Below are 72,089 nucleotides of genomic sequence, written 5' to 3'. Positions count from 1 at the left end.
TGCCAGGTTCCTCTGTCCATGGGATTCTCCAGGAAAGAATACTGGAATGGGTTGCCATTTCCTTCTCCAAGTAGGCATTGATACCTCTTTTTAAAATTAAGGAAATTAAGCAGAATCAGTTGTTTAAGATCAAGCACATCTCCACATTCATGTTTGTTCATTATTTTTAAAAATGTTTTAAAATCTCTATTTTGTGCCAGGCACTGTGGATAGGTATTATATGGGATAAAAAGGTAAAATAGAAATGCTTGCTCTGAAGGAGTTTACAGATTAGTCAGAGAAGTGAAATGGAAATATGAACACAAGCTAAGAATTCAAACTGCTATACACAAGAATGCCCACGTGCAAAGATTTCGTTAGAGCTAGGTTCATCTGCATACAAAGCCAAATCCCATAATAACAGTGGCATAAATAAAACATTTATTGCTTTGTCACCTAAAGGAGGTCTGGAGGTTAACAGACCTCTGACTCTGGGATCATCAGAGACCCAGACTCCTCCTATCCTGCTCTACCACCCTAGAGCGTGGCTTCCATAATCATAATTCAAGATGATGCTGGACTGCCAGCCAGTCTACTTGAGTCCAGGCAGTAGACAGGAGGAAAAGAAGAAGGGCTAAAATACAGCATTTCCCAGCTAAGTCAATTTCCTCCAGGCAACCTTCCCAGAGGCCCCATTTACTATTTCTGTTTATCTCACTAACTAAAGATGTTCTCCTGACCTCAGTTAATTGCTGGGGAAGCCGGGAAATGATATTCTTTATCTTTTTTGTTACACCAAAGTAAAATAGGGATACTATTCTAAAGAATAAGGGGAGAATGGAGCCTATCACAGCCTTTTATCAGAAAAGTGAAAGTGAAAGTTGTTCAGCCGTGTCTGGTTCTTTGCGACCCCATGGAATAGTTCGTGGAATTCTCCAGGCCAGAATATTGGAGTGGATTCCCTTCTCCAGGGGATCTTTCCAACCCAGAGATTGAACCTAGGTCTCCTGCATTGCAGGTGCATTCTTAGCCATCTGAGCCACCAGGGAAGCCCTTTTTAGCGGAAGCACCTTTTAATAGTAAAATTAATGTAAATATCTATAAATGGTGATTGGCTCAGCAAATTAATGGATTTATTAACATCATTTGTGCTTATATGTTACAGTGTTTTGAAGAATATTTAATGACATGGTAAAATGTTTATGATACTACATTGAGTGAAAAAAATTACTGTTGTTCTAAGAAAACAATTAAGATACATAAGAACCATAAAAGAGGAATAGCTACTTGATGATATAAAAGAATTCTGGTACTGTACTTGTCTTTTAAAAGCGTCCTTATCATCTGGTGATATATTTAGTGATGAAAAATATAATGTCTGGAATATGCTTCATAAATGAAGGAGGATAAAAGGTTGGTGGGGGAATGTAGATAAAACAAGAGTGGCCATATGTTGATAATTGTTGAAGCTGTGAATAGATAAATGGAGGTTTGTGATCCTATTCTTTTCTTTTATGCATGTTTGAAATTTTCCATAATAAACAAACTTAAGGATAAAGTATAAGTCATTTAACCTCTGTCTCATTTCTCAAATGGACTAATAATAGTAATTAGCTTGCAGGGTGGCATGGAGATTAAATGAAATGAGAGGGTATATAAAAATACTTGCACATGAGTAAAGGCAGTCAGAAATGCCAATTACTCTCGTAAGGATGTAGCTGGCATAAAGCCAAGTTAGAGACACAAGCCAGGTTCTCCAAATCTTTATCCCTGCGGTCTTTCACCCCCTCCCCACCACCTTTGACTTGATACTAACACTAGTTAATGAGAATTAAGTGTTAGGCAAGTTCTAAGCTGATCAGGGGCATTATTGATTCACAGCAACCCTAGAAGGCAGGTACTACTAAAATTCCCATTTGATAGATGAAGAAACTGAGGCACTCCCTAAGCTCCCCAGGGAGTGGCAAGAGGTGCTGGCACAGCTCAGCTGTTCACAGCCAAGGCTGAGGCAGGTTCTATGATAAGTTCTCCCAGACTCCCAATACCACCCCGGTAGGTACCCACCTTCTTGATCTATACATGAGGTCAATACGACCATTGTCACCCCTTTTACTGCCACAGGCTGGGTCACAGTCAAGGCACTCCACCAACTGGCCGTGCAGCCTTGGGTGAATGACTCCTTCCCAGGGCCTCAGAATCCCCTCTGTCCAAGGAAGCAGCTGAACACACTTGTTTCCAAGGGTTCTCTGCCCCTTGTTTTCAGAAGATAAATGTTAATAACATAATAATGACAACAGATAGCCTTTGTTGAGTGCGAAGTATGAACCAGGCATACTGCTAAGCACCTTATAAGCTTTAATTCCTGTAATGCTTACAACAGTCTTTATGAGGTAGGGTCTATTATTATCCTCTTTTTACAAATGAAAAGGTACATTCAGAAAGGGTAAATCACTTGCTCAAGGTCACCAACCTGGTAAGCAGCAAAACTGGGTGTTGAATCCAGGCCCCAGAGTTCAATAAGCAAGAGAAAGCAGCAGATTAAGTGTCACATCATTGCAGCTCTGTTAAGCAGGCTGCATCCAACTTAGAGTTGCCACACTAAATCCTGAGGTCCCAGACAAAGCCATGGGTCTGTGAAACTCAGGAAAGAAGACCCCAGTACTTCTCCCAAGGGATGAGGAAATGTTCTCGGCCTCCATTGTGAAGATCAGAGGGAACAGGTTTCCAATGCCCCACTTAGGAGACACCTGACAGATGGTCGGATTGCGTGGGCTGGTTTGATCTTATGGGTTCACTATATTTGGGATAGTTTTGATTAGTTCACGCCCAGGGCACTCCAGTTGCCAATTATTTACTATCACCCTGATAGAGAGAAGAATGTCTTGTTTGCAAATATTAATATTTAGTAGTTGGACAATCTTCTCAAAGGAGTTTGGGGATATTCTTAGAAAATGATAGACAGCTCCCTGGCTTGGGTAGATAACCAAGCAATGTGCTTCATGGCCCTTCAAAGTCCTGCAGAGGCCCCAGGATCTCATAAATACTCATAAATGCTGCTAGATCGGTTGCTTGTTTGGAGAACGTGATAAGTCAAAACCAGACCAGAAGAGTTCTGTAGTAGAAACATATTTTTGCCAGTTCACCTTTGCTATTCCCTTGTTCATTTCCTCTATCTTGGTTTTCCTTTGGGGAACTAGCTCTCCCTCCCCACTTACTGTTGGTGGGACTGTTCATCAGGGTGCTCCATCCTCCCGGGCCAAAGGAGGCCCATGTGACCCACGGAGGCTGTTCAGATGCCCACTTGGAATATGAATCCTGAATCAAGACACAGTGACAGAAAACAGCCAGGTGCACCCCAAACAGTGCCTTCAAGAGAGCCACCCTGGTTTCAGATATTTTTGAGACCCAGCCATTTAGCCTTTTTCTTCAATAGTTGTATTTTCTGAAGTTATCCAGAGTCTGTTTCTGATGCTGTAACAAAAGCAACATCAAAAAAAGCCAAACAAACCCGAAACCCCTTACTCACACAGGGGTCAATATCAAATGAATATCAGGACTTTTTACTTAAAAGCTTTTAATCCTGAAAGACAGACCCTTCCTCCCTGGTTCAGCCTCCCCCATCCCCAGAACCCAGGTCCTTCCATTTCCTTCCAGAGCTTCCCGGGTCAGGGTAGAAAAGGGCTCCTGTCAATGTGCTAAGCTTTACCTTGAGGGATGAGTGAGGACACCCTTTAAATTACCTATAAAACCCTTTGATTCACTCAGCAGAGGTTGCCATGGGCAATTTGCTAAGCTTATTGATTATTTTCTGTTTAAATTAAAGTTTGATGTCCTGGAACAGGCTGTGCAGTGTATGGAGTTAATGGAAAAGGTTGAGATCCTGGGGAGAGACACTCGCTGGGGAAATGGAGGGTATTCAAGGGGAAAACAGAGTCTATGAAGAAGAGATTGTCAGTGCCAAGTTGTAGTAAATATGATGGCGATAAAAAAAGATAGAGAATGGAATTCTTTTATGGAGAAGGGTAGCTTCCTGGACATTTAAAGCCTCAGGGAGACAGAGGGAAAAATGTATTCACTCCACAAATATTTGTTACATTTGTGCTTGTTATATGCCAGGCATTGTGCGGTCATCAGGGACAAATAGCAGGGAAGGTATGATCTCTGCCCTGTGCTTCAAATCAGTGCTTCTGAAAGTGTGGTTCCTGGTGGGGCAACATCCCCACTGCCTGGCAATGTGTTCGGAATGCAAATGCTCAAGTCCTACCTCAAACCTAGGGCTTCCCAGGTGGCGGTAGTAGTAAAGAACATGCCTGCCAATGCAGGAGACATGAGAGACCTGGGTTTGATCCCTGGGTGGGGAAGATCCCATGGAGAAGGGAATGGCAACCCCCTGCAGTATTCCTGCCTGAAGAATCCCATACATAGAGGAGTCTGGCGGGGTACAGTCCATAGGGTTGCACAGAGTCAGATACAGCTGAAGCAACGTAGCACGCACCTCAAGCCTACTGAATCAGAAACTACAGACGTGGGGCCCAGTCCCTTCCAGGTGAATCTGATGCATGCTAAGGCTTGAGAACCGCTTCTCTAGACCCTTAGGGCTCTGAGGAGTGGAGCTCAGTTTGCATTGATTTTTTTTATGGCCAACATCTGTTGAGTATTTATCATTGCCAGGTTTTGTGCTAAGCATGACATACAGGTTTCATTTCACCCTCATGACAACCTTTTTTTAAAGGATGAAATGGAGGTACACTGGAATTAAGTGGGACTGATAGAATTCAAATGCAAGAATTAATCACCCTTCCCTACTGTCGCCCCAACACCAAACACAAGCTCTCTGATTCATCCTGTCCTGGTTAAAGCCAATCTTCAGATAGACACAGAACCCTGGTTTTCTCCAGATGAACTATATTGGCAGAGTTGGGTTTTAGATACTTGGGAAGTAAAAGAGGAGTAAGAAGTATGAAATGTGGGATGAACTTGGAGAGTAGCATTGACATATATAACGCTACCACGTGTAAAATGGGAAGTTATCGTATAGAACAGGGAGCTTAGCAAGGTGCTCTGTGATTACCTAGGGGTTTGGGATGGGGTGGGGGGAGGGAGGTTCATAAATGTACACATAGCTGATTCACTTTCTTGTACAGCAGAAACTAACACAGCATTGTAAAGCAATTATACTCCAGTCAAAAAAAAAAAAAGTGTTTAACGGACTTGGGAAGGTGGCAGAGGGCATAATGGGCCCCAAGGAGAAGCTAGTCAACAGTCCTGCATGCATGGTTCTGCCTCTCTTGTGGGAAGGTAGAATCCACAATTGCCATATATTGATTGAGTATAGGGAACTCTTGTCAATTCAGTCAAAATGAGACTTCATATTATGATACCTAAACCCAAGATCTTTAACTTTTCCACTGTTAGTGTGTATTGGTTGCCCCACTGCTGCTGTGACAAAGTCAGTATTCGTTTCATGCAACCGCTGAAGCAAATTACCACAAATTGAGTGGCTTAACATAAATTTATATCTTATAGTTTTGGAGGTCAGTTCAGTTCAGCCACTCTATCTTGTCCAACTCTTTGCAAGCCCATGGACTGTGGCACACCAGGCTTCCCTGTCTATCACCAACTCCCCGAGCTTGCTCAAACTCATGTCCATCGAGACAGTGATGCCATCCAATCATCTCATTCTCTGTCATCCCCTTCTACTGCCCTCAATCTTTCCCAGCATCAGAGTCTTTTCAAATGAGTCAGCTCTTCGCATGAGGTGGCCAAAGTATTGGAGCTTCAGCTTCAGCATCAATCCTTCCAATGAATATTCAGGGCTGATTTCCTTTAGGATTGACTGGTTGGATCTCCTTGCAGTCCAAGGGACTCTCAAGAATCTTCTCCAACTCCACAGTTCAAAAGCATCAATTCTTCAGTGCTCAGCATTTTTTATGGCTCAACTCTCACATCCATACATAACTACTGGAAAAACCATAGCTTTGACTAGACAGACCTTTGTTGGAAAAGTAATGTCTCTGCTTTTTAATATGCTGCTAGGGTTGTCATAGCTTTTCTTTCAAGGAGCAAGCATCTTTTAATTTCATGGCTGCAGTCACCATTTGCAGTGACTTTGGAGCCCCCCAAAATAAACTCTGTCACTGTTTCCATTGTTTCCCAATCTATTTGCCATGAAGCAATGGGACTGGATGCCATGATCTTAGTTTTTTGAATGTTGAGTTTTAAGCCAGCTTTTTCACTCGCCTCTTTGACCTTCATCAAGGGGCTCTTTAGTTCCTCTTTGCTTTCTGCCAGAAGGGTGGTGTTATATGCATATTTGAGGTTATTGATATTTCTTCCAGCAATCTTGATTCCAGTTTGTGAGTTATCTAGGCTGGCATTTCACACGATGTATTCTGCATGTAAGTTAAATAAACAGGGTGACAATATATAGCTTTCACATACTCCTTTCCCAATTTGGAACCTGTCCATTGTTCTATGTCCAGTTCTAACTGTTGCTTCTTGACCTGCATACAGATTTTCTTGGAAGCAGGTAAGGTGATCTAGTATTTCCATCTCTTTAAGAATTTTCCACATTTTCTTGTGATTCACACAGTCAAAGGGTTTAGCATAGTCAATGAAGCAGATGTTTTTCTGGAATTCTCTTGCTTTTTTTATGATCCAGTGGATGTTGGCAATTTGATCTCTGGTTCCTCTGCCTTTTCTAAATCCAATCTGAACATCTGGAAGTTCTTGGTTCATGTACTGTTGAAGCCTGGCTTGGAGAATTTTGAGTATTACTTCGCTAACATGTGAGATGAGTGCAATTGTGCGGTAGTTTGAACATTCTTGGGCATTGCCTTCCTTTGGGATTGGAATTAAAACTGACCTTTTGGAGGTCAGAAGTCTAAAATCAAGGTGTTGGCAGGCTGTGTTCCTTTTGGAGGCTTCAGGGGTGAATCCATATCTCTATTTTCCCAGTTTTTGGAGGCTGCTTGTATCCCTTGGCTTTTGATCCTCTCCTCCATCTTCTCTGCTGCCATTCTTACATCTCCAACAGACTCTGAGCCTCCTTTGTCCCTCTTGTAAGGACCATGGTGATTATATCAGGACCACCTTGATAATCTGGAATAATCTCATCTTCATATCCTAACTTAATCACATCAGCAAAATCCGTTTGCATTGTAAGATAACATATTCACAGATTCTGGGAAATAGGATGTGAATGTCTTTGCAGAGGCATTATTCTGTATACCTCACTTTGTGACCTTAGGAAAGGCATTTTTCTTTCTGAAAGCCTCCAGTTCTCTCCAAAAATGGGGACCATCATAATTCTCAGTCTTAATCTTATAGGTCTATGATTATAATGAGTGGGCATGTCATTTCAATCATGGATGTAAATAGTATTACTGCCTCAGTTTCCTTATCTGGCAAATGGGTATAAGAGTGGTATTTCTTTTTCTTCAGTTAAAACTATGTACTGTTTACTTGCCCTGAGCTACATGGTGGTCGTGTTGGTTTGGAAAGGACTTGACATGCATCCGCCACAGAAAAAAACAGTAAGATGTACTTACAGTAGTTGTGTAAGTTAGTTAGGTTTTAGAGCCTTAAATACGTGTCAGCAACAGGCAGAGATGAGGCTGATTCTCTTGAGAAACCAACCATCTGATGACTCATATCATCATGCAATGTTTGGAAGAGAAGCAATAAGCCCAGGTCCCAAGATGCTCCAGCGATTGTGAACTTAAGAGTCTGCCCACTGAGCTGAGGGTCAAAATGAGCCTCTTTGCCCCCCATGGTAGGTGACAGGTAGGGGCTGTGTGTGCCCACTGGAGGCTGTTATTGCCAAGTCCCTTGATCTGCATTTGTTGGGGATCGAGAACAAAAAGCAGCAGCCAGGTCCACCAGAAGAGAGACATTAAAGTTGATTAAGTGAAGGGGCCAATTATCGTCTGGCTTCATGCAGTGTTGAGTTAATTAGCCTCTACAAAACAACAACAGCTGCCTTAATGGTGGGGCAGGAGGCCCAGCAGAGGAGCCATGGGAAGAGAAGTGATAGGGTTAGTGCTTAATAACTTGGCTGCAGTGAGCCCTGCTCCACTAAAAACGGAGAACAAAGCCCTGGGCAAACTTTCCTGCCGGCCTGCAGACAGTGCCTGGGGCAGAGAACCAGACCCTTCCAGGGTCCTCCCCCCGAGGGGGAGACCAAACTCAGACCTCAGACTTGAGTTTCTTTCTGAGCCTATTAAGCACAGCCTAGTTTACCTTCTATCTAAAATCACTATGCGACAGCTTTTGTCTGGATTCTCAACTTTATAATTCGCATTGTTACCGAATGGTGATATTTTTTGCCTTGTTCCAAAAGTAATATATATTCTAGGGGGAACATTTGGAAAGTATATAAAAGAGGATAGAAATATCCCTCCATCCTGCGATAGATTCTTTTATTAATTAACCATTTATTGTTCACCTGCTAAATGCCAGGACTGTTCAAGGTGTTCAGACAAAGTATCCATCAGTTTTGCTTTTTCTCCCTGCAAATAGATATGCTCTTTTACAAACTGGACTCACTATGCATGATCTTTAATAACCTACTGTTTTAAGCAATATGTCATGAACATTTTTCCCACCTTGTTAAAGTATATTTTTAAACAACTCAGCCTTTATGGTTCCACTAATTAAGCTACATTTTAGCTGTCCATTTATTGATGCCTTCTGCTTCCTCTTCTAACAAAGTTCTTGAGGGCATAGACAATCGCTCTCTCTCTTTTTAAAATCACTATATTCCTAATGCCTAGATGAGAGCCAGGCATGGGGTAGGTACTCACTAAAAATGTGATGAATGAGTCAGCAAATGGCTAAACAAATGTAACCAGTCACTTTTTATGGGTTACTGAGATTGCTTTCATTTCTTTTCCATTATAAAAATGCTTTGTATCAGTTAATATTGGGTTCAACCACAAGTGACAGAAAATCCCCCAAAGCAGTGACTTAAACAGATAAAAGTTTGCTTCTCTTTTGAAAAAGTTCAGGAAGTGAGTCCAGGGCTGGTCCAGTGCTTTGCTGGGCTGGTCCAGTGTTTTGCTATCCACTGGCATGGACTCCATTTAAGTCACCCCATTGTTCAAGATGGCTTGAACCCTGTCCAACTACATTCCAGCCAAAAGCAAGGAAAGGAAGGGAAGAGAAGGACATATACTCTTTCTTTAAGGACCCTTCCTGGAAGTTCCATATATGGCTTGCATTCTCATTAGTCAGAATTGGTCACATGAGCCTGTCTAACTGCAAGGGAATCTGGGAAATGTGGTCTTAATTATGCAGCTAACATTCAGGGCTACTGCTAATGAGAAAAAAAGGGAAGGAAACTAGGGAATCATTAATTGGGATGGCTATTGGACTTCTGCATTGACCCCAACCTGTCAAGCTAGCCCTTCCTTTATGTGGCCCTTAACGATTCCGAATGGGGATCTGGATATCGATCCAGTCAGCCTGGCTTCTTGGTCTCAGTCCTGGGGCCAGTGCACCAGGAAGGTTTCAGAGCTTTCATCTCTCTGCTGCAAACTTCATCTTGCCAGTTGACATAGCCATGGCCAAAGATTGACTCAATAAAGCTGCCCCGTTTCCCGGAGGATGTTTTTCCAATTAGTGCAAAGAGGAAGTTCCAGCTGTGAGGACAGGAATCGAGTTCTGTCCTGAAACACAGTGATTATTAGTAACAATCAATCAAATGGCCTCTGAGGACAATGAGAGAAAGCCAGCTCTCAAGGATTCTATGTGGGACAAGGAGGACGGGCTGCCTATAACAAGAGGTGGTGTGGCTCCATCACAATGCTACCAAGCTTCTGAGACAGCGAGGGACTTTGTAACAAGGTTTTATTGCCTGCAGTAAAAATCCTGCCAAAACGCATTCAGAAACGTGCGGGGAGACATGTATTCATTATTGTGCCCCTAGCAGCTATCACAGGAAACCATCTGGGCTTGGTTGGCCTATAAATTTGCAGCTTGCAGTTGGGTGGGCTACGAGGACTTGGCCAAGTGGGAAGGCAAGGTGTGAAGTGGATCTGGCAGGTTCCACACACAGGGCTAGCTCAGAGTCACCATTTCTGGCAGCTATTTTTCTTTCAAATTTTTTTATTGTGAAATATATCACACAAGTTTCTGTGGTTCAGTTGCTAAGTCATGTCTGACTCTTTGAACCCCATGGACTGTGGCTCGCCAGGCTCCTCCGTCCATGGGATTTCCCAGGCAAGAATACTGAAGCGAGTTGCCATTTCCTTCTCCAGGGGATCTTCCCGACCCAAGGATCGAATATGCATCTCCTGCATGGGCAGGCGGATGCTTTACCACTGAGCCACCAGGCAAGCCCCAAATCACACATACAGAAAAGTGAACAAAACATAAATGTATACTTTAACAAATTATTATAAAGTGAATGCATAGGTAACTATCATCTTGGTCTGCCAGCCCGCCAAAACTTCCATGTGCTATTTCCTAAACACAGTGCTGTCTTTTTCCTCAAATATAATAACCTTGACTTTAATGAGTATACCTTCCTTGCCTCACTTTACTGTTGTCACTGAAGTATTCACCCCAAAATGGTAAAATTCAGTTTGTCTATTTTTGAACCTTCTGTTGTTGTACAGAATCATCAAGTTCATATTCTTTTGTGTCTAGACGTGTTTTTGTGTGTGAGTGTATGAGTGGTCAACATTATTTTTTTAATACTTATCCATATTCCCCATGGACAGAGGAGCCTGGTGGGCTGTATAGTCCATGGGGTCACAAACAGTCAGATACAGCACAGCACAGCATCGCGTACGACTCTGGTTTCTTCATTTTCATTTCTGAATATTATTCCACTTACCTATTTTACTGCTTTGGAACATTTTACAGATCCTAGACATTTGGGTAGTTTTCAGTTTGAGGCTATGACAGACAAAGCTGCTGTGAACATTCTTGTACATGCATCCGTATGCATCTATGTGTGAGTTTCTCCACAGCTGTAATTCTCAAACTTAATTGTGTTATGAAAATAGTCAAGGGCCTCTTAAAATTCAAATTCCTGGTCCTTCTCTCTAATGATTCTCATTCAGTTAAGTCCAGGGTAGTGCCCACACCATTTCCAACATATTGTTAGGTGATAACAGGGAGAAGTTGAAAGCAACCTAAATGTCAGGTAATGGAAGAAGAGATATCATTTTGTCAACAAAGGTCTGTATAATCAAAACTATGGTTTTTCCAGTAGTCATATATGGAAGTGAGAGTTGGTCCATAAAGAAGCCTCAGTGCCAAAGCATTGATGCTTTCAAACGGTAGTGCTGGAGAAGACTCTTGAGAGTCTCTTAGATGCAAGGAGATCAAACCAGTCAATCCTAAAAGAAATCAGCCCTGAATATTCATTGGAAGGAATGATGCTAAACTCCAATATTTTGGCCACCTGATGTGAAGAGCCGATTCATTGGAAAAGACCCTGATGCTGGGAAATATTGAAGGCAAAAGAAGAGGGTGGCAGAAGATGAGATGGTTAGAAAGCATCACCAGTTCAGTGGACATGAATCTGAGCAAAGTCCAGGAGATAGTGGAGGACATAGGAGCCTGGTGTGCTGCAGTCCATGGGGTTGCAAAGAGTCAGATGCGACTTAGCGACTGAACAACCATGAAGGAATGGATAAGTCAACCATAGAATATTGTGCAATTATTCAAATAAAGACAGAAGCAACATGAATAAGTGAATTGAAATTAATTAATGAATTAGTATGATGCTAATTGAAAAAAAGACAATGAATTTCTGTTCATTAAAAGACACCATCATGAGGTTTAAAGACGCGTCTCAGCAAGGAGAAGATACTTTCACACATATGAATGACAAAGGAACTGTATTCAGAATAGATAAAGGACAGATAACATAATAGAGAAGGGGGCAAAAGATTTGAACAGGCATTTCCTGAAGTAGAAATCCAATAGCTAATAAACACTTGAAAATGTGCTTAATGTTTATTGATAATCAGGAAAATGCAATTTAAACCACAAGGAGATACCACTGTACACTCAATAGACAGGTTAACATTTAATTCAGATAAAGCCAAGTGTTGGTAAGAATGTAGTGATGGGAATATAAAAGTGGTACAACCACCTTAGAAACTGACATTGTCCAGTAAAGATGTTACAAGTGCATACCCTATAACATAGAAATTCCACTCAAGAGCATATATTCTAGATTAGGTATCCAGCAAACCTTTTCTGTAAAAAATCAAATAGTAACTATTATAGGCTTTCCGGGCCAAACTCTGTCTTACAACTACTCAACTCCACTGAGCACTAGCTTGGTCATAGATAATACATAAAGAAATTGGCATAACTGTGTGCCAAAAGAACTTTATTTATGGACACTAAAATACAAAGACAAAAATAAATACATCTGTAAGAGAAGAAAGATGCATTGGAAAAATACTGGAAGGAATTACAATGATAAGAGTAGTTATGAATATGAGTGGTATTTACTTTTTTCTATTTCTAAACCTTAGGTAATGAAGTTATATAAATTTATCATCAAAATGAGTTAAATAAGTTAAAGAGCCACTTCCTATTAGTAACTGACTCCTATTTTCAGTACCTGTCATGTATCCGGCAAGATGCTAAATGCCTTATGTATGTGATCTTGTTTAATCTCCAGAGCCCTTGTGGGAGGAGTGTTTTTAGATTATTGCCTCCTTATGAATAAGAGGAGGAGGAGGCTTAGAAGGGCAGGTACTTCCCCCAAGCTACACAGTGAGAGCAGGGCTGATGCACAAACGTGGATCTACCACACCCTCTGGTCTTCATCACTACACCAGCCTCCTTCCACTTGCTAGAGCAGTGGTCTCCAAACTGGCACCAGGGACCAGTTCCATGGAAGACAGCTTTTCCACAGACCAGGTGGATGGGGGGTAGTTTTAGGATGATTCAAGTGCATTACATTTATTGTGTACTTTATTTCTATTATTTTTGAATCAGCTCCACTTCAGATCATTACCCGGAGGTTGGTGACCCCTGTACTAGAGAACCATGGCATCTTTCAGAGGGAAATGAGGTTAAGAATGGTTAAAGTGCAGTTCAACCCAAAGCAAGTAGGTCATTAGCTTTTAGACCCCCCCCTTGGCCCAGTGCCTCTGATTCTCAATCCCGTCTCATGTGAATGAGCCAGGTGATTTTAGATGGTGTCTGAATCCTGCTGAGCCCCAGCTTAGTCTTCTGTCAAATGCAACGACGCAGCCCACCTCGGAAGTGGTTGCATTGATTAATGAGATAATATATAACCAATGTCCTTCAAAAGGGAGGCACTTGTTAATTTATTTCCCTCCACCCAAGGACACAGGAAACTTTAAGAAGCCTTTTCCTGTCACTTGGTCTCTGGTTATTGTCCTGGGTGTAATGGAGTGGAAAACTCTATACATGGCTCCCTCTGACAGTGAATTTCTAATCTTAGAAAACTTAATGGTTTTTGTCAACCTGATTGTCCAGTGAGAGCGGATTAGGAGAATGACTTCCTTGTCACTGGGAAGTTGACTTGCTTCACAGCGTTTTTCCTGGTGCCAGTGGGAGGCATGATCGATACAACACAGACCTAAATACTTACCTGCGGTTTCGAAGTGAGGACAAAGGTTGGGTGTTCCATTTATGTGCCTTCCGCCATTTCCATGTAGACCCAGGCGTAATGTGCATTAAAGCGGTTTAGGCGGGCGACCTGCAGCTCTGCAGTCTGAAGGGCAGACCAGAAATCGAGCAGTTGCTTCCTCCTGAGCAGCAAAGCACAGGCCCCTCAGGCTCAAGCTGGGTTTGTCTTTTCTTGTTCTGTTTTTCCCGTCTGGGAAAGGAGGGTCCATTAGTTACTGTCTGTGCTACAGGGGAAGGACGGCCTTGCTTTTTTCTGTATCAGGACATCCCAGACATCATGCACTGGGGCAAAAATGGATGGTGACTGCTAATGGAGACGCAGTTTCAAATCCCTACCCACTGTCTGCCTATCGCCGGGAGCATCTCTCCCACCAGGCTACTCTCTAAAGCAGATGGAACTCGGGCAGCCTCAGCCAGAATTTAGTCTCCCAGGGAAACTCCTGCCCTGTCCAGGGAAGCCCTCTCAGTCCTGGCGGGCAAAACAAAGCCTCATCTTATCTGAGGCACTTAAAATGATGTCATTTCCTCAGGGATATCAGATGAGGCAGGTCCCCTGTACTTTTACTTCGTGCTACTTATTTTAACTAGAAATAAATCAGTATTTACATCATTAGAATGTAATTTTCCTGAAGACAAAGCTGTCTACATGCTTTGTTCACTGCTGAACTGCAGTGCTTAGCAACACTTGTGCCATGTGGTAGGTACTCAGTAAATACTCGATAAATACATGAATTAATAAATCAGTTATATATAATTACTTGTTTATGTCCCGTCTCCCCTATTTATGAGAGAACCTCCATGAAAGAAGGAACTGTGTTTATCTTATCCATCCTGTATTCTCAGGACCCAGATGAGAACTTGGCACATAGTAGGTGCTCAATAAACAGTGAAGAAGAATAAAGTATTTAAATTTTTTATGTTGAATTAATGATAATTTTATTCATGTAACAAATGGTATCACAGTTATTTTTAGAAAAAGAGAGTAAGGTAAAAGACATATCTCCCACCACTCTTAAGCAGCTACTTTCATTATTTTGACGTTTTTCCTTTCAGGGATTTTCCACTGTGTGTTTAACACATAATTTTATTCAGGTCACTTTAAGTGCACACGTGTGCACACACACACGCACATCAACAGCTGTCCAGGTGGCAGGGATTTTTATGAATTTAAGAGCAGGAAGGGAGGACTGGATGAATAATGTCTCTCTTATTGTTATAACTAATTGTTGGTCCTGCAATGGGATTGATAGCATCATGGGAACAGCCAGCGAGAAGCATTGCTCACTAAAGGTTTACCCCTGGGGTCAAGGCAAATCTGGCTATGGAAAAAATTTGCAGGTTAGAAATAATCCACAGGAAAAATGCTTTATTTTTATGCTCACAAATCAGGGAAACTTGCCGTGGCCACTGCTAAACATTAACTGGTTATATACACTGCAGTGGGCTTAGCGGCTCAGGGCTCATTTCTCAGGCTTTTTTATTTGGATCATTATGTAGAAATCAACCCAGTTTCTATCTTTAAGCCCCTGGTGATACAGTGCCAACAAGTGACTCTGACTGTATTTATAGAAGTGAGGAAACCACTGTATACTTTAAAAAACAAAACAAATCCACACCCTGCTCTGTTATTTTCAAAATACCTTTCTGAATGTTTAGAGGAAAATGGGTCTACTCCCTGTAAGATGCAGCCCATAATAGTAGAAAGCCTCTTAGGTTACATGAGGAAAATTCATGCAAATTCCTTATTGATAAATAAGGTAGACAGGAAGTTGAGTGAACAAATTATCTATTGTTAGGGGAACTACTTTGAGGCTTGGATACAGACTGTGTTGACTGGAGGATAAGAGATTTATCTTGATCTGGATCTTTTGTCTTTTTTTCTGTTCCTTATCTGCAATAGCAAACAGGGGTAAATGGTGAAGGGAGGGGATTTATTTGAGATGAATAAAACAACGCTCTTTCAGGAGATGGTTCAGTGCAGTGGTCCCCAACATTTCTGGCACCAGGGACTGGTTTCGTGGAAGTCAGTTTTTTAAAAAATCATTGTATTTATTTATTTTTATTTTTGGCTGTGTTGGATCTTCCTGTGACTCAGGTGGTAAAGAATCCGGCTGCAATGCAGACTTGGGTTCGATCCCTAGGTTGGGAAGATCCCCTGGAGAAGGGAATGGCAACCCACTCCACTATTCTTGCCTGGAAAATTCGAGCCACCAGGGAAGCCCTGTGAAAGACAGCTTTTCCATGGATGGGGTGGGAGGATGGTTTTGGAAAGATTCAAGTGCCTTACATTTATTGTGCACTTTATTTCTATTATTATTACATCAGCTACACCTCAGATTATCAGGCACTAGATCCCAGAGGCTGGGGACCCCTGGTTTAGTGGAAAGGCAGATGAACTGGGTGCTGGTTTCTAGCTCTCTGACCATCTTAATGTGTGAACCTGGTCACCCTTCTGGGAGCTGGGGATGACAGTGACCTCATCTCACCTTCAAAGAGTTGTTTGGAGGATCAAATAAAACCCTGGCAGTGGAAGCACTTTGAAAACATGTAGTTAAATGGTTTTTAAATGAATGGTAAGGCTCAACATTGCAGGAGGAAGCCATACTATTGAAAAGCCCTGGTGAGGAATTTCGATATTCAAGCTCCAGCAGCCATAAAGGAGAGAAACTGAGCCCAGCTGAGAACTTGGGACTTTTGTATATTAGAGGCACACAAACAGAGAGAGAGAGAGAGCAGTTTTCTCAAGCATTCAAAAGATTGCCCTCGTGTGCTAAGTCACTTCACTCATGTCTGACTCTTTGCAACCCTGTGGACTATAGCCTACCAGGCTCCTCTGTCCATGGGGATTCTCCAGGCATGAATACTGGAGTGGGTTGCCATGCCCTCCTCTGGGGGATCTTCTGGACCCAGGGATCAAAACCTGGGTCTATCCAGCATTAGGAGGCAGGCTCTTTACCAGTAGCACCACCTGGGAAGCCCAAAGAGAAAAGTTTCAGCAGTAACCGGCTGTGTGTGTGCTAAGTAACTTCAGTGTCTGACTGCAACCCTATGGACAGTAGCCTGTACTTGATAACAGTTGAGTTAAATGGGAAAGAGCATGTGTATGTGTTTCTACTTCTTTGATTTTTCCTTTCTATGATGTTGACGTTATTTGTAAAATGAAGATGGGAAGAGACATCCATTTAAGCAGAATTCTAAGAAAATTAGATTTCTAGGGTTAAATAGTAAATTTTGTCTTATTGTCCCCAGTTTTTAATAACTGAAACTGCTGGATCTGTTAAACAATATATTACCTTCAAACAGGCTTATTGAATTCACTTATCCATTCAACAAATATGAATTGAGTATCCAGCTGAATGTACACGGGAGAAATAATTTGCTAGAGTCTCTAGGGCAGTTCTTATAGTCCCAAACCCACTGGGCATTGCAAAGTTTCCCAAGAAGAAACTAATAAAGAAATTGCAAGAGCAAAGCACCATTCAGAATTTGGAAAAGAAACATCAAATGCGGTTGCGGGGACTGATGACACATATTTTCTGCTCCTTCCTGGACACACAGAGGGACTCATTCCCCAGTTTCCTTTGCATGTAACAACAGCCACAGGACTATATTCTAGTCAAGGAATAAGAAATTGCTCATCACTTTCAAGTTTGGCCCATAAAATCCTCTCCCACAATGCTCTTTCCTGCTCCAGCTGGCTAGAATCCAGGGGACCTCACACGTTGAAGATGGCAGAACCTCCATCAATCTGGATCCCTGAATGACTGCACAGAAGAAGCCTGCCCTGTGAGCTGTTCACCAAGCTACTGCCATTACGAGAACATGAAGTCAATCTCAATTATGTTGTGTCATTAGGCTTTTGGGGTCTGTTGGTTCAGCAGTTATACTAATTAAACTAATTCATATGGCAACCAAGTCTTCACATTTTAGGCCTATAAGAAGGAAGAAATCAGGAACTGTAACAGATATCAGCAATGGGTGCTTTTGCTGTCATTAAAAATTTCAATTTTTAATGGGATTCTTAGTCTGATTGTTCCAGGGACTTGCCTTCTAGGAGAATCATCTACACTTTTCTCTGCCTTGGTGTTTCCATGGCAAGAGAGTAGATATATAGATAGATAGAGATATACAAATATAAAGATATATTTGAAAGTATAGTATAAACATAAACTCTTTCAAGGGTAGATGGATGCAGATACAAAAGCAGAGTGTAAGGCATCAGAAAGAACCTGGCTTTCTGTATCTCTGATCATTTCTCTGCCAACCCAGCCCTGCCAGGGTATCCACAGTGATGTCAGGCATCTGTAGCCTGAGTCTTACCCAAGCCCTGGGCCAGTGGGAGCCTGGCCTCATACCACACCAGGAAACTGCTATCTATCAATGAGCAAACTTGTGCCTGAAAATAGGCTCTCTTCAGTTGCTTCAGCCTTCAGTTAGGATGCTTTGGTTGCAAGTGATAGAAAATGCAGGCCAAGCTGCATTAATAAATTCCCTATTTCTGCTAATAGGGAATTTATTAATATATGCACCTGAAAACCCAGGACCAGGGACTAGCTCCAGGACCAGCTGGATTCAAGGGCTGCAACGGCATCATTAGAAACTGTCTCCTCTTTGTTCTACTCTTTTTCTTCCTTCAGTCTCCATTTTGCCTGGCCACAAATGGTTGCAGCAACATCAGCTACCTAAGGTAACTGCTCTTCTCTGAACCAATCCCAGTGGCCAGAGAGGCACAGTGCTTTGATTGGCCAGGTTTGGTCATGTGGTCTACTCTGGTGGCTGGATGTAAGAACTCTACACAGGTGGCAGGGACGGAAAGCAGGGAAGAGATGGCTTCCTGGGGGAATGGCAAGGGCTATTACCAAGAAAGGGAGGGTGAGTGCCAAAGAGGCAAACCTTTCTGGGTACAGAGAGGTTAAGGTCATAAGCACTGTGCTGTGCCTTTCTGCCTCCTTGCTCCCGGTGGTACTAACCCACCTCCCTGGCTCTTCTAGAACCTAGTGAGATAGACCAGAGCCCTAGTTCTGAACCCCAGCAGCAGGCTACAAATCCTGTCCCCTTTGCTTGATTCTTTTCCCAGCATTGGTTTCTAGGTTTCCCTAATCCTGCAGGAGACCAGGGGCAGGGATGGGCAGCTTTGGGCTCTACAGCAGAATTCCTGCCTGTGCATCTTGCTACTGGCTTCTCTCACTGCTCTTCTTTCTGATCTTTTGGACCGTCCAGTCTACATACACCATTCTGCCTGCTCCATCAGTTTGGGTTCCTTGGTCATCATCATCTGCTTACATTGCACTTGGGTTTTATTCATACTCTTTTGGACATCATTGTCAAGTTCTCAAGAGATGAGCTTCCATCTGTTTGGTCTCATGGTATTTCTGGTTCAGCCTTCCTTCTTCTCCCAACCTCAGTCCCACCTGCTCCCACAACCAGCCCTGTTCTGTACTTCAGACACCTCTAGATTTTGTCAGCCTGATAGGCTCCTAGGATGGGAGGCCTGGGCGTCCAGCAGCTCTGAGAGGGACAGTCAAGTGTCTTCTGGACCACCCTGGGCCAGAGGCACATTCTCTACAATTAGGCTAGAGCTCTGACCTTGTGACCCTTCTCTGGCCTTATAAAGTGGGAAGACTGGTGCTGTCTGTAGATCTGAAAATAAAACCCCTTTTAATGCATATGTGTTATAGCTCATCAGCATGCAGGCCTGGAGACAGCTCATGAACAGAAAATATCCTAAGTCCTGAGTTGGTTGGAAGTAGAGGAAATACTGTGGGTTCCCAGAGGTCTGTGTAGGAGCCATCCCATGTGGGCAGGGCCTTCTTCATCAATCTTGGGGGAATTCAGGATGCTTCCATGAAAACCACCTTGAGCCTATTAGGTTTCAGGAAAAAAGGAAAAATGTTCCTTATTTGGAAACTAATGAAAACACTTATAAAGATAAGAATAATGGTATTTTATTGAGTCTTTTCTATAATATTAATATGTTCCAAGTATGTTAGAAGCCCTTTACATATCTCATTTGCCATGAATCCTTACAACACTTTCATGAGATGATTATAATCTCTACTTTTTATAGGTAAGAGGTAGGAAGCTCAGGAAGGCAAAATAATGTATCCACAGCTACACAACTAGTAAGTGACAAGGACTAAGGTTCAAATACAACCAGTCTCACACTAGGGGCTACATCAAAGTGCTTAGTTTTAGAAGAGGTTCAGGCTTTATAAAGGGCTTACATGAGCTGTGGACAGTCCCAGGTTGAAAATGCTAAATCAAAGCAGAGGAGACAACAGGTTGTCAGTCTGGCCCTCAATTAGAGCTTAGGCTCAGCCAGTGTCACACACAGGGACAAAGGCAGACCAGGAACCCCAGTGCTCAGGAAATCAGGTTGCCACGGTCTGAACAACAAGTGTAGGAGGCCCGAGGCTGGGGCAGGGGACAGGGCCAGAGAGAAAGGTGATCTGCCAGGAGCCAACTGACCTGGCTCTGAATGTGCGGGTGTTTCTCCCCGCCAGTGTGTATCTTGGCTCACAGTTCAATCCCTTTGTGCTGAATCAGGACCTCAAGGCATAGTTCATGGAGGGCTGGGAGGGGGCAGAAGTGGTCAGCCAGAACTCAGAGACCACATCAAAGCATTTTCTGTGTTGAGTGTCCCACCACGAAGCCACACAATGCCAGGGGGACTCTGTGAGATATTTAAGGTGTGTGCAGAAGAAAGAAATGGGAAACAAGAAAACAAGAATTTGCAGGAGGGTAAGAGCAGAGAAGGACAACACCAAGGTGATTGTGAGGTCAGAGGATCGAGCTGTGTCATTTACTGCCTTGCCCCACACTACTGCTCCCAGAAACCTGTTCAGGGGTCAAGGTGGGAGGGCAGGCTATACTGAACAACCTGGGCTTCCTTCCCCCACATTTGTCCACTCTTCTGAACAAATTTTGAGTATAAAATATCTCTCCCTAGGCAGGAAGAGTTCTAGTAATAAGATGCCCAGAGTTAGTTATGACACTGAAGCCTCTCACAGGAAGGAAATATTTTTTTATGTCATCATAAAACTGCTCAACTCCTCTAAACCTGCTGTGGAAATGGTGACTCTGAGGACAGAGTGGAGATAAGAGCATCTGACCTGAAGCCGAGGCAGAAGGGAAAGCGAGGGACACAGGTCCCCTCCCAGCTCAGAGTCACACTGGCTTTTCTACTGCATCCCCAGTCAACAGGAAAAAACAACACAGTCAGAGAGGAAAATAAAAGGACAAATGGGAGTCTCTGGACTAGGCCCAGCCCTGTCCAGAGGAATTAAGCCTGTAGAATCTCCCAGGGCGCAGTCATCTCCCTGGTAGGGGCAGGTGTGGGTGGGTAGGGGCAGGTGTCTGTGTATAGCTGCCCTGAACTCTCTGCTTAACTAGAGCACCTTGTCCTGTTGTTCAATTGCTAAGTTGCATCTGACTCTGCAACTCCGTAGACTGTAGCATGCCAAGCTCCTCTGTCTTCCACTATCTCCCAGGGTTAGCTCAAACTCATGTCCATTGAGTTAGTGGTGCCTTGTAACCATCTCATCCTCTGCCAACCCCTTCTCCATTGCCTTCAATCTTCTCCAGCATCAGGGCCTTTTCTAATGAGTCAGCTCCTCACACAGGTAGCCAAAGTATTGGAGCTTCAGCTTCAGCATCAGTCCTTCCAGTGAATATTCAGGATTGATTTCCTCTAGGGTTGACAGGTTTGATCTCCTTGAAGTTCAAGGGACTCTCAAGAGTCTTCTCCAGCATCATAGTTCAAAATCATCAATTCTTTGGCGCTCAGCCTTCTTTATGGTCCAACTCTCACATCCATACATGACTGTCCTGGTCCCACCTAAAGTAAGTCAGTGTAGGTCTGCCAGGTTGCGTTCACAGACCTCTCCCTCAGATAAGAGGTACCCCAACATCTGAGCTCTGGAGGCAGCAAGACTTCTGTCCAAATGTCACTCTGTCATTTCTAACTGAGTCATCTTGGGTGGCTGCCCCTCTCTGAGCCTCTATTCCCTCATGAAGTTGGGGAAAACAGTGCCAATCTCCCAGTGGTTTGAGGCTCAGAGACAGAGAGGGCAAAACACTGCTGGTGAATCTCAAAGCTTTGTATCTAAAGATATTATTACACAGTTGTCCCACCCAGAGCCTTAATGGTATGTTCCCTTCCAGAGATGCAGCTTTGAGGGTCTTTGTCACACAAGCCCTGGAGACAGAGGTGAATAAGGCCTGCCCACCAGGGCATGCAATGAGCAGGGAAAACAAGACAGGCAGACACCATTAGAATCAACACGAAATGTGCTGAGATGACTGAGCAGCTCCGGGAGCTCTTGAGAGTGAAGCGTGTCCACCTAGGGGATACAGCAAATAGGCATAAGACCTGGGCTTTGAAGGGTGAGCAGGATTTTATTAGACAAAAAGTAATTAGTAGAGAAAGGGAATTTTAGGAAGAAGGAGCTACGTGAACAAAAGTATAGTGATTTGATATGACCCAGAGTATTAGGAGCAGCATGAATGGTCTAAAAGGCTGGAGAATAGAGTACATAATGGGCAGTGACAAGAGGGAGGTGAGAAAGGCAAGCTGGTCAAGACTTAGACATGGTTACTACAACCAAGAATGATCCCATGAAAGTAAGGATGCTATCCCAGAGGACTTCCTGTGATGGAAATGTTCTGCATCTGCACTGTCCAGTATGGTAGCCAGTTGGCCTTGTGTGGTTTGTTGTTGTTCAGTCGCTCAGTCATGTCTGATTCTCTTTGCGACCCCATGGACTTGTAGTGTCTCTGTCCCTCACTATCTCCCAGAGTTTGCTTAAATTCATGTCCATTGGGTTGGGGATGCTATCTAACCACCTCATCCTCTTGTCACCCCCTTCTCCTTTTGCCTTCAATCTTTCCCAGAATCAGGGTCTTTTCCAATGAGTTGGCTCTTCACATCATGTGGCCGAAGTATTGAAGCTTCAACTTTAGTATCAGTCCTTCCAATGAATATTCAGGGTTGATTTCCTTTAGGATTGACTGATTTGATCTCCTTGCTGTCCAAGGGACTCTCTAGAATCTTCTCTTGTGTGGCTGTGCTTTGTCGCTCAGTCGTGTCCAACTCTTTGCAACCCCATGGACCCCATCAGGCTCCTCTGTCCGTGGAGATTCTCCAGGCAAGAATACTGGAGTGGGTTGCTATTTCCTCCTCCAGGGGATCTTCCCAACCCAGGGATCGAACCCAGGTCTCCCACATTGCAGGAGGATTCTTTACTATCTGAGCCACCAGAGAAGCCCTAGTGTGTCTATTGAGCACTTAACACGGAGTTAATATGACTGAGTGGAGAAGGCAATGGCAACCCACTCCAGTATTCTTGCCTGGAAAATCCCATGGACGGAGGAGCCTGGTGGGCTGCAGTCCACGGGGTCGCTAAGAGGCGGACACAACTGAGTGACTTCACTTTCACTTTTCACTTTCATGCATTGGAGAAGGAAATGGCAACCCACTCCAGTGTTCTTGCCTGGAGAATCCCAGAAACGGGGGAACCTGGTGGGCTGCCGTCTATGGGGTCACACAGAGTCGGACACGACTGAAGCAACTTAGCAGCAGCAGCAGCAGTATGACTGAGAGATGAAATTTTTAGTTTCAATTAATTTCAATGTCAATTTATGTAGCTCCATGTGACTAGTGGCTACGATACTGGTCAGTGTTACCATCAAACTTATGACAATAACTTCGAGTGTATAGAGGGAGCCCTCAAGATCCCCACCTTGCTGTTCTGTCCTCGGCCCCTACAACACGAGCTCCTAAGCCAGCCATTGCTGTGATCGTGCAGCCAAGTGGTTGAGTTGGGCTGAAACACAGTTTGTTTCCTGCTTGCCAAGCTGTGACCCAAGATGTGGTTGTGTCTGCTTGGAGGAAGGGGAAGCTTTAAAAAAATTCCTCCCAAGGCGCCATGTGGACTAGCAGCAGCCCTGTGTCTGTCCTTGGTGGCCTCTCTGCAGGCAGAGTCAGGTTTCCTCTCTGCTTCTACTTCCTGGAGCTCCTGGTCCAGGTGAGCATACCTGGGGCATGACTCAGGTGGGGCATGCTGGGTGCTGGCTGTTACTCAGGAACGCTCCCAAGAGGTGATGAGGCCAGGTTCTCATTAAGAATGTCAGTGTCAGGTTCTATTCTGCAGCCCTAACTGTCTGCAAGCAGGTCGCTTGGCCTGAAGTTGGGAAGAGGTAATGGGAGGCTCTGACTCTGGTCACAGGTTAAAAGCAAGGTCATTATTCAGCTTTACCTGCCATAAAACATATATTGCAATTTAATTCCCACTTGGCCTCCTGGTCTAGTTCTCAGTAGTTTCAAAATACAAAAGGGAAGAGGAGGAAAGGTAAGCCATTAAGTTCCTCCAGAACCTCCTCGCCTCCCAACCAAAAGGACATGGATTACACTCTAGTCTTGAACACAAAACAGGAACATAATCATGAGCTAACATGTCCATTCATGATGCCCTGCTCTAGAACATAGGCACAAGCTTTCCGAGTTGGAAGGAATATTGAATTCTAAAATCTCATCATAAGATGAGGAAATCTGGGTCTTAGGGAAGTTTGATGACTTGGTCCAGGCCATGCAGAGATCAGAGGAACATATGACTGGATTCCAGTTCTCCTAACTCAGTCCAGTCCTAATTATAAAAATCAGATCGCAAACCGGAGGCAATGGGTTAAAGTTAGCTTGCTGTTTTGGTTGTCGTTGTTGTTTGATTGTACACACTGTTGGCCCATGCAAGGTTTTAAAAATATTTTTGAATCATTTGCCAATATTTAAAAATCAGATGAATTCATTTTGAAATCCCTATTGGCTATTATCTGGGGGCCTGTAATTCTACATGGCAGCAAGGGCATACAGGGAAGTAGTGCCTGATCCTGCCAAAAGAGAGGTAAAAGCGAGAGGGGGAAGATGTGGACCATCTCAGACGCTGATCAGCCAAGGCCATATCAAACTGATCCCAAAGTAATATACGCTGCTTTGAAAATGCCAGGTGAGTGATTTGTTACTGCTTAACAAACTGCTTTGAGTTTCAGTTTGTGGATGTTCAAACAAAATAGAGATCTTAGGAATCACCTGGTTGAGCTGATTTTTTTTTCCACAGATAAGCGTCATGTGTCTAAACCACTGCGCATCTAAGCCTGCAGATAAGACAGGGTCACAGGGTGTTGTGATCACGTGTAATTTTATAGGCTCCCCTGGCTCCAGCTCTGCTGGGGGCTCCAGATCCATCACATTTCCCCCTAAAATAGTCTTGGCAAAAAATTTCCTAGGAATATTTCTTGTGGACTCTGTGTATTGACAGCACTGATGTCTGCACCAGACTGATGCCTGTGCCCAACTTGGCACATAACAGGCATTCATTCAATAAATGTGTTGAACAAGTGAATGCATCCGTGGGTCAAAATTGGGTGTAGCTTCCTTATACATGTTGCCGTTTTCAGGACATAATCTTTTCAAATTAATATTGATAAATCTTGACAAAATCCTGATATCTCTGTCAATTATAATCTGTTCTTCTTGAAACAGATGTGACATTGCTCTGATTTGGAGAAGTAGAGAATCAGAGTACTAGTGTTATATTTTTCAGGATGTGTTTTGCAGTCTCATAAAATATTAATATTTTAATTGCCCCCAAATGAAAACTAAATAAATCTTCACATCACTAGGTAGGAAATCATCAGGAAAAAAAAAAAAACTAAAAACAAATCAAAAACACCCTGTTGTTGCTGAAACCAAGGCAATCATCTTTTGAAGCCACCAGTACCATCTTTGCTCACAGCCAAGGAGCTCGCCCGGATGTCTTGCGTCTTTCTACTCTCCAGATATTTGAGTGAGAAACCTTTGACTCAATTTTCACTCACTCTTATTATAGCTCTCTTGTTCCGGAGCTCTGTTGTGGGTGCCTTAGCTGTCATCAGAAACAATTCTGCCCTCTCTCCACTGTTACCCCTTGTCCTTGAATTAGACAAATATCCCTCAACTTTGCCTCTGCTTGAGACAAGTCATCTTCTGAGAAGCAGCTTAGTCCTGCAGGTAATTGGATCCTGGGCAGGGATGGTACCCCACCGGTCCTCCAGTCTGGTTCCAACATGTCTGGACCCAGCTTAAGCTGTGTTATCTGATACATAAAGGTGGTAACACATTGGAATCAAAATGACGCAAGTGCTTTGCTCTTTCTTTGCTGCTGTCTTCTAGAGCAGTGCAGGGACCTTGCTCAGCTCCACTTCACATGGGAGTTATTGCTGATTTGATCACTGTACAAAAATGAGCTTATACAAGTCCAACTCTTTGTGAACCCATGGACTGTAGTCCACCGGGCTCCTCTGTCCATAGCATTATCCCAGCAAGAGTACTTGAGTGGGTTTCCAGTTTCTTCTCCAGGGGATATTCCCGACCCAGGATCAAACCCAAGTCTCCCACATTGCAGGGAGATTCCTTACCATCTGAGCCACTAGGGAAGACCATACCAATTTGAAAGCCTTTGCCAACTAAAAGCTTTTTCTCCATAAACATCAACACACTAGAGAGAAATCTCCACAGTGAAAACCCTTTTTTTAATTTTTAAAAATTAAGTCACAGGTTGCATAGAGGGGCAATAAATTACTACTTACTATGTGCCAGAAATTATACCAATTCTGTGTCTTACTAAATCCTCACAACAGCCTGAAGAGGGCTTTATAATCCTCATTTATAGATGAACAGTGGAGATTCAGTGAGTGAGTGGCTTGCCTGTATAAAGAGCTGAGCCAGAATTCAAATTAAGGTTTTTCTAACTACAGCGTCCTCTGCTTAGTGTTGCCTCTCCGGAGAGATTTTTTTCCTTAAAGCACCCCCAAAACACACAAAACAGCCTCCTTCTCTGTGTGTTACCACCGGGAGTTCATAAAACAACATATTCCCACCGTAGTCTGAGACTTTGCAAAATGCACATATAACTAACTGGGAAAATATAATGTTTGAACCACCCCAGTAAAGAGAACCTCAAAGCAATAAGTCCGTGGCAAATGCCCAAGGCTCAGCCTAAAACTTTCTGCAGGGTGTTACTCTAAAGATGGCCCAGCCCAAGGCTCAGCCTAAAACTTTCTGCAGGGTGTTACTCTAAAGATAACCCAAAAGGTCTCATAGCTTCCTGGTTGTTAAAACAACAACTACAGTAGCAGGAATTGAGACCTAAAGATCAGCAGAGTAGAAATGAGGAAGGAAACGGCATGTTGAATGACTATTTTTCCCCAACTGGCCCTATTCTTTCTAGATATAGTCCCAGAACTTGCATAGTTACAGTGGGAGAATTTGATCGATCAAAGGCTGAAAGTTTTCTGCCAAGGTTCAGGCTGTTCAAAACTTGAAGTACTTCAAAGTCTGGGGTGTAGTGGAATTCCTAAGAAATTTATGCCTTTATCTCTGTTAGGCTGGTTTGACACAAATACCCTCTTAGGAGGCCCTTCGCAAGCCACCATGTAAATTCTCCTAGGCCCACAACGAAGTGTGTTCTCGTAGCCTTCTGCCCTCCGAGGATCTCATTTTAATTCCTGCCTCTTTTTGTCCTTTTCTGGTTTCATTAAATTCGTTGTCACTTTGGCTCTTTTCTTTTTTTGTTGTTTTCATTTTTATTGGCATATGATTGCTTTCGAAGTTGTGTTAGTTTCTACTGTACAGCAAAGTCAGCTATATATATACATATATCCCCTCTTTTTTGGATCTTTCTCCCTCTCTCTTCCCATTTTTCTATTTCAGTTCAAAGGAGCTCTCCATTTCCTCACTCCTGAAATTACTCCCTGGAAGGCAAATCCAGTGATTTCCCATCTCCTTTTCCAGGCACACAGGGTGCTCCTTAGCTGAATAAGATCCCCACCCCAGCCCCCACCCCGAGAGCTCTGGCAATTTCAGGCTTGTAGCAAGAGTAAAGCTTTAGTTTGATGTGGTTAAACCAGTCATCACAGTGTCTTCAGACTCTCAGCCCCAAACCACTCTGGGGTACATCACCCTCACTTTCCATTTCTCTGGATTATCTTTCATCTGTTCACCACTAACCCTCACAGCCTCAACCAAGGCTGAAGCGGGGGCCAGCAGGGTGGTACGCTTCCTTTCTTGGTTGAAATACTAACTGCTGTGGCTAAAGCCATTCCCTTTCGGACTCATTACAGGGAACAAGAGAAAGAGAAAGCAAGAGTAAGCGCTGCAAAGACTGCTGTTACATGGTTTCCCTTAAGCCCCAGAAATAGAAAGCCAGACTTCCGACTTGCAGAGCCTCTGTGCGAACCACCAGACCACACTGCCAGATAAGAAAAATGTTCGATTGTGTCATATTTCCTTCATCAGCGCTAGTTTCTGAAAATGGCTCTGAGTTTCAGAGAGCCCGGCCATGATCCTAAGATTAAGAGAAGATGAAAGAGGAAAGAAGAAGGGATCAGATCTCTTTCTTTTCAGGTATAAGTTTATTTTCAACCACATAAGTAAAGGGAAGGGAAGATTATGAGAGATTAGACGTGAGCTAACTTTATTTGCAAAAGAAATTTTTTATTTGCAAGAGAAATGAATTGGACATCAACAGGCATTGAGAAAGGGAGCCTGCCAGTTTAAAAAAATGTGTCCTTGGTCTTTTCAATTCCCCTGTGTTTATTTATTGGGTGCCTGCTCTATGCCAAGGGCTGTGCTTATTGCTGCAAATCCAAAGAGGATGAGGCATCTGTTCACAGAACAAGGAGGCTGGACTAGATTCAGATTCACCTAGATTCCAACTCATGTGCTCAGCATCACCTCCACCACCAAAATAATTTTACTCCACTCTCCCAGAGCAGACTTGGTGGGCACCTGTGCTGTCAGCTGCTGCAGGACGAGTGATGGCCCAGTTACTGACAAGCTCCTAATTGGATGGTAGGAGGTACCATCAGCTATAAAAGGTTATCTTTGTACTAGGCTGGGCTGCTTATGCTCAGAAGAGACTTGGAGGGTGAGGCCTGGTGAGCTGTCAACCTGGGGTAGGGCCTGGCCCAGCAGACAGATGACAAAGGTTGGGGAGGCAGATGATAGACAAGGCTCTCGTGGGGAAGTAGCCATTTCAGGGATGCAACAACAGCATGGAAACCAGGACCTCAGAAGCCAGAGAGCTCACTAGGGGCACAAAGAAAGGAGAGCCTGATGTGGCCCCAAAGCCCGGGACCAAAGAGACCAGGTTTGGAGAGCTGCTGATAGGAGACTTGTAGTGAAGACAAAGGAAGGCGAGGGGACTTCCTTGGTGGTCCAGTGGCTTAAACGCCATGTGCCCAATGCAGGGAGCCCGGGTTCAATCCCTGGTCAGGGAACTAGATCTTGCATGCCACAAATAGACCCCTGATGTCCCAACTAAGATCCAGCACAGCTGAAAAAAAAAAAGGCCAAGGAGAGGTAGGAGTCAGGAGTCTCTTTTATCAATATGCAGCCAATACAAACCCAGCTACTTATGAGTGACTTCTGTTTGCCTATCCGTGTGCCTTGGGGCTTCCCTGATGGCTCAGACAGTAAAGAATCTGCCTGCAATGAGAGAGACCCGGGTTTGATCCCTGGGTCAGGAAGATCCCCTGGAAAAGGGAATGGCAACCCACTCCAATATTCTTGCCTGGAGAATCCCATGAACAGAGGAGCTTGGTGGACTATAGTCCATGGGGTTGCAAAGAGTCGGACAAGACTGAGCAACTGAGTGCGCACACACACACACACACACACATACACACACACACACACATATACACGTGCCAGGCCCTGAGGGGCTCAAAGAAAGAGCCAAGTTAGAATTTCACATCGAATGAAGAGCAGATCAAATCCATACACTGAAATTACTGCTGGCTGAGACAGTCCTGCATGGGTCATGCAGCACTGGCACTCACACAAGCTCTTTCTCCTTGCCTTATCTCATTTAATCCACCCGACAGCCCTGCAAGGTGGGGACTGTTGTCCCTGTTTTAGAAATGAGGGTGCTGAGGTTCTGAGAGACTGTGTACCTTATCTGAATTGGTCCAGCTAGTAAGTGACTGAGCCAGGCTTCGGATCCAAGCCTGTGTTGAGCCTCTGAACGTTCTAGTATAGCCTGCAGCATTCCCGTACTGGAATAATACGGTGCTCCATTGAGCGAGTGTGCTTAGATGTTCAGCTGTGTCTGACTCTGAGGGAAAAGTAAATACCGGCCGGAGGTGCAGGGGAGAAGAGCAGCAGGAGGAGCCCTAGGAGGGAGGGTGCCATGCAGGCACGGCGTCAAGGATGGCTTCTTGGAAGCAGCGGGTCTGTTGGAGCTGGTTCAAAGCTGTAATCATGAGTCTTCTCCAGTTTCTGAGGCAGAGAAGGAGGGTCTGAATTAGGATGTGAGCCATCAGGCAGTTGCTGTCTGCAGTGGCCCTGCCCTGAGGACACAGGGGTGCCACGCAGAGCACACGTGGTGTGAGCACTCACTGCGGGAGCCATGTTCCATCCGGTCAGACACCCAGGCGGCCTACAGGCCCAGCCCCCGAGCCGTGGGCTTGCAACCCCCTCGCAGAACAGCCACTGACCCTGAGCAGAAGTGAGAAGGAAGTACCCCCTCAGCCCCAGGCTGTGGAGGGGGCCTGGCTGTCCACCAGGGACTGCGGGTGTCCTGGCAGAGACAGGAGGTAGCACAGGCCCCAGGCACTAGGGTGCCAGAGCCTCCTGAGAAGGAACAGGTGTGAAGCAGGCAATTAGCTGGGAAGGCGTCCGGGGGGCAGGCGGCCTAGAGCTGATTGGGGAAGTCACCAGGATTACATCATCGACCGGTAAGTAGGCTTCATTAACTCTCCGATGAGTGCAGTGTCGAGAGGGAATGGTTTTTTTCTTCTTCCAGGAGCCAGAAAAAGTGATCGTTAGATTTGTCTTGTAAAATAAAACTGTTCCGTGGCAGGGACGAGCCTTTAAGCTTCTCCGGTGTATCTGGCACCCTGGCTTCTCTCTGGGAGGAAGGAAGAGTGTCTATTCATGGGCTGTGACTTGGAGAGGCCCCACGGTGAGTCAGGGGTTCTCTGTGTGTGTGTGCCCCGCGGTCACTCATGTCGTGGGGGAACTGCTAATTTACTCATGTAATGTGTTCCTCTAGACCAGCCACAAAGACCACTCAGTTATTTTGATCCAAAAGAGAGGCTGGTGTTTACCACAAACTCCCCAGCAACCCTGTGGGTGTGTGTGTTTGTACAACGACCTCATACAATGAAGCGTTGCCCTGGCTGGCAATGACAAGCATTCCAACTCTGAATTGAGGGCAGAGATCGTCCTGGAGTGACCTCCACGGGCATGATGGCTTGTATGTCTTCTAAAAATCCAAGTGCATGGAGAGAGTGGTCATGTGTTCCGGCCACCACAGGGGACCTGAAGGGGAGCAAACATTTGAGAATATCTAATTCTTGCCAGGCACGGGGCTCAGGTTTTACATATCTTATCATGATGGCTTCTCTCAACTACCCTTTGAAGCAGGTATTATGCTTTCACCATTCCAGGTTCTTGCCCCAATGTTTCTGCTTCGAGGACGCTCATATGTCCTTAGGTGCCCGCTGAAAAATCCTGTAAAACCTATTCTGACTTTATCACAGTTAGTTACACTCTCCTTTGTGCTCCCAGAAAATCATAGACTTTACGGAGATGGCAGCTTCAGTTACTTCCTCTGTAATATTAGGGTAACCATAGGGTCATTGTAAGGAATACATGAAATAAGTCACATAAGTGTTTTGACAGCAGTTGGCACTTATCCCTTGCCAGTCATTGCTGTTATTAATAACAGTAACAATAATACCACATACGATTACGTATAATTGTAAGTTCCTTGAGTATAGGGATGTTAACTACTTGGTTCATTGCTTTATCCTCAGAGTCTAGCAGTATTTGGCACGTGGGAGGCACTTGTTTTCTAGCTGGTGAGTGAATCAGAGTGAAAGCTTTGCCACCTCTCACTTCTGTATGCGCCTGAGAGTGGACCCTTGTCTAACCTGCCTCTGTATCGGTAATATCACCACTTCATCTGGTACAACCCACGTGTTCAGTGACTGTACTGAACAGATGAACGGGACCATGAGATGCTGCTACTCAGCCAGTGCCTGGCTAAGGGAGGCGGCCGCGTGCCCATTTGATGCTGGGTGGGGGCTCAGGGATCCCTCCTGCTCCCTGAATTCAGTAAGTGTGCCCTCGACACACCACCCCTGCATGGTGAGCTTCTCAAGGTGGGGACTGCGTCTTGTTTACTTTTGAATCCTTGGTGTCCAGCTCTGTGCCTGGCACAGCATGCTCAGATGGGTGTCCGAGAAATCTCCTGTCCTCCCGGACTCCGAGCGTGGCGTCAAGTGGATTTGTCATCTCTCTTCCAGCACCACCTAACCCTCTTCTTCTGTCGAGGCTCCCACTTCAGTTTATTAAAGACCCTTTTCTCAGTTATAATGGTCTAAGTCTCCTCTGGAGTACTGTACCCTATGGGAAGAGCAGTCTTTGTAATCAGGCTTTTCTGGACTCAAATCTTGACTCTGGCAACTGCGAGCTGTCTTATCTGGATGAGTTGCTTACCTCTCCTGGGCATCAATTTCCCCTTTCAACAAATGAGGCAATAATACACTCTATTCACCTATTCACCTTAGGGCGCCTAAGACATGGCGGGACCTGTTCTACACCCCGGAGATACATTTATGTGAACAAAACAAACATTGCTCTTGCCTGAATGGTACATGCAAACTAGAGAGGGAGAGACCGACACTAAACAAATAAGCCAGTAAACAGGGGGTTGGATGGTGCATGTGCTATGGGGAAAGGAAGTGGGCAGTCAGGGTTATCAGTGTCTTATTCTGGGGACGAAGGGAGGCCTTTCTAATAAGGAGAACCTGCATCCGGAGAGTAAGATTCCAGGGAGAGGAAGACAGCAAAGATACCTCCTGCCTCTCCCACCCCAGTCCAGCCCCAGTGCAATCCAGTCACATCCCTTGTTCTGCTCAAAAGTCTGCAAAGAGCTAATGGCTCATTAGGTTCATAGTCTTAGAGACTGACCTTCAGAACCACCTCCAATATGAGGCTACATTCACCTTTTCCAGCCATATTCTACTGCTGTCAGAAATATTTAATCCTAGGAGAGAGAGCTGGGTGCACTTTGTCAGTCTCAGCAGAATGACTGAGGAAAAAAGCCTAAGCATACTCCCAATGACGAACAGATTGAGATGGGCCCTTATCCCAGATTCCCTGGGCCAGATTCGCATGTTCCAGTCAAGGTGGACAGGACCCCTATTACTGGCTCGCCCTTCCCATAGTGTTACCATGGAGTCGGCGATAACGCATCTTTTTTTTTTTTTGAGTAATAAGCGTCCCTTTATTTGCTGACGCCATTACAAAAACCGATTACATTAGCAACAAAAACTGTTTTCTTGAGTTGAAGTCAGAGGCAGTTACTCCCCAAAATGTTAAGTAAAACAGTATACTACATCAGTATTAAAATGTTAAATTTTACATTGTCTTTACCACGTTTGATCTTCTGAACAATTTTATTGAGCAAGATAAGATAAAAGAGTACATGTTTATTTTATCTTCAGGAATGTAAAGGTTTAATCATTCAAACAGTTTTTATTATAAAACTAAATTCTGAGGATGTCTACAGAGTTGGCTTTTTTTTTTTTTTCTTAAAGCTACAAAATGGCATGTGGTTTCCCAAATCAGTTTTCTTTTACTACTTTTATCTCCCTTGATCCCTGCTCCTATGGGCCCCTCACCCATAACAAAATGACCTCATTTTGCCTTTACTGATTCTAATGGGTGATCCAGGCTCCAGTCATAAATTCCTGTATCCAATGGCTGCAAGCTTCCCTGGTCCTCCATTCTTCCATTCTTTTTCAATCAGCACTCAATCCACAAAGGATTAATGTCCAGACCAAGGGCACATTGGTCTGGACATTAAACTGGGACCCTCTGGCCGTACACAGAACAGTAAACTCCCCGATACTATGGTTTTACCAGCCTGGTGAACAGGCACCACCAGCCTCTAAAACGTCCCCCATGATGGCATTTATGATGAATTTAAAGCCTGGCTAATTTCAGACCCTTCTTGTAGGGAAAGCCCTTGGACTGACACTTACCACCATGTGGATCTTGGAGAAAAGCAAAAGAGATCCTGATCCTCAACACTGATGTTCTAAAAGAACGTGCCTGAGGCTTTCTATTCTCTACCACACGATGTTGAAGCAAGGACAGCCATTCATGACTGTGGGATACAGATGCCCCCTAGCATTATGAATGGCATCCCTGAATACCACTGTGGAGCCTACACATCTGAAAATGTTACTGCCGAACCTGTAGGTTTTCACTAGCTGGCTCCACCTGATGTGGCTGATGTAGCCTCAGTCTGGGACACAGTTTTCCTACTCAATGCCAGGACGCCTGGGCAATGTGGCACCCACACTGTCATTCCTATCTGTTTGAGTGTACCCCTCTTCTTCCCCAACACCACCGGCCAAGCAGATTACATTATCCTAAGCAGCCAGCAGGAAAATAAAAATGGAATGTGATTCTGTATTTTAGTGCCCACTTCTGAAGATTCCTCCACCATAGTTATGATGCCCAATTGGATGCCCAGTACACAGAAACTTGTGCCCTTGAACACACCTTCTACCCTGTGCATCCTTGTGACAGCCTTTCTGATGTCAGCCTATGCTTCCACGACCTGGGTCAAGAGCTGCACTTGCCCAGGGAGCCTATCACAGCATTACAGGTGATGACCTGATCCCAGACAACCACCCCTCAGAAAATGACTACCCAGTTACACACATCATCTGCCAAGGTGCCCCTGCCAGAACACAGGCATCTTCCCCTCAGGGGATAGCCCACTCAGCATATACCATACACTCAAAAGAGGTGAACACCAGACAGACCTGCAAACTTAACCCTCTCCTCCCCGTTGGGCACAATAAACCCCATTACCACTGTGGCTAAAATGTTCCCTCCTAAACCTCCTAAAGCAAGCCTCCTGCTTAAGGCCCTCCCCAAGCTAGTCTGTATGTACACATGGTCAAGGCTACGCCCCAGAGGCCCAGTCACTGGGTGCACTCAGCCCCTATGGGCAAGCCACTTCCTTATTCACTCCATGCCAGATGACCCAAGACTCATGAAAAAAGGCTCCCCCCTACACCCACCAATACTGATGCTACTGGTCTGGGTCTCTAGGTCTTGCTTTGTCTTACCCAGGACCCGACAGGACATTGATTGAATGTTATCAAGTTTGGTCCCTGGCCCATGAGTCTGGACATGTAACCATTCAAATCCACATGCCTGTGTTGGTGTCTTCCCAGGCCCACATAGCATGATAGGAGGCACAGCTCTCCAAGATAGTAAAGGCCCAGATAGTAAAGGAACATGAGTGATTAGAAGCTACAGAAGGAACCTGGTTCGCTAGTGTCCCTCCCCTAGATAACTCACTCCTGATGTCCCAACTCCTAAACTCACCCGCACACCCTACTGACTCCACTGATCTTCTTGACCTTTTCCAACCACCCCGTGAGGGGACCCTGCTGGTCACAATCCCCAGCAGAAATGATGAGCATTTCCCTATGCATGGCCCCAGATATAAAAGTGACACCTTGGGGCTAGAGGAGTGGGGCTAAGGGCTCGATTACATAAGGAATGTATTATAGCAGATGCAGCAGAGGAAATGTCTGAGGTTCTATTAGAATCTTGTGACGTTCACAGTGTAACAAACAGTGGCAGCACTTGAAGCTTTCACTGAAGGGCAAAAGTCCTAACTGCCAGGGTGGCAGACGGCAGACTAGCTCCAGATGACCTTACCACTGTAATATATGTGCCCTCAAAGAGGAGGAGTATGTGTCCTCAAGGGAATTTCCTGCTATGTGTGGATAAGTGACACAGGCAAAGTCATCTAAATAGCCCAGCAGATGCACCATCAAACCAAAACCAAATTTTATACAAAGTAGCTTGAAGTCTCTAGTTTCTGAATGTTCCCTGACTCTTGGGGTGACCTGCTCCAGACCCTCCCACCAGAAAGTGGACCTCACATACTGAACGGGTTATGTAAAGTCAGTACAGCCCACAGTCAAGTGTATTAATAAGAGACCACCTGAAATTAATCTCTCTTCTCCATCACCTCCTGGCATTTTTCAGCAGGTGGGCTCCTGTCCTATATCGATGTCCCCAGGACCAGGTTTTCTCTCCCTGAAGAGGTAAGGGAGCTCTATTGTCAGGGGGCTGTTCACCTAGGGATTCCCCTCATTTTGCCAATGTCTGATTAGATTATAAATCTTTGAGTCACTTGTGATCACAGCCAAGGGGTGGTGTGTTTGGACAGGCAATGCCTTTAAACAAGGGGGAATGGCAGACAGGTTGTCGAGTTGAATCATAACAATATTCCAGTGAAATGAAACCTGAACCTGTCTTTATTCCATCAGTACCCCAGAACCACGCCTCCAACTCCTGACCCCAGACACTTAGGCTCTTTCCTGCCAGTCACACCTGCTTCACTCACTGGGTGCTTAGGACTATGGGCTTTGAAACCTCTGCTGTTTATCCCTACTCATTCCTCAGCTCTGTGACCTGTAGCAAGTTCCTTAACCTTTCTGTGACTCAGTTTCCCCATCCATGATGGGGAAGTTATGATCACAATACTTACTCCATTAGGGTGTTGTAAGAGATGTGAATACCCCACTCTAGGTAAAGCCCACAGTACAAGTCTGACACAAAGGAAATACCCAGGTATTTATTCATCAAGGGTACCTCACTTTCTATTAATGCTTCCTCCAGAAAACCTTCCACATCTATTCCCACTCCAATTTCTCCTTAATCCAATTAATCTGATTCCATCTCTGTTCAGCACCTTGCTGTGAATCATATATCTGTTCTCCATTACATATGCATTCATTTTGGCTTCCCAAGTAAGACATAAAGGTCCTTGAGGAAGGGACAACATTATACGTGGCTCGCCCACTGACGTGCTGTGTCATCTTGCACTTAATTTTTTTAGGATTGAGTTTCTTTCCCTGGAATATGTGGCAAATATGTGGCATGTGTGCCAACATTTCCCCACCCCTTAGCCTTGGGAGACACTAGTACTTAACAATAATTCTCTTCCTCCTCACCTGTCTCCAAACTCAGCATCCTTAGCGCAGCGCTTTGGACAGTGTCTACTAATGTATTCAGTAATTAAGTTAAGTGTTGAGTACTTACTAGGTACTACTCTTATTTAGTATTCTGGGATAAAACTTTGGGTGTGCTGTTGGTGCACTTGTGGAACTTGTCACTTAATGGGGAAGAAAGAAAATATGCAAATGCATAAGTGAGAAGATCTCAGATAGTGATCAGTACAGGGATGAAAATAAAACAGTGCTGTGTTAGTGTCTGGCGAGGAGGTTGAGTGTCCAGGGACTTTCTGAGGCCTCAAGAGATTTTGATCTGGTAGATTTGGTGTGGGCCCCAGAATATGTGTTGTTAACAAGCAAATGTAGGAAATGGCAACCCACTTCCAGTATTCTTGTCTGGAAAGTTCTATGTACAGAAGAGCCTGGTGGGCTACAGTCCATGGGATCAGAAAGAGTCAGACAAGACTAAGGGACTGAGCACGACGTGGTAAGAGTGAATGTCTGGAGTCAGAAGACCTTACATCCACTTCCTCACTACATAGTTGTGTGACTTGAGCAAGTTATTGAATTTCTATGACCCTCAATTTCCTTATCTGTTAAATTGAAATATTACTACTACTCATCTCAGAAGGTTATATTAGGATTAACTAAGATGAAACATATAAGATTCTGGTGCATAGTGCATGCTCAATAACAGGCAGGTATTAATTACAACAATGGGCCCATCTCCTCCTAATTATAATCTTCAAAAAACAGACCCAACAAGTACCATTTAGTAGGTATTGAATATAGCCTTTAGTTGGTTTTTGCCTAATGAAAACTCTTCCTCTTGAAAAATAAATTGTCAAAAGACCTTCCTGTCAGCAGGACTGCCAGAGTCCAGTGAAAATATATTCCCTGGCACTCTAGTTGAGGCAGGTTTCAGGTTTGGAAGGACTTTGTCTTAATTTCCTCTCCAGTCAAGTGGAAGCCTGGCTACTTGCCTTTCTAAGTCGGTGGGCAGGGATGGGGGGATTTCTGAGACCTGCAGGGATGTGAGATTTGCAAAGTATGAGGCACAAACAGGACACTTGCCTTCTCAGAGCAACTGGCCCATCCAGCTGACGGGCCCCCATGCGCTCCTGCTCTGCCGGCCTCCACTCACTTAGAGAAGGGGGCCACTCCTCCACGTTAAAAGCTGAGCTGGTACATAACGAAGAAAAAAAAAAAAAGAAAGCTGGGCAGGAAGCAGCCCTTTCAACCAGTGAAGAAACCGTTAGAATCCATCCCTTTGCCCCATGCCAAAGCTCAACTTGCCCCACCCAGCCACACTATCAAGGACACTCAGGCCATCGCAAAGCCCTGGAGGTATTTGTCCCTAGTTTATCAGGGACCTGTGAAAACATTTCCCTAACTGAAGATAAAGAGCTCTTTCCCCTTCTCCCTCCATTCTACTTCTAACTACCTACCAGAGAGTTCCTCTCCTTTTCTTTCAGTAACACCGACTCTGAAAAGAAGTTGTTTTTCACCCTGGACTTGAAGTAACTGGTGGAGAGGCAGGTAAGAGCATTTTATTCGTTCATTCCTTCAGTAAGTAATTATTGGGTGCTTAATACATGCTGGGCTAGGCTCTTGGATTCAATTCCAACGCAGAAGGAGCCTGCAGTGTTTGGGGGAACCCAACAGTACTTAACAACCACAAAATGTAGAATTATCCATTGTGATCCAAACTGGCAAAGAGTAGATAAACAACGAAGTCCTACTGAATAGCACAGGGAACTATTCAGTATCTTATACCTATAATGGAAAAGAATCTGAAAAAAAAAAAAAAAAAACTGAATCGCCTTGTGGTATACCAGAAGCTAATACAGCACTGTAAATCAACTCTACTTAAATAAATAAAAAGGAAAAAATATTAAAAACAAAAAGCTTGGGAGTGGGATCATATAATGATGGGTCCTAGTACAGTCATGAGGGGCTAGGGGCTTCCCTGCTGAAGTAATGTTTGAGTTGAGAGAAGTGTATTAGTGTAATCTTCTGGATTTCACTCTTGCCCTCCCAATGGGTGTTTTCAGGGTTAAAAAGCTGCCTCAGGGGCGGGAAGACTTGCTGCCATGCCATGCCTGTCCCGTTTTCGGGACTAAGTCACGATTCCTCGATTCTGGTGAAGGTTAGGATGGAAATGACTTATTGGAGTGATGGAGAGGCCAGCATAAACCTGCCAGGACCTCCTTCAAGATTCAGTTCACTTTGCAAAAGTTGCCAGATAAAAGATATTTCCAGATGGAGAGCCATGCAGGAAATACAAATGGAAGAGTTTTTAACAGCTCCTCCTTTGCAGGCTATGACCAAGGCAGTTTCTGCAGTGTGATGGGAAGGACTGTAGCCTAATAGCATGGGAAGAGCTGAACGGGCCCACGAGCATCCCAGGGGCGTCTGGAGAGAGACTGTGCCCTGAAGGGGGCATTCAAGATGCTCTACTATGGGACCACCCCCCACCCCAACCCCAATCCTGCCACCACCACTCCATGTGGAGCCTGTGCCTGCTATATGCTAACCCTCGGTTTCTCAGAGGAGAGGGCAGATAGGAATCGATGACAGCGTGAGTCCCTTTAAGGAGGAGGCTGGACATAGTAACAAACTGCCCCCTTTTCCCCGTCCTTGGGGCCTAGCGGGCCTGCAAGGAAGATCATCTGAGAGTCAGGGACCAGCGCTGCTGACGGGGGCCTAAGTGGGCAAGGATTGCCACTGGGGGACCCAAAGAATGTCTCAGAGTTCATGCAACAGGGCTCACTGTAGCCTTGTGTGTGTGTGTGCTAAGTCGCTTCAGTCACGTCTGACTCTTTGCAACCCGATGGACGGTGTAGCCTGCGAGGCTCCCTTGTCCGTGGGATGCTCCAGGTAAGAATGCTGGAGTGGGTTGCCGTGACCTCCTCCAGGGGATCTTCCCAACTCAGGGATCCAACCCACATCTCTTACATCTCCTGAACTGGCAGGTGGGTTCTGTACCACTAGCGCCACCATAACACTGGATGTTGTTAAATATATCTATGGATGAACCTGAGAAGGTTGCAAGCTCCCTGAAATGAAGGCAAAATTCTTTGCACCTTGGACAGCTGTGCACCTAGGGAGAGGTGTTTGACTTTTACCAGGTTGTGTGTGTGTGTGTGTGTGTGTGAAAAATACACACAGCGTAACATTTACTATTTTAACCACTCCCAAGGATGTAGCTGAGGGGCACTGAGCACATTTACACTGCTGAGCAACTGTCACCCACTACCCATCTCCAGAAGGTTTTTTATTCTCCCCAAACTGAAATATGATATCCAGTGAAAAACAACTCTCCTCTCTCCCAGCCCCTGGCCACCCCCATTCTACTCATTGTCTCTATGAATTTAACTACTCTAGGTACTGCGTATGAGTGGAATCATACAGTCTTTATCCTTTTATGACTGGCTTGTTTCACTTAGCATAACATCCTTAAGTTTCAACCATGTTGTAGCATGTGACAGGATTTCTTTTTTAAGGCAGACCTTTCTTCTTTAAGAATGTAAGTCACTTATGAGCTGGCAAGATAGTGTGCACACATTTTATGCATATTTATTTATTGGGTATATACCCAGAAGTGGAATTGATGAGTCATACATTAATTTATTTTTAATTTTTTGCAGAACCTGCTTATACCATAAACTATATTACATTAATATATTATATATATAATATATATTATACATGTGTGCCTAGTTACTCAGTTGTGTCTCTTTGCAACCCCATAGACTATAGCCTGACAGGCTGCTCTGTTCTTGGGGATTCTCCAGACAAGAATACCAGAGTGGGTTGCCATGCCCTCCTCTAAGGGATCTTCCCAATACAGGGATCAAACCCAGGTCTCCCACATTACAGGCAGATTCTTTACCATCTGAGCCACCAGGGAACCCCAAGAATACTGGAGTGGGTAGCCTATCCCTTCTCCGGGGGATTTTCCTGATCCAGGAGTCAAACCAGGATCTCCTGCATTGCAGGCAGATTCTTTACCAGCTGAGCTACCAGGGAAGCCCATATGTTGTATATAATATATATATTATATTCCCATTAGCAGACCATGGAATTTCCAATTTCCCCACATGTTTGCCAACACTTCATTTTCTGTTTGGGGGATAATAGTTGTCCTGATGGATGTGAAGTGTACTTTACTGTGGCTGTGTTTTGCATTTCTCTGATGATTATTATTTCTTGAAACTCTCTCTCTCTGCTTATTGGCCATCTGTATATCTTCTTTAGAGAAATATTTCTTCAAGTCTTTTGCCCGTTTTTTAATTGTTTGTTTTTTTTTTTGCTGTTGAATTATAGGAGTTCTTTAAATATTCTGGATATTAACCTTTATCAGATACATGATTTGTGAATATTCTCTCCCATTCCATAGGGTGCATTTTCACTCTCCTAATACTGTCCTTCATACACAAAAGTTTTTAACCTGCAGTCTAGTTCGTCTGTTTTTCATTTTGTAGCCTGTGACAATAAAAGGTGTCATATTCAAGAAGTCATTGCCAAATCCAACGTCATGTACTTTTTACCCTGTTTTCTTATAAGAGTTTTATAGTTTTGAGTTGGCAGGTTTTTAAAGAGGTCTGTAACTGACAAAGCATGGGCCATCCTCAATACTGATAGCGGGGAGACCCTCACATATTGACAAATGTCAGTATGAAGCTAGGAATTGGGAAATTGATAAAATGGTGGTGATATGTGAAGTCTTTAATTCAAAAGGAATTATTGAATATCTCCATATTTAGTGAAAATGAAAATTATGATCTCTCTTCTCTAAGAACATAAGTCACTTATGAGATGGCAAGATGGTGTGCACACATAAAATCATGGCTCTGCAAGGCAGAGTCTAATGAGCACCTACCCAGGCCCCAGAACCAAGAGCTGGAAGGAGTTGAGTTCAGGGGACAGAGAAACCTTCAGTGCAGAGATGTGGCTTGAGTGGGCTCCAAGTTGATGGACACAATCTGGAGAGGCAGAGAAGACTGGGGAGGATTTTGTACAAACTGCAGGATGATTGCTGTTACCGAGCACTCACTGTGTGCCGGGCTCTGTGCTCTGCCTGCTGCATACATTATCTCAGCCATGCCTCTTCACCCTATATTTATCATCGCCTCTGTTTTATCACTGCAGGCACTGAAGCACAGAGATTTGCCTAAGATTAATTACCCAGATAGTAAGTTGTAAAGTGGAGACTAGAAACCAGGTTTATTAATCTCTATTCTTAACCCCTCTACAATTCTAGCACCAAAGTTTTGGAGCACAGACAAAGCAGACATTCCTGATGGAAAGAACAGAATAAAACAGTGCACAGAAATGGGCATGAGCCGGATGTCTGAGGTCAAAGAGGAGCAGCCTGGTTGGTGGGAAGGGTCAGGCTCTAGGGGTTTGGGATGTGAAGTTGATTCGATGGGATGGGCAGGGTCACAAGCATCTTTCATGGAATCATCAAGAGTTTGTCTTGATCTTCTGGAAGGACAGAATCTCACATAGAGCTGCAGCTCTAACCTTTCAGTCCACCTCTTTCTTCTATAAAATGAGAGCATCAAGATCCCAAAAGGTTAAGCGACTTGCCAATGATCACAGGCAATAAGGGAGTCATTGCAAATTTTTGAGCAGGGTGGTGACAGAGAAGAAAAGAGTAGTCCAGATGGGTTAGTGAGGCAGCCAGATACATGAGGGGTAGCTGAAGGGAAGCAGAGAAAGTTGGCACTAAGAAGCAAGCAGCTCTTTCCCTGGTTTTGGCTGAAAGATATCTCCCTTAGCTACAGATATTTACAGGAGCATCACATACAAGACTCCTTTCCCCTGAGGTCTGGAGCTTAGGAAGTCAAGTGCCATCAGGAAGGTCAGACTCCCTTCCCCAGCCAGGCTCAGGGCCCTCAGCTAGACACGAATGTCAGAAAACACTGCTTCCCCAGAAGCAGCCCAGCCCCTCCTCCAATGGAAGGTCTGTCTGGAGTGAGATGTCTCAGACCAGAGACCCCCAACTCTGAAGAACCAGTGACCAGGAAAGGCTCTTGATGCCATCTCTTTTTCTTGCTTATCCGAATATGGAGCTGGGCCAACTGTCTGTGAGTCTAACCCACCTGCCACCTGGGGGTTGGGGGTTGCCCGAGCTGGTGAGATAAGGCAGGAGTCCCCCAGGCAAGGAGGCTGACCCCACCTGCTTGGACTGAGCCCTATATTGTAACATAACTCCAGTTATCCACCTGCGTGTCAAGAAAGGCCTGCCCTGGTCGCCTGTCCTCCTCTGAGGTTCTCTTAGCTTCATTAATTCTAATAATAGCTGCCATCCATTGAGCCCTGTGCTAAGCATTTGACATGCATGATCTCATTTTATTCCTCCAACCCTGTGATGAAGATATAATTATCCTCATTCTACACGTGACGGAACTGAGGCTCAGAGCTATCAAATGATTTGCCTAAAACCACAGAGCTGAAAGAGCCAGGACTAAAACATAAGCCGATCTATATCCAAAGCCTGTGCCTTTACCCATAGAATTGACTGTATTCTATGCACTAGCCCACTGTAACTACGTCTCCTTGTGGGCATGGGGGACCTGCAGTGGAGAATCAAGCTTCAAAGCAGGTCCTTGTTACTGACACCACCTGTATCTGTGTGTTCCTAGGAGCCAAGAGTTTGATCTGGTTCCCAAACCAAATTCCTGGGTCTGACTCTGAATGGTATATGGGCCCTTATTTTCTCCCAATAGCAATGCTCTAGGAAAACAAGTGATCTTCAAGTTCCCTCTCAACTTTTACCTGGAGAGTATAGTGCAGGCATATTTTGGCCACAGGGAGCGGGGCTGTCATTTATTCATTCCACGAACAGTTATTGAAAGCCTACTGTGTGCTAGGCACATTCTAGGTCCTAAAGACACAATTGGAAACAAGTCATATTCTTATGGAGTTTATATTCTAGCTGGGAATATAGCTGGTTTCGTCAAAACGAAACCCATAAAAAACTACAAACACATATGTAGTAAAGTAGAAGTAATGATGATACTAGGAAGAAAAATAAAGCGGGATAAGGGAATGGAGGATGATAAGAAATGGGATTTTAAAAGGCTCTTATGAGGATAAACATTTGAACCAGAATGAAATACATGGGAGCCATAGGATGCTCTAGAGGAAGAGCATCTCAGGCAGAGGAAAGGACAGGTGCAAAAGCCCTCCAATAGGAGTTGACTTGGTTTGTTTTAAAGTTTAGGGAAAACATCAGTGTGGATCTAGCATAGTGAAAGGGTTGTAATGAAAAAGAGGAGAAGGGGCCAGATAGGATAAGGCCTTCAAGGCCACAGAAAGGAGCTGGACTTCAGGTGTGCCGTTGGAGCGTCCCAGGCACTGTGCTGTGTCACTCAGGCAGGTCTGCGTCTGAGAAACTAAAGGGAGGATATGAATCTCATGAACAAAGGGCATCAGGACAGCTCTGACCAGCTCGCCCAGCTCTGACTCCCCCTTGAATTCAGAGCAGCAAATAAATTCAAGGTCTGGTACCCAAGAGAGAAGGTGGGGGAGGGTTTGAAGGGGACAGAGACAGAAGAAGGAACTGTTGACTCTAGGTCTCACTTGCCTTGTCCATCAATGGGGCCCTGAATCACCAATGGGTGTTCAAATACTTTAAAGCTGGAATCTCTCTGTATAAGCCGAATCTTCTGCAGAAGCTTACTCTGTGCCTGTCTCCTTTCTGAGTACCTTATATAATATGTCTCATTTCACAGAATTGTTATAGCGGCTCCGTGAGATAGGTACCCTGAATATGCCCACTTTACAGATGCAGAAGCTGAAGTCCAGAGAGGCTGAGCAACATGTCAATAGGTGCAGAGCTGCTGTGGTTGGAGCAGGAACAGGTGGAGCCTACTAGGGAAACACTTCAAACTGCTCCAAGGAGCAAGCTGGGAAATCACATTTCAGAGGCTCCTTCCACTCAGACATGCCATGAGTTTAACTCTGCTTAAGACCTCGCTGTAGAGTTGTGACATTTGGGGGCAGTTACTTAAGCACTTTGACTTTGTCTCTCATCTCAGTCCTAACAGGTGATTTAGAAGTTGCTGGAAAGGGGAAAATCAGAAACATGCAATCAGGGATGTGGCTGAAGCAGATGAAGGGAAGCGATGAAGCTGTCAACAGCGTACCTAGGACCTAAATGGCCACATTCCTGAATTTCTGATTGGAAAGTGGGGGCTTCCCAAGCCTGAAGCCAGCTTATGTCTTAGGTACACTTCAGCTTTTTCTACAGCACCCCAGTCTCAGCATTCTTTGGTGGATGTCCTGACTGGCTAGGAGATGGCTGCTTCCTGATACAGTAGTGATGACTTCTGAAAGATGGGGTAATAACAACAGGTATCATTTCTGAGCATTTACATCACTGTGCAAAGCATTTTTATACACATGATCTTATTGAATCCTCTTAAAACTCCTGTGAAGTAAGCAGATATCCCTGTGACCTTACTCTAGTCCCAACCCTGCTGAGTTTACTGTTGCCTCCATTTGACAGATATAGAATCTGAGGTTCAGAGAGGTGAAATAACTTCCCCCAAGTCACCCAGCTGGTAAACAGCTGAGTTATGCCTTCTGACACCTATGCTCATCTCCTAAACTCAGTTGATAAAGATTTTTCAAAAAGATTTGTGGGGCTTTTTTCTCCTATATAGGAAAACTGGTTTATTTTTCACAAATGTTACTGATAGATCTAACATTCTGAAAATATGTCCATCAACATGCCCTGAAATGTTCTGAGATGAGTTTGGAAACCAGATTCCTATGACAGCTGAGTTGTTTAAAGAAGTTTCCATGGGAGCTGAAGCCATAGTAAGACAAATCTTTATTTTTGTTCCTATACATGAATGTCACAACTAACAGGTATATGATGCAACTTGGCTTCTAAAGGTGGCAAAAAAACAAAAAACAAAAAACATAGAAGAGGTAAATTGTCATTCTTGGCATCTTCCCAATGACATTTGCATTTTCCTTTCTACTAGAAGTCCATTTTAGCAAAGAAATGTAGCCTTAGTCACTTGAAACTGCTCTTCCTGAGAAAACAATTGTAGATGTAATAAGCAAAAAGAATAGAAAATGCCAACAGGAAGAAAGTAATCCACCTAGAGTCAGAATCATCATGCCAACTGATTCAGTCTTCCTGTGACATTCACATTCAGGAAGGAAAACTTGAAAATTTTCTAAATTTTAAGGTATGTAAGATTTGCAAGGAGTCGGGGTGGGTAAAAGGAATTAAATTGCAAACCCACCGGGGAGGAATCAAGTCCAGATTTCCTCAACTCTCAAGGACCATTTTACATGTTCGAATTGCCTCCTAGTTACTGAGTTGCTCTTCTACATAAGGCATAAGGTTGCTATGGAAGGATACAATAAGGTCATGATTGCTTTAAAATTATTCATAATGAAAACACATTTTGAGACTCGATTCTAAATGTTAAACTTAAATTTGAGCAATTTAATTGCCCGTTGAATAGAAATGAAATCCCACCGGCAGGCAGTTATTTCTTACAACCACTGTGTGTGAAATTGAAATCTTAAGATACCATTTCAAATATTCACTTTCTCTAAGGAAGTTCTCCCCAAAGAGTGGTGAAAGATAAGAAACTGACCCAAAGTCATCAGTAATCACTCTTTACACATTTGGGTCAAAACAGAAGCATATTATTAAAAGGAAACTTCATGTCCCAAAGTTGGCTGTTTGGAGGTTACCTCCTGGAACCCAAGGATATATTTAATTTAACAACTAACTTAGGCTCCATGCAAAACTATATAGCAAGGAAGGAAGCAACTTATCAGATTTAATAAAAGCAAGCAGATGAAAACACATCACGTAGTCATCAAGATAGTGAACATTAAACTGGAAAATGCATATATGTTTTACATACGAGCACAAGGAGATGAAGTGAAAGGACACTGTTCTGTTTGCTTTTTAAAAATGGGACCGGTTTTCAAACCTACGTGAGAAATTGGGAAGTTCTTATTTTTAACCTCCATTTCACCTTTGAATTTAATTTCAAACTCTCTAAATTCTCCCGGCAATTTTTTCCTACAACACAGAAGTTACCATTTATGAGTGCTTAGTATACACCAAATGCTTTGCATGCATGTAATCTCATATCCATTATCACCCCCAGTTCATTACAGGTCTGTGGGCCACACTGCATGCGTTTACTCATTTAATCCTTACAACAGTTGATGCAATAGACTCTGGTACCCCCACTGACAGATAAGGATCCTGGGAGTTTATAAATTCCTGCTCTTCCACGAGGATCACGGGTAGGAAAGTGTGGGTTGTTATGAAGGCAGTCTGACTTCACAGCCACTACCCAATACTGCCTCTTCAGATTAAGTGACTTTCCTAGATAGGCTCCACTAGCTGATAAGTAAGAGCCTAAATCAAATGCATGCAGTCCAATGCCCAAGTCTTAGTGTTTCACCACCACACTGATTGGTTGTAAGCAGGTGAATTGTTCATCAAAGCCTATTTGTTTATTTCCATTTTTTATTGTAGAGTGGTGGGTTATATGTTTATCACATAATTTAGACTGACTTAAAAATGCTAGACATCTTTCCTTTTTTAATTAAAAACAAGGGCCTGAGCAGGAGAAGTTCTTTTTAGATTGAAAGGCTTGAGTTGGACCCACAGCTACTCTTAAGACTTCCTTTGACACACACACACACACACACACATAGGAGACGGTGGAGGAAACAGGGAGAGATTTTTATTATACCCATGGGGACCTAAGCTTTGGACATGGACATAAGAAAAGGACAAGAGCATGCAGACAATGGTAAATTCTAGGTATGCATGTGAGAAGTTAGAATCAGCTTTAAACAAGGAAAACGAAGCCTACAGGGATGTACTTCTGACTTCAACCACCACCTTCTGGGTGAACTCATCCAGACTCTTCAGTGCCATCTTTAAAACGGGAATACAGTGTCCATGACCATGATCTAGACTGCTCCTGTAAAACCATGGATCCTGAGAATACTGGTAGCTTCTTCTTTACAAGACTTGTGGCATGCACAAGTAGGCCTTTAGTAATAATTTCTGAATGCAATTATTTTCAGGGAACTCTGATGAGGCCCAAGGGACCTAAAGCTTTGCTCTATTGAAGAGAAGACTATTAGCTTCCTCCTCTCCCCTTCTACATTCCCTTCGCTTCTTGGAATTTGCCCTTGAGATTAGAGGGGAAACCTGAACTAAACAAGTCTGCTTTCTCTCTTTTCCTGACCCAGGGCAAAATAGTCTCTAAGCGTTGCTTTCCATCATTGGAGAGGCACTTTTCTCTGTGAAGAGTGCTATTGGCCCTTTACAGGAGGGGCCAGTTTAACCGCAGGGGTCCGATTTTTAAAGATGCTGAGGGAGGGAATTCTGCCGCCAGCAGATGGAGAGGAGACTCAGACCAGCTTGGTCCCTCCCAAACACCCTCCCTCGGGATTAGCTGCCCCTGGTACTGCTCAGGCGTACCCAGCCCGTGCGGTCCCTGCTCGCACAGCTCCCGTCGTCTTTTTGGAGCGCGGACGCAGTCACAAGTCCTCAGCCAGCAGAGCCGCGCTGTCTTGGGGGCATCTCCGCGTTCCCTGACCGCGGACGTGGGACCTCCAACCCCGGACGCGCGCGAAAGCCACTTGGAACGCGTACATCTCTGTATGTGTTTATTTCACATTTTCGTTTTTTCTTTCTTCCTTGAGCGGCCCGCTGGTCACTTTCAATCTTAGTTAACCAAAAGGGGAACGCCGAAGAGGGAAAGCCCTAAAGAATGCTTTACAGGCAACCCAGCCGCCTCTCCAAGGAGAGGTGTTCTCTGAGCGAGTCTCCCTGTCCCCGACGCTGGCCCCTTTAAGAAGCCAACTCAGTCTTGCTGCGGCTGCCGCTGTTTGTATCGCTAATCCCCAGGAGCCCCGTTTAAAAAAAAAAGGGAAGAAAAAAGATGGGGGGGGGGGCGGACTGGGCAGCTGTCTCTTTAAATGTGATTTCCTTCTATTGTATTTGAATCGTGATCAGGAAAAAGGAAATGAAACCAGAGACAGAGGGAAGCTGAGCGAAAATAGACCTTCCCAAGAGAGGAGGGAGCCGGGGGAGAGAGGCGCGGTGTCCCCTCCCCGCCCCCAGGCCGCCGCCCCCTCCCTGCCCTCGGCGGCGAGCTGCGCGCCGCAACCCCGGCTGAAGGTGCGAGGGGCGCGGGGCGGCCGGGCGGGCGCGCACCATCCCCGCGGGCGGCGCGGAGCCGGCGACAGCGCTCGAGCCGAGCCAGACCCGGCGGCGGCGGCGGCGGCGGTGGCGGCGGTGGCGGCGGGACCGGGATGGAAGGTTAAGTCCTGAGCAGCAGTAGCAGCTGCAGCCGCCCGGGGCCAGGCTGCGCGCCCCGGTCCCCTCCTCGGCCGCGGCGCGCCGGCAGCCCGGTGATTCGCTCTCTCTCTTTGGCGTTTGAAGGGAGCGCGGTGACTGTCCTTGAGCGCGGAGGGGCGAGCTCGCCGCCAGAGCGCCGGAGCAAGAAGAGGCGCAGGAGCGGCGGCGGCGGCGGCGGCGCCCGAGCACCCGAGGGGGTCCGAGCCCCGGCAGCCGGCCAGCCCCGCGCCACAAAGGGAGCGCCCCCGCCGCCTGGCACGCCACCTCCCTCCCCAATGTCCTCGGCCATCGAGAGGAAGAGCCTGGACCCATCTGAGTAAGTGCGACGCCCCTGCCACCGAGGGTCCACGGCCTCGCGACCCGGGGCGGCGGGGTGGGGCGGGCGGCCGGCTAGAAGGCTCCAGGTGCGCGCCCGCGGCGTGCCCTTGGTTCCCTCTGCCGTGCGCCGGGCTCCCGCATCCTCTTGGGTGACTCCAGGGACACTGGGAGAGGGGCTGGGTGGCGGGCGGCAGGAAGAGGGGTCGGCCCGGCGCCTCAGCGGGCCCCTCGCGGCTCCCTGGGACGCTCCCTAAAGCCACTTCGGGCCAGAAAGTTTGCACAGGAGCATGCACAGGGGGAGGTTAGAGGCGCGCCGGTGCAGTCCCCAGAGCCTTCAGGACTCGATTCTGCTCCCTTCTTCCCTCTCGTTCCTTCTCTTTGTCCGTTTGGTCCAGGAAAGGGGGACACTACAAGTGAAGCCCCCCACCCCAGGTACCCGACGGTCCCCTTCCGGGCCCGCAGGTGGAGCGGTTGCCCACGGCGCCGGGGACCCGCGGGTGAGGAGGTGCGAGAGTTCACCTCGGAGCTCACTCAGGCCTCCAGAGACTTTAGAGCAGCCGAACAACACGGGAGTTAGTTTGGATACGCGGACACGCCTCTCCCTTCGGAGTCCACCGATGGGTACCTTTGAACCTCCAAAGTTAGTGCACCATTTTGGGTATTAGGTGAATTTTTCCAGAGAGCGGAGTCTTACGGCTTTTGTCACAATCTCAAAGGGTTTGGGGTCTGGGAACCAGAGCTCTAAATGAACCGCATTTGTTTTCTGAGCCCCGACTGGCTTGAAGTATCCCCCTCTTCCCAATCTTTACCTTCAGCCCACTGCTCAGTGTTAACATGGAGAGAAAGGGATGTTTAAGATGTCATTTTCCCCTCAGCGCAAATGCCCTTTTAAGATTCATTAGCTGTCTGGTTTTGAGAATTTTTATGCCTTTGAAGTCCCCATCTAAATCCTTTGAAGGGATTTGTTACACAGACCAAAGGAGCTGGTTAATGACTTGTCCATTTGTGCTTTTAAGAGGCATTTGTTTTGTTTTGTTTTGTTTTCCTGCTTTAAAAGAATTGTGCTTTCCTGATTGAAATACCTCCTCCCAATTTCAGCCTCCTATGGTGTTTATATACCTGGGTTTTACCCTCAGTTACCAGCATAAAAGCTCAGCGTGTTCTCATAAAACACAGGAAGTAACCATGATCCAGTGAGAATATAAACATCACTATTCAATCTTGAAGGTTCAGAAGCCAGATCTACAAGGAGTCAGGTTTGTTCTAACAAAAACCCAGCTTCCTTAAATTCTCAGGGAAAAAAAATAACATTGCTTTTTTTTTTTTTAAGTATTTATTTAGGAAAACTCTGGGAAGGGTGCTTTGCTCACTTTTTTTTTTTTTTTTTTTACAAACCTAGAATTACCACTTAGCCCTGAGTTTTCAGAGCCTGGGCAAGATGATAGTAATACAATAAAAGAGTGATTTGGATGAATTACCTTTGAAAGGTGCCTAATGCTTTTTCGAGCAACAGAACTTAGTCACTAATCTTTTTATTAGAAGATAAATCTGGAGGTTTCAATTCCCTGAAGGAAGTTTGCTCCTTTCAAAGTTTGTGCTTTTTCACAAAGAGACTGGAAAATTGAAACATCTTCACCTCATAACACAGCAGGCATCTGCGGAAGGATGATCAGTAGGGTGCTCTTCTCTATCCTTTGCTTTATTTTTTGCCCAATGAAGATAGGCTCTAATTGGAGATGGACCAGCTAGCTGAGAAATTATTGCAGAGCATTTTTTCCCCATATCTTCCTTGGAAACTGTTGAGAAATTATCCCGGAAATCCAGGCCAAAGTGTATTGAGGTGTAATGTTCAGATAGGCTCTAGGAGAATGTAAAATATTAATTAGAGGCTGAGTCCCACAGTTATTGGCTTGGAACATCCACCAAAGATAATGTGATATTATCTTTAATTATAGAAAGATAGAGCCAATATCTTATCCAGTCCTTTCCTATCTCATCTTAGGCCATCACAGACAGTAGCTTTTTGGCTTAACATTTCTCCTGTGGACCACTACCCTACCAGATGCTTCAATGTGTACATACTTGGGTCAGTGTGACTGAGGTCAGTCTGATCAGCAACTCCACATTACACCCAGAAACTTGACTAGGCCTATGCAAATGAAACATTTAGACAGAAAGCCAGCCAGAATTCACACACACACAGATCTCCTCTACTGTGCCGTCGGTGGCCCCTACTGCCTCCCTGTGAGTAACAGGAGCAGTTCATTTCAATTCCAGGCAGTTTTGCACCAGCTAAGTGCAAATTCTCTTCTTTCACAGTTGGTTGGCAGGATCTGCGTCAGGGCATCCAGTGGTGTTGAGGTTCCATGAATGTTTCTGAAAGCCTAAAGTAAGGCCACGGGCTGTGAAAAGGGAAGAGAAGTGATTCCGAGGCACAGGAAAATGCTGGGTGTTTTATTTTTCAGGAGGGAGGGTGGAAGTCCTTATACATAACCTGTGGAAACAAAGACAAGTCAGGGTTCAGTGGATGTTTAAAACTCTATTTAAAGTCTGGAGTTTTTAGGAGATAATTAGTTTGGGTTTTACACTTCCCTGGTCTAAAAGGAGATCATCTCACAAAGGACCCTCATACCCATTCTACAAAGTGTGGGCTCGGTTTCAATATGCCTGAATATTCACAGGGAAGTGTGGACTTTAAAGACAGAGTTCTCTGAAGGTGTCAGAGTGTGTTATCAACACTGATTCCCTGAGCCTCATCCTTCCTAAGTATAAAGGCCCTTAAATGCTGTGGGCACAGGCCAGTCAGGATGCAAGGTCACCAAGTAAGCCAGCATCAGCTGGAAATAGGAGACACAGATTTATATCCTCAAGGTACTAAGGGGAAATTCCCTTTGGGAATTTCACAGTTGGCAGCAGGTCCATTTTTCCAAAAGTAATAGATTTTTGAAAAATAGATTTGTGTTTGAGTGAAGTTCAAGAGAGCATTTATTAATTGCTACAGATCAACAGGTATTCAGTTTTTCCTATGTCCCATCTGGTGCAGGAATCATTTCTCGCACTCTATTTTTTTTATCTTCTTCTGGCAAGTAAGGTTATTTCTTTTAAAATGTAAAACAAAAGGATTCAGATTCCAGTTAAGTGAACTGGAGACACTGTATGATTTTGTAATAAAAGAACGCATGTCACAGGCTCACTCTTAACAATTGCCTGGAGGAGATTTCAGTGTTTAATTGCCTTCCACACTCTCTCCCGAAAAGAACTATTGCCCCCTCCCCATTTTCTTTCCTAAATCAACTTCATGCGAATCAGTTTTGCTGCTGTAAAAGTGTTCATGTACAAAAAGGTCTGTTTGATCTCCTTTATAAATATAACAGTGGCTTTAATCAACACCTTGAGATTTTTCCTCAAGGACTCATTCCATAAGAAGGATAGGATGTGGAGTTTCTGTTAAAAATAATGAGAATTTCTATTATATCTTGATGGTATTTTTATTTGGGAAAGAGAAAGTAACCTAAAATAATTTGGGGACCCTTTCATCCTCATCTTTACATTCGTGCAGTTGGAAAGGGATGGAGTCCAGGTGGCGCAGAGATTCAAAAGGGAATTTGAAAATGTTTAACCCGCTAGTCACTGTTCTGGCCACAAGCAGCTCTTAGAGTCCTGGTGTCTCCTCGGGTTGGGCAGTGCCCTTGGCTCCGGGATATGGGGGGAGGAAGGAGATGAGGTGTGGAGGTAGAGTAGGAGGGGAGGGGGGATCAAGAAGAAGAGAGACCACAGGTCTGGGAGGGGGCTGGGCTGTAGCTGGGGGGGTTGCAGTGCCCTTTGCCTGAGTGCCTCTTGGTGCCCTGCCCTTGCTTCTTCCAGGATCTAGAACGTAGGGGCTAGCCCTTTCCCGTCCTAACCCAAGGCTGGCGGGGCCTCTCTGCCGTCGTCTGCCCTAGGTGTTTGCTCTCCCCTCCTTTCTCCGATGTCACCAGACAGTTGAGTGAGGTTCTCTGTGGGCGCAGCGTCTCCCCGAGGTGAGGCCATCCCTAATGTGCGGCGTTCCTTCCAGGGAGCCGGTGGACGAGGTGCTGCAGATGCCCCCGTCCCTGCTGACATGCGGAGGCTGCCAGCAGAACATCGGGGACCGCTACTTCCTGAAGGCCATCGACCAGTACTGGCACGAGGACTGCCTCAGCTGTGACCTCTGCGGGTGCCGGCTGGGCGAGGTGGGCCGGCGCCTCTACTACAAGCTGGGCCGGAAGCTCTGCCGCCGAGACTATCTCAGGTGCGTCCTCCCCGCCCTCCTGGGGCCCTGGCTCTGTCTCTCTGGCGCCTGCCTCCTGGGCCAGTGAGATCACGTTGGTCTCAGCTGCCCTGTGCAGGGGAGCAGTTGGCCTTTCCTCCTGTTAGGGAAGCATGTTCTCGGGGACACATGCCTGTGTGGTCCAATTCTCATATTTTAAAGGCAAGAGAGTGATGAGCACAAAATTCAGAATAATGGTTCCCTCTGGGGGTCAGACAAAGGGAGAGGGTGGTGAAGGAAGGCACAGGGTATGCCAAGGGAACTGAGAGTTTTGAAGCTTGTAAGTTTGAGGGTGGATTCCTAGCAGCTCATTTGATGCTTCAAAAACATATGCATAGGTTATAAGTATTCTTTTGTAAGATCTCAATATAATGTGATGAGAAATTTAAAAAGAGTAGCATGGAAACATATACACTAATGTTTATAAATAGATAGCCATTGGGAACTTGCTGTATGACTCAGGGAACTCAATCTGGGGCTCTAAGACAACGTAGAGGGGTGGGATGGGGTGGGAGGTTGGAGGGAGGCTCAAGAGGAAGGGGACATATGTATGCCTATGGCTGATCCATATTGATGTATGGCAGAACCCCACACAATATTGTAATTATGCTTCAATTAAAAATAAATTTACAAAAATTGAAAGTACAATCTCACCCCAGCACACCAAGCAGTTTTGGTCACAGCAGGAAGGCCCTGAAGTCAGCTGTAGATTTGAGCCCTGGCATCACTGCTTTCTAGCTCTGTGACCTTGGACAAGTTACATAACCTTCCTAAGCCTCAATTTCCTCATCTGTAAAATGGGGTTATAGAATAGCAGTACCTGCTTCCAGGAAGGGGTGGGAATTAGATGAGGTGGTACATGTAAGGTGCTTGGCATGGTGCATGGGTATCAAATAGATGTTGCTGCTGCTAAGTCGCTTCAGTCAGCTGCTGTCTTTCAGTAACCCTCATGACGTTTATCATTAGAGTCTTTCCCGACCTAATGAACAAAGTGATGGAAGAATGGAAAGGCAAAAGAGGAACTCTAGAACACCCACTGAGACAGGCACTGAAGCTATCTCGGATACTCTGGGTCATACATTTGGCTATGTGAATTTTCCGATTCTCAAACGAGTGCCTTTGCCTGGAATGTTCTAGTTTCATATGAAATTTCCAGTTCCATATTAGCTGCGGCAGAGGTAACTCCATGCCCTCTGCTGTCAAACCTGCTCGACTGTGCAGCTGTCAGTTTTTTTTTGCCATCTTCGCGGGGTACAGGGTCTGTGGAGCATGCAGCCTTAATACATTAGGACCACCCAACCCAGGGAAGCTTGTTTAGACTCCAGTGCCCTTGGCTGCCAGGCCAGCTCTTTCTCCCAAACCTGCCCTCAGAGCATTTTACATTAAAAAAAAAAAAAAAAAACTGCAGGCAATTCCATGGTGAAGCAAGCTTATCTGTTTACCCAGAGACTGACAGAATAAGCTTTTTCTCCCCCCTAAATTTCCTGATTAAAGTCCTTGCAGATTTGGTGGTTCAGAGAAAAGAAGTTTCCAAGGATCATGATTTTAATTTTCACCATTTATTATTATTATTATTATTAAGGAACAAGAACATAGAACTGGGGTAAATAGAGACCTGATTCTCCTCCCTACTAGTTTGCCAAATCAGTGTGGAAAAGCAGACGGGTAAATGATTCCCACTGGGCCCCCTGACTACATCCCTGTCAAATCATTTGAATCTTATTAAATGAAGTACAGATAGAGTAAGGTCAAAAGAGCCCAGGTTTCTCCCTATCTCTGAGGTTTTATATAACATTCAAGAAGAAAACTCCGTGCTGCCTGGGCTTGTTAATCTCTTGCATTTTTAAAAAGGATAGAAAAAAAAAATAGTCTGGGAGACCCAGTGTTAATTAACTTGTGTCTTGGTGACATGAAATAATTCTTTTCCTTGCTACATTCCTAGGCAACATGTTAATTAACTCTGTGTTAGTGCAGGCGTTTCCAGCCATCCTTTCATATTTATATTATTGTTATTAAAATGGGCAGGTGGAAGCTTCAGACATGACACCTCTTGACAGAGGAGAAAAATCGTTTCTTGCTGCAGGCATGGCCCTTCAGCCATGGACTTGTTTGCTTGCATTCTTCACATAGCTGACAGCGCCTTTGCAAAAGGCAAGTTGGAGGAGTGAGGATATGTGTGCTGGGATGGTGTTCAGTCCTTGCCCCCGTCCCCCCACCCCCCACCGTCACCCCAGGAGAGCTTCTCTCCAGGGTTTCCAGTTGCTGCCTGGCCCGTTAAAGTCTTTTTCAGACATTTAGCCTCACAAAATCAGGAGATCCCCATGCAGAACCTAAATAAACTCTTAATTGCTAAGTTGTGTCCGACTCTCTGCGACCCCATAGACTGCAGCCCACCAGTCTCCTCTGTCCATGGAATTCTCCAGGCAAGAATACTGGAGAGGGTAGCCATCCCCTTCTCTAGGGGATCCTCCTGACCCAGGGATTGAACCCACGTCTCCTGCATTACAGGCAGATTCTTTACCATCTAAGCCACCAGGGAAGCCTGAACCCAAATAAACCCTGTGCTATTTATGTCGTTTTCTTGGGAACTTAACAGTAGCTGTTAATGTCAGTACCAAGTCCAGATCCCCTCAGATCCCTTTTTACGATTTTTGTGCTCAGTGCAGCCCCTACCCCCTATTGTTTTACCTTCAACAGCACCTTTCTGTTAAAGCCAGAAGCCTGCCCAGTACCCCCACCCACCCACCCAATGCCCAGCAGACCTTGCCCAGTGGCTGGCACTGCCAGAGACAGAAGTCTAGTAATCTTGCCTGGAGCCAAGGCCGCTTGGAGACATAACTTACACCCCAGAGTCCCCGTGCATTCAGGCCAAAGCTCCCTTCTGGGGGACTTGGCCCAAGACTGCAACTTGGCCTGCCTTCCATCTTCTGTCTGGTTTCCCTCGCCACTGTACCTGTTTTCCCTGATGACACATCCTTAATAAATCCTGGCCTCTGGGTCAGTTTCTGGGATAGCCAGCCTAAGTTACCAATTCTTGGTGCCAGAGGTGAATGTGCAAGTTAGATGTCAAGTCCTAGCTTATTTTCACTTAGTGAAGTCTCAGCACACCAGAGCTGGAAGGGGCTGTAGAGGCCTTCCTTCCCTTTCAGTTCTCTTGTCTTACAGCTTAAGACACGGAAGCCAAGGCAGAGGATGTCCCTGGCTCCAGGAGAACTGGCTGATTGGAGGTGATGTTGGGATCTGAAGGTGTCTCCCAGATATTAGTCCTTCATGCTTCCCGTCATCAACTGCCTGACGTGTGTGTAATTTACCCCCTGATTTCCCTTTAATAAACGCTCCCCTTCCGTAAGGGCCACACACTCCAGGCGGTTGGCTGCTTTCCACGCATGCTGTTTTGTGAGTCGTTTATTCTCACTCAGGCCCAAACTCCTCTGACTGAACAATCAGGAAATCAGAACTGTCTTTCCACTCCATGACCTCCAAGGTGGCAGTTCCCGACAGTTCCACCATCTGCCATCTTGGGATGAAGTGTTCTTCCCCCAGTAATGAGTTTGCACCCAGGTGGGGCCTTGAAAACACTCGGAGATCTTCGCATGGAGAGTGGGATTTGGAGGGAAACTAGCCAGCCTGTCTGTACCTGCGAGCTCTCTACCCACAGACCATGTCTTCCTGGTTCCATTCATTCTGCTCTAAATTTGTCAACTGCTCTCATCGCCTCTACATCCTCTCAGAGCCTACCAGTTGATTCGCTGCTACGCTGAAGTTCCTAAGAACTTCTGAGAGGAACAACCATTTACCTAAAACTTCCCTGAAGGTTTCCCATGGAAAAGACCTGCTGACATGCCATGTAATCAGGCAGCAAGACTGGCCCCTTTGGGAATACCCCCAAAATGTGTTAAAACCCAGCCAGCGTTGGCTTCACCCTTGAGCACTGGAGCTTTGACTTGTTGCATTCCATCCTCCAACAGCCGGGTGAGGTTGATGCTGTGATGACCGTCATTCCACAAGTTCACAGTCAACAGAGGTCTCAACAGGGTCACTTAGGTACTCAGGGCCGGTCCTGCCTGAATCGGAGTCTTCTGATTCCAGCACTTGTGTTATCCAACTCGTGCGGGCTGATTCTCAAACTTCAGCCTGCATTAGCATCACCTGGCCGTATTCAGGACCAGACAGACGGTTGGGCCTCTACCCACAGAGGTCTCAGTCAGGAGGGCCTGAGTGTGCGCTTCTAGCAAGTTCCCAGGGGATGCAATGCGGTTGGTCCCAGGACTACACTGTGAGAACCACTGCACTAGGCTCCGGCCTCCCTAGGTGGCACAAGTGGTAAAGAACCTGCCTGCCAATGCGGGAGATGTAAGAGACGCGGGTTTGATCCCTGGGTCGGGAAGATCCCCTGCAGGAGGCCACGGCAACCCACTCTAGTATTCTTGCCTGGAGAATCATGGGCAGAGGAGCCTGGAGGGCTACAGTCCATAGGGTCGCACAGTCGGACAGGACTGAAGCAACTCAGCATGCGGTAGGCTCCACCATAGTGCATCTCCTGCTTTGACACCGCATATTGCTTAAAATAAGTGACCAGTCAACTGAGACTTGGGAGGGTCTTGATTTTGATGACAGAAGAGAAGATTTTCAGAGACTTATGCCATTGGGCCAGCGAGGATCTTGAATTAGGATCTTCCATTCAATATGGAGAGATACTGCTCGTCCCCCGGGTGGCTGAGGGACTGTTCACTGTTGAGCTCCCTCCATCTCCCAGAAGCTGTTGTGTGCAATGGCCTGTGTGGCTCTGGAGAAGTCAATGACCAGCCCTCCCTGGGGGTGGAATTAGAGCCCTTGATGTGATAGTGTGTGGGAGGGAGCCTCAGAAAGAGGCCCATTTCATTGCATTCCTCTCAAGAAGGCCCCTGGGCTTTACTCCTGCTCCCCTTCTAAAATAAAAGTTCCCTTGGGAGGAAACACACAATCCATGCCTAACCTTTTTTTTTTTTAATTGGAGGAAAATTATTTTACAATGTTGTGTTTGTTTCTGCCGTACAACATGAGTAAGTCATAATTATGTATGTAAAACTATACATGATATATATATGTCCCCTGCCCTGATTTACCCTCTAGGTTGTCGCAAAGCACAGGCTGGGCTCCCTGTGTTACAGAGCAGCTTCCGCCCAGCTATCTATCTTGCCCATGGCAGTGTGTATATGTCAATGCTACTTTCTCAATTCATCCCACCTTCTCCTTCCTCTGCTGTGTCCATTCTCTACATCTGTGTCTCCATTCCTCCCCTGTAAACAGGTTCATCAGTCCTACTTTTCTAGGTTCCATATATACGTGTTAATATATGACATTTGTTTTCCCCTGTCTGATTTACTTCACTTTGTATAACAGGCTCTAGCTTCATCCACCTCACCACAACTGACTCAAATTCCTTCCTTTTATGGCTGAGTAATATTCCTGTGTGTGTGTGTGTGTGTGTGCCACAACTTCTCTATCCATTCATCTGTCAGTGGACATCTAGGTTGCTTCCAATTCCTGGCCATTGTAAATAGTGCTACCATGAACAGTGGGGTACATGTGCCTTTTTGAATTGTGCTTTTCTCAGGGTATATACCCAGTAGGGGGCTTGCTGGGTCATATGGTAGTTTTATTCCTAGTTTTTTAAGGTATCTCCATACTCTTCTTCATCATGGCTATATCAGTTTACACACAGCTAACCTCTTAAATCACTTCAGTTAAGACTCTTTTCACAGAGGCAGGTCCTAGGGCATCCTAGAAGCAAGGAGAGAGCTCGGAAGAAGAACGAGTTACGCCAAACACAAATGCCCCAGGCATGGTTTCATGTCAGAGGACCCTCTTCCTTCTAGGAAAGACTATGAATTAGTCATAGTCAGTTGTGGAGAGGTGGATGAATTAGTTGGCCATCTGTCTGGACCCAACTCTTCCTTGCTTCGCGACATCTTGGAAATCCAACCTACATCACGGAACCCATCCTCAGGCTGTTTCTTCCAGTCTTACCTCTGCACCTGCCTTTTTAGCTTCTCTCTCTTTCTTCCCCCCAGGCTTTTCGGCCAAGATGGTCTCTGTGCATCCTGTGACAAGCGGATCCGTGCCTACGAGATGACGATGCGGGTGAAGGACAAAGTGTATCACCTGGAATGTTTCAAATGTGCCGCCTGTCAGAAGCATTTCTGCGTGGGTGACAGATACCTCCTCATCAACTCCGACATCGTGTGTGAACAGGACATCTACGAGTGGACTAAGATCAATGGGATGATATAGGCCAGGGGCCCCAGCCTCTCGGGGTGGAGATTCACTGAAAAGTCCCTGTCTCTGTGGGGTCTTACGCTCTCGGGCATTCTGGGGATTTGAGGGTGGGCTGAGGCATTTCTTAGGGGATGGTAGATTCTAACTGGGCACCAAGAACCAAGACATAGCACCCAAGTGACATGATGCAAGGGGCAGAACTTAAATGTCACAAAATGACTGGCCTTGGGGGAGAACTTAGGGACAGTGGCCACAGCCTCTGGTAATAACTGACATGATTAGCCAAGGAAAGTCGGGGACTGCGGTGCCGTCATGATGGGACTTCCATCTACAGATAGGGACATATTCTGCCCAGACTTGTTATGTCTTTGACCCTTGAAAACTAGAGATGTGCAATTGATTTGTTTTCTTCCTGGTTTTTATGACAACCCTGTTCCAGCCACTGTCCTCACGAGAGAAGGACAGAGATAAAGAGTGGCCATCCTCTTCTTCTTGGCCACCTTCCCAAGGCCTTAAGCTTTGGACCCAAGGGACACTGCATGGAGACAACATTTTAGTTGAGAATGAAAACTGCAACTTTTAACCAAACAATTATTTAAAGCAATGCTGATGAATCACTGTTTTTAGACACCTTAGTTTTGAAGTGAGGAATTCCACAGATTGTTTCTATACAAATGTAAATCTAAAAAAAAAAAAAAGTTGTTCAACTATTTTATTATCTTAGATTATATCAAAGTATTTGTTGTGTGTAGTTTGAAAAAAAAACTCTGCGGAAAATAAAAATGACTGACTAAAATGCAGTGTTGTGTATTTGGCAATGACTTATAATTTGGGATGGCAGAAAAATGACTTTATATGAAAAAGGAGAAGTAAATAAGCAATTTACCTTTAGGTCAAATAAAACTTAGGTTTATGTGTGGGGTTTATAGGAGGCAGGCACATTTCTATATTACTAGCAATTAGTATGTAACAGGTCATCATGTAGCTCAGAGGGACGTAGAATAATTAGATTGTTATTGTAAAACAAGCATTTCACTTCAGCATTGTATGCAGTGAATGGAAGGCAAGATCTTTGCCTTTGGGAAACCTGTAACCTAGAAAGGACACAAATACATAAAGCAGATTCCCTTTGGGAGAGAAGGTAATTACCTAGTTTGAAATGTGGCAAAGATGCTGAGCTTGACACTTCGATTTTCCAAGACGTGTGTCTCAGGGTGTTTTATGACAAGTGGTTAAAAGAACCTTACTTTGAGGATTTAAAGCAGGCACCTCGTCTGCGTGTTTGCCTTTCACGGCATCCAGGCCACCGTGAACTGACTCAGAGCGCCACCTGCTGGTCACCACCTCTCAGGTCTCTAGTTGAAGAATGTCCCAATGACCGACTAACAGGTGCATTTCAATTGTTACGTAAAAATATTGGCAAGTATCACGAAGTCTTAATGTGTTTAATTATCAAGACATCAGAATCATGCATCTAATACTACAGTTAAGTAACCATGATATTCCTTTAAAAACTTTAAGGTTTGTTTGGGTTTTGTTTGTTTTTCTACTGGAGAAATAAGTGATGGCTCCCTTGGTCTGTAAAATACTAAAAGTGGTTGGGAAATTTGACTGCTGAGGGTGGCCTATTTAAATCAAATCTAGTTATACTGAGTTTCAACTCAGGTGGTGGAAAGGACTGCCAGTGAGGGGATGTTTGTTCTAAATCAGCAGAGGGAAGTGGTTCTCCGATTGTGGCCCCAGAACCAGCAATATCAGAGTCACTTGAGAACTTATTAAAAGTGAAGATTCATGGGCTCCATCCCAGACAAAATGTGTTGGAAATGCTGGGGATGGGATTCAACAATCTTTGTTTTAACAAGCCCTAAAAATGCTCCTGACTCATGCTCAAGCTTGAGAATGTTCTCCAACATCTCCCAGTTTAGTAAAGCATCTGCTCTAAATTGTTAATAGCTAATATTTGACACAATGGTTAATCCCTGAGTAACCTTTCCACATGTAGACAAACACTGTCTACCCCTGGTCTCTAAACTGAAAACTTTTACATAATTTTGTAACTCAGCTAGCAGTTGTCATCTGCCAGAACAATCACAATGTAATCCACCATTTTCAACCATATCGACATTATTAATAATAATAATAGATTTTAGTTATGTAAACTATTAGGTAAGAATAAAAATGATTCTTGCTTTAGAAATGTAAATTTTATTCTTAACCCCCACAGTAGTACAACACACATAAGAGTCAAGAACTCAGCTAATGCCTTTCCCATCTTCAGTAAAGTAATAATTAACTTTTCTGATTGTCTATAGCACCATCTTGCAGAATTGTGAATGCATAGACAGTCTCTGTGATGTCACTCCAGGGGGTCAAATGTCTAACCCACAACTGACTTGAGACAAGGACGTGTAAAGAGAGGGACCAACTCCCAGAATTTACCTGGTGGTCCGTCCTTGGCTGTGCAGCCAGCGCCCCAAGACCCAGAGTCAGGACAAGGTACCTGCACCCTTCCGCAGTCCATGACTTAATTCAGCAGTTAGCTGGGATATTTCACTTCCTCTTGTCTCATTCATGTTTTATATCCCAAACCAGCCTCCTTTTATTGCTGTCTCTAATCGAACTACTGTCTGGAGTCACTGGGCTTCCCAGGTGACTCAGTAGTTAAGCATCTACCTGCAATGCAACAGACCAAGGTTCAATCCCTGGGTCACGAAGACCCCCTGGAGAAGGAAATGGCAACCCACTCCAGTATTCTTGCCTAGGAGATCTCATTGACAGAGGAGCCTGGCGGGCTACAGTCCATGCGGTCGTAAAGAGTTGGACATGACTTAGCCACTAAGCAGAAACAAAAATAGAATCACTGCTTCTCAGGGAATCTTAATCCTACAAAGTTACAACAGAGCAGTGGCTAGGAGCTTTATCATCATAAGACTGGGATTTGAATTGCAATGACATCACTTAATCACTTAACAAACATTTACCCATCACTTACTATGTGCCAGAGAAGGCAATGGCACCCCACTCCAGTACTCCTGCCTGGAAAATCCCATGGACGGAGGAGCCTGGTAGGCTGCAGTCCTACGAGTCTGGGGTCGCTACGAGTCGGACACGACTGAGCGATTTCACTTTCACTTTTCACTTTCATGCATTGGAGAAGGAAATGGCAACCCACTCCAGCGTTCTTGCCTGGAGAATCCCAGGGACAGGGGAGCCTGGTGGGCTGCCGTCTATGGGGTCGCACAGAGTCGGACATGACTGAAGTGACTTAGCTAGCTACCATGTGCCAGGCACTATTCTAGAGGCTGGACAAGTATTAACTCCTTCACACCATAAAACAGCCCCACGTGGCAGTTTCTGTTCATTGTCATCCACATTGATTCCAGGGAAACTGAAGTACAGACAGGCTTCGTCACCTGCTTAAGGTCCTACAGCGAACACAGGCAGAAGTTGGCTGTAATCAAGACCTCACCCTGTGCCCTGCTGCTTCTCTTAGGCTCACCTCCCTGAACCTCAGGTTTCCCATCTGCAGTTTAGGGAAAATAAATACCTTCCTCCCCAGGTCACTTGAAAATATTTGACTTCAGTCTAGCCAGGAATGTAACCAAAGTACAACGATACCAGATTAACACCATAATAAAGGTATGTAAAAAATGTTACGGAAACACAAGTAAAGGAACAATTCAGTTGGCCCATGCGTGGCTACTGGGGACATTTTAAACGTCCCCGAACCAGCAAGGAGGTGACACAGACAAGAGCAAAGACTCAGAGACCTCGACCTTGTAGAGCAGGCAGTCAAATGAACCCAGAGTTTTCTTGGTGGTGGTGATTATGGTCACCTTTGGCTGGAGAGGGGCTGGACCAGTGAGTAAATAAACAGGTAGATGGGGTTTTCCACAGTTTTGAGTCTGCATGGCAAATCAAAATCCAAACCCAGGAATCTCTGAGGGACAGAGGAAGGGTGCAAGGGAGGTACAAAATGGGCCTGGAACATCTTATTACACTAGAAAATAAGGAAGTGCTTTAAAAAATGTAGGCATGTCACGAGGACAAAGAAGCCAGCTTGAAGGGGCTATCAAGTGGCCAAATCTGGGGCAATTTCATTATGAAAATCATGAAGGACAGTAATGAGTTACAAAGTGTTGGGGGAAAAATAAGAATCTGTGGGTTCATACCAATAATAAATAAATGGAGAGAAGAAAGGGCTCTCGTTTACTGCAGAATCTTGAATGCTAACTGGTAAATGTGAAGAGAATGTGGGAGCTGGAAAGTCATCCTTCTGAAACTACCATACTGAAATGACAGAATCAAGCAAGAAGTATCAATAGCTGCTAAATTTCAACAGAGAAAGACCAGGGTACTTGGATGGACTTACAGTTCCTTCCCACAGATTGTTATTCATTGCAAGGGGGAAATCCATAATTACTCAGTGGAGAAATTGGACAGCACCTTGACCAGGTAAACAGTGAGGGATGGTTGGACTGTGTGTGTCTCCAGATGTGATCCTCTGCAGGGGACACACCATCCCTGTTTTAGCATTCTGCCTGAGAAGACAGAGCTTGGCTCTAAGTATGAGACAAATTACCAGGCAAACTCAAAATGATGAATATTGTATTTTTAAAAAGAGAGGCGATGAAACTCTATTTTCAAAAATGTAGATGTCATAAAGAATAAAGGCAGGCTGTGGAATGTTCCAGATTCAAGAAGGCTAAGGAGACCTGATGACTGAATCTAATACCTGGCCCTTTTCTTTCCCTCCAGTACCAGAGAGGGGAGAAGTTATAGAGGACATCATAGGGGCAGTTGGTAATATTGAAATATGAATAGGTAGATTAGTTCAAACTAATGCACAAATGTTAAATTTATTGAGGTTGACAACTGTGGTTGCAAAACAGACTATCCCTACTATTAGGTAGGTACTGAAATACTTAGGACTAAAGGGTAATGACATATAGAACTTATTCTCAAAAGAAATTCACATGTGGTATGTATATGTGTGTGTGTGTGCGTGTGTGTAGAGAGCGAGAGGAGGAATAAATGGCAAAACAAATGAGTAAAAAAATGTTAAAGGCAAGGGGCTTTCCTGGTAGTCCAGTAGTTAAGACTCCACACTTCAACTGCAGAGGTTGTGGGTTCCATCCCTGGTCGGGGAATTCCCAGCCTGCTGTGAGGTGCAGCCAAAAAAAGGTTAACAAATGAATCTAGGTAAAGGATGCATAGGTGCATGATTTTTATTCTAGCATCTTTTCTTTAAATTTGATAATTTAACAGGTAAAACATTTTTTAAAACTTCAGAAATCTTGACTTTTTCTTGTCTCGGGTTTTTGATTTAATTAGAACAGGAGAGATGATAGAGTGAAAATAGCTTAGTTTAGAAGTCGGTGATATTGTACTATTTGTTTGTCACAATTTAAATACACTTTTGGCCTTAGAAGTAAAGGTTATGTGTCCCAAGCCAGCAATTCCTTCCAAATACAGATAATATAAATGATGCGTTTAGGAGGGTCCACTCAGTGCCAGTTTCTCAGTTCAGTTCAGTTCAGTCGCTCAGTCATGTCTGACTCTTTGCTACCCCATGAATCGCAGCAAACCAGGCCTCCCTGTCCATCACCATCTCCTGGAGTTCACTCAAACTCATGTCCATCGAGTCGGTGATGCCATCCAGCCATCTCATCCTCTGTCGTCCCCTTCTCCTCCTGCCCCCAATCTCTCCCAGCATCAGGGCCTTTTCCAATAAGTCAACTCTTCGCATCAGGTGGCTAAAGTATTGGAGTTTCAGCTTCAGCATCATTCCTTCCAATGAACACCCAGGACTGATCTCCTTTAGGATGAACTGGTTGGATCTCCTTGCAGTCCAAGGGACTCTCAAGAGTCTTCTCCAACACCACAGTTCAAAAGCATCAATTCTTCGGCGCTCAGCTTTCTTCACAGTCCAACTCTCACATCCATACATGACCACTGGAAAAACCATAGCCTTGACTAGATGGACCTTTGTTGGCAAAGTAATGTCTCTGCTTTTGAATATGCTATCTAGGTTGGTTATAACTTTCCTTCTAAGGAGTAAGCGTCTTTTAATTTCATGGCTGCAATTACCATCTGCAGTGATTCTGGAGCCCCCCAAAATAAAGTCTGACACTGTTTCCACTGTTTCCCCATCTATTTCCCATGAAGTGATGGGACCAGATGCCATGATCTGAGTTTTCTCAGAGCCAACTTTTTCACTCTCCAGTTTCACTTTCATCAAGAGGCTTTTTAATTCCTCTTCATTTTCTGCCATAAGGGTGGTATCATCTGCATATCTGAGGTTATTGATATTTCTCCTGGCAGTCTTGATTCCAGCTTGTGCTTCATCCAGCCCAGAATTTCTCATGATGTAATTTGCGTATAAGTTAAATAAGCAGGGTGACAATATACAGCCTTGGCGTACTCCCTTTCCTATTTGGAACCAGTCTGTTGTTCTATGTCCAGTTCTAACTGTTGCTTCCTGACCTGCATACAGGTTTCTCAGCTGGTCTGGTAGTGCCAGTTTCTGGAGCAGGTGATTTCTCAACCTTATAAAATGAGCTTGGTACAAATTCTACATGTCCTTTGAAATCAGGATCACGATGTAATCATCTGGCTCTGAAATGTGTTATAGGACCAGGAATCTAAGCTATAATGTTTTCTGTGAAGATCTAAGAATTGAGTTGAAAGAAGTTTCAAAGCATTAAAGCGACTTTCGTCCTCTCTCAGTGGCTGTGTGTTAATTCTCCCAGAAAATCATCGTTTCTCTGAGTTAATAGAATCTTTGAAGCTAAATCAAGTCCATTTCCCATTGTCACATTGTGAAGCTTTTGAACCGGACTCACTGAATTATCCTATTTGATGGCCACCTTGAAGATAGCTTTGCGATGATCTAAGAAAACCCACAGCTGCAGCTTCTGAGTGCCGCCCACTGCCTTTCCACCTCATCTGATTCATTCTCATTACTTAGTGAGAAGTTCAGGCAAATGCCACTTAGATAATTAGTAGGTAAAATAGACGGAGAAGGCAATGGCACCCCACTCCAGTACTCTTGCCTGGAAAATCCCATGGATGGAGGAGCCTGGTAGGCTTCAGTCCATGGGGTCGCTAAGAGTCGGACACGACTGAGCGACTTCACTTTCACTTTTCACTTTCATGCATTGGAGAAGAAAATGGCAGCCCACTCCAGTGTTCTTGCCTGGATAATCCCAGGGACGGGGCAGCCTAGCGGGCTGCCGTCTATGGGGTCACACAGAGTTGGACACGACTGAAGCGACTTAGCAGCAGCAGCAGCAGCAGCAGGTAAAATAGATAGAAGTCAATGTGATGTGATAGAAAGAATGCTGAAATGGAAACTGGAAACCTGATTTTTGTCTCTAATTAAGAGGTATGTCTTCAGGCAGACCTCAGTTTCCTCATCTACAAGATGAGAAGCTTCTTATAGATTAGGAATTTGCTCCTCAAAATTTGGTGTACAGACAGGGAAGTGTGGAAATTGGGAGTAAGCATTTGTAGTAGCCAGTCTCCTAAGATACTTCCAGAGATTCTTTTTAAAAATTTTTTTATTTTGCATTGGAGAATAGCCAATTAACAATGTTGTGGACAGCGAAAGGACTCAGCCAAATCATACATGTATCCTTTCTTCCCTAAACGCCCTTCTCATCCAGGCTGCCATATAACACTGAACAGTTCCCCGTGCTGTATGGTAGGAGCTTGTTGGTTATCCATTTAAAATGTAGCAGTGTGTACAGGTCAATCCCAAACTCTAACTATTCCTTCCCCCCATCCTTCCCCTCTGGCAACCGTAAGTTCATTCTCTAAGTCTGTGAGTCTGTTCCTCCAGAGAGTTTTTCCTCCCGGCTTCATGCTTGTGTGGTCTCCTCTCGTATCACATAAGACAAATCCATCCAGTCAGACACGACTGAGCAACTAAACCACCACCACATGTAACCAATAGTGTATTGCAGAAATGATACAGTGTGATGTCTGAGGTTAGGTCATAGGGACTTTGTGGCTTCCACTGAGCTATCTCTTGGATGACTTGCTCCGGAGAAAACCAGTTGCCATGCCATAAAGATGCTCAGTCAGCTCTATGGAGAGGGCCACGCAGTAAAAAGGAATTGAGGCCTCTTGATATCAGCCAGCACTTGCCTACAATATGACGAAGCCACCTTGAAAGCAGAGCCTCAAGCCTTAGTCAGGTCTTCAGATGGCTGCAACCTTGAATGTCACTCATGAGAGACTCTTAAGTCTGAATCAATCAACTAAGCTGGTTCTGAATTTCTAACCCACAGAAATTATGTGAGATAAATAATTGTCTTAAGCTGAGGTATTTTATTATGTGGTAAGCCATAATTAAAACACATTTTAAAACTCTCAAAGCAATTTGATAATCTTGTGTCTGTTGAATCTAATTTTTAAATTTTTCCGGTCATTTTACTTTCTATTGTATTTTACCAAAGTATCAGTCCATGGTGGTTTGAAAATTAAAAACAAAAAACAAAAACTGATTCTATTCCACAGAGAATTTGAAACTCCCTGATCAGAATAATACAATCCCAGAGTTGAAAAAGCTTTTTGAAATTATCCACTCCAAACTTACTCAGAGAATAAATCTCTCTTACAGTTTTCCTGCAATTTTTCCAGCAATAAAACTCTGATTCTCAGCAGCATTTTATTATCACTATTGTTATTAAACATGCTTTTTATTGAGAGACCAGATGGGGGAATATTGCTTAAGCCAAGTGAGAAATGACAGTGGCTTGGATGAGTGTGTTTGCAATGAGGAAGGAGAAAAGTCAACAGGCTCAAGATACACTTCAGAGGTAGCTGCAATTACTTAGCATACACGAAACACATGGTTGTTTTCTTGTTATTACTATAATAGGGGATTCTTAACCATCTTGCTGCTGCTGCTGCTAAGTCGCGTCAGTCGTGTCTGACTCTGTGCGACCCCATAGACGGCAGTCCACCAGGCTCCTCCATCCCTGGGAGTCTCCAGTCAGGAACACTGGAGTGGGTTGCCATTTCCTTCTCCAATGCATGAAAATGAAAAGTGAAAGTGAAGTCGCTCAGTCGTGTCCGACTCTTCACGACCCCATGGACTGCAGCCCACCAGGCTTCTCCGTCCATGGGATTTTTCAGGCAAGAGTACTGGAGTGGGGTGCCATTGCCTTCTCCCTTAACCATCTTGGGTATCATTATTTTGTTGAAGAAACACTGTCTTCATGGTGTTTGTTGCAACACAGTTTTCAGTGTTTGCTAAGGTTTTACTTGCTTTGTGTAATCAAAGGAAATGAGCTACCGAGAAGAGAAAATTTTCATTTGAATATAGACAAATCTTTCCTTTCTTACCTGGTGATTAAAGAAAAAAAGATGGTTGGTCTTAAGTTCTGGGTAATTGGTATCATTAGAAAAGAATATGAATCTTCTTTTTTAAGTTGAGGTAACTGGTTTATAACATGATATAAGTACAGATTCTGAATGGACAAAACACACACAGCCTAGAAAATTATAATAAAGATCTACACTGGTCCAGTGATTCTTCCTGTCTCACTGGGAAGAAACAAATACCAACTTTCTCTGAAGCAACATACTTGCAGATCATGCAGAATTTCCACAGAAAACTAAACTTAGATTATGCAAAATGTCCATGAAAATCTAGAGCCTCACTCAAGATGAGCTTTAAATAAATAAGTAAAATGCAAAGTATACATCCTGCTATGAACAAGTATCAGAAAATATGACACACATAGACCCCAAGAATTTCAGTTCATAGAAAAACAGTTTAAAGGATAATATAAAATAAATACATTTTAAAATGATGTAATATATTAAGAATATACTAAATACATTATTTACTTAGTATAGTAAAAGAACAAGTCTCTATTTTTTTTAAAAAATGTAGATTTGAACAAGTATCAGATAGAACTTCTAGAAAGAAAAACAAAATAACTGAAATTTAAAATTCAGTTAATGGGTTTAACAGCTTAACAAAGAATTAGTAAGCCTATAGACAGAGTTAAGAAAATCACCCAGAATGAGATTAAGAAAAATGGAAGTTAGAATGAGAAGTGTCAACCTATACCTACTAAAAGATGATGCTGTGAAAGTGCTGAACTCAATACGCTAGCAAATTTGGAAAACTCAGCAGTGGCCACAGGACTGGAAAAGGTCAGTTTTCATTCCAATTCCAAAGAAAGGCAATGCCAAAGAATGTTGAAACTACCGCATAATTGCTCTCATCTTACACGCTAGCAAAGTAGTGCTCAAAATTCTCCAAGCCAGACTTCAACAGTATGTGAACTGTGAACTTGCAGATGTTCAAGCTGGATTTAGAAAAGGCAGAGGAACTAGAGATCAAATTGCCAACATCCGCTGGATCATAGAAAAAGCAAGAGAGTTCCAGGAAAACATCTACTTCTGTGTTATTGACTATGCCAAAGCCTTTGACCGTGTGGATCACAATAAACTGTGGAAAATTCTGAAACAGATGGGAATACCAGACCACCTGACCTGCCTCTTGAGGAATCTGTACACAGGTCAGGAAGCAACAGTTAGAACTGCACATGGAACAATAGACTGGTTCCAAATCAGGAAAGGAGTACATCAAGGTTGTATATTGTCACCCTGCTTATTTAACTTCTATGCAGAGTACATCATGAGAAATGCTGGGCTGGATGAAGCACAAGCTGAAATCAAGATTGGCGGGAGAAATATCAGTAACCTCAGATATGCAGATGACACCACCCTTATGGCAGAAAGTGAAGAGGAACTAAAGAGCCTCTTGATGAAAGTGAAAGAGGAGAGTGAAAAAGTTGGCTTAAAACTCAACATTCAGAAAACTAAGACCATGGTATCCGGTCCCATCACTTCATGGCAAATAGATGGGGAAACAGTGGAAACAGTGACAGACTATTTTTGGGGCTCCAGAATCACTGCAGATAGTGACTGCAGCCATGAAATTAAAAGATGCTTACTCCTTGGAAGAAAAGCTATAACCAACCTAGACAGCATATTAAAAAGCAGAGATATTACTTTACCAACAAAGGTCCGTCTAGTCAAGGCTATGGTTTTTCCAGTGGTCATGTATGGATGTAAGAATTGTACTATAAAGAAAGCTGAACACCGAAGAATTGATGCTTTTGAACTGTGGTGTTGGAGAAGATTCTTGAGAGTCCCTTGGACTGCAAGGAGATCCAACCAGTCCATTCTAAAGGAGATCAGTCCTGGGTGTTCATTGGAAGGACTGATGCTAAAGCTGAAACTCCAGTACTTTGGCCACCTGATGCAGAGCTGACTCATTGGAAAAGACCCTGATGCTGGGAGAGATTGGGGGCAGGAGGAGAAGGGGACGACAGAGGATGAGATGGCTGGATGGCATAACCGACTTGATGGACATGAGTTTGAGTGGACTCCGGGAGTTGGTGATGGACAGGGAGGCCTGGCGTGCTGCAGTCATGGGGTCGCAAAGAGTCGGACATGACTGAGAATCTGAACTGAACTGAACTAGGAGTTCCAAAAAGAAAGAATAGAGAGACCTAGGAAGAGGAAATATTTGAAGAGATAATGGGTGATAATAGCTCAGAATTGATTAAAGCACATACATGGATTTTCACACAAGATATTATATAAAAGACACAAGATATTAGTGTTCTCCAAAGAAACAAAGCCAACAGGATGTGCTGTGTGTATGTAGACAGATGTGATAAAGAAAATCTATTAATATGAAAAACCCACAATTAAAATTATACATAATATGAAAGATTGAAACTTTCAGTTTGGGGAAAATTCAAGGATGCCCACTCATAACTTCTCAACATTGTGCTAAAGATTCTAACTAGTATAGTAAGGAAGAAAAAAGAATTAGAAAGTGAGTGGATTGGGAAAGAAGTGAAGTTGCCTTTTCATAAACAGAAAGCTTGACTACGTATAAAATTTAAAGGAATCTCCCCAAAAAGCCAACTTCGAACTAAGGAGTTTAGCAAGGCAACAGAATACAAAAATCAATTGTATTTACATATACTAGCAACAAAAAAATCAGAGTCTGAAAGAAAATTAAAGACCATTTAAAATAGCATAAGAATATTAAATTTGAGTCAGACATGACTTAGCGACTAAACAACAATCCTGAATATTTAATGAACC

General features: G+C 44.5%; 1 protein-coding gene across 6 annotated transcripts; it reads left to right on the top strand.

Annotated features, from left to right (window-relative positions):
- Positions 1 to 30,102: 30,102 nt before the first annotated feature.
- Positions 30,103 to 60,742, top strand: LMO2 (LIM domain only 2). Of its 6 annotated transcripts, none has more exons than XM_005216391.5 (5): positions 30,103 to 30,378; positions 38,178 to 38,241; positions 49,163 to 49,394; positions 53,451 to 53,666; positions 59,738 to 60,742. In XM_005216391.5, the coding sequence occupies exons 3-5, from the start codon at positions 49,354 to 49,356 to the stop codon at positions 59,955 to 59,957; spliced, it is 477 nt and encodes a 158-aa protein (XP_005216448.1). In that variant the 5' UTR covers positions 30,103 to 30,378; positions 38,178 to 38,241; positions 49,163 to 49,353; the 3' UTR covers positions 59,958 to 60,742.
- Positions 60,743 to 72,089: the final 11,347 nt, after the last annotated feature.

Source organism: Bos taurus, chromosome 15 (assembly GCF_002263795.3).
Source record: "Bos taurus isolate L1 Dominette 01449 registration number 42190680 breed Hereford chromosome 15, ARS-UCD2.0, whole genome shotgun sequence".
NCBI classification, from domain to species: Eukaryota; Metazoa; Chordata; class Mammalia; order Artiodactyla; family Bovidae; genus Bos; species Bos taurus.
Note: the sequence above shows the minus strand (reverse complement) of the source record. Positions and strands in the feature narration are given on the sequence as shown.

Coding starts and splice junctions, on each gene's coding strand:
- LMO2 (XM_059874963.1), top strand. CDS start 49,684: ATGCACAGGGGGAGGTTAGAGGCGCGCCGGTGCAGTCCCCAGAGCCTT. Junction 50,037..53,450: donor GGTACCTTTGAACCTCCAAA/GTTAGTGCACCA, acceptor CGTTCCTTCCAG/GGAGCCGGTGGACGAGGTGC. Junction 53,667..59,737: donor TGCCGCCGAGACTATCTCAG/GTGCGTCCTCCC, acceptor TCTTCCCCCCAG/GCTTTTCGGCCAAGATGGTC.